This window comes from Hyperolius riggenbachi, chromosome 1, assembly GCF_040937935.1.
Source record: "Hyperolius riggenbachi isolate aHypRig1 chromosome 1, aHypRig1.pri, whole genome shotgun sequence".
Lineage (NCBI taxonomy): Eukaryota > Metazoa > Chordata > Amphibia > Anura > Hyperoliidae > Hyperolius > Hyperolius riggenbachi.
This window is the reverse complement of record NC_090646.1, coordinates 149,055,186-149,122,640: the sequence shown is the minus strand read 5'-3', so window position 1 is coordinate 149,122,640 and position 67,455 is coordinate 149,055,186. Positions and strand designations below refer to the sequence as shown.

Sequence of the window (67,455 nt, the reverse complement as noted above, 5' to 3'; positions counted from 1 at the left end):
GCCTCCGATCCAGCCCTTAGCGCTGGCCGGAACTTTTTGTTCCGGCTGCGCAGGGCTCAGGCGGCTAGGGGGGCCCTCTTTCGCCGCTGCTCGCGGCGAATCGCCGCAGAGCGGCGGCGATCAGGCAGCACACGCGGCTGGCAAAGTGCCGGCTGCGTGTGCTGCTTTTTATTTGATTAAAATCGGCCCAGCAGGGCCTGAGCGGCGACCTCCGGCGGTGTTGGACGAGCTCAGCTCGTCCAGACCGCTCAGGTGGTTAATACTTTTAGCCACAGCCCCTCAACAAGCATGCAGATCAGGTGCTCTGACTGAAGTCAGACTGGATTAGCTGCATGCTTGTTTCAGGTGTGTGATTCATCCACTACTGCAGCTAAAGAGATCAGCAGGACTGCCAGGCAACTGGTATTGTTTAAAAGGAAACATTCATAAGCCTCTTAGTTAAGGTTCACTTTAAAAAAAATTTCCTAGAACAATGTATGGCACCAATATTTTATTTGGAAATAAAGGTGCATTTTTTTTAATTTCGTGTCCATCACTAATAACAAGCCTATAATTCCTATAATTTACAAAGTAACAGTAATATACCATTTTGACATACATATTAAAAAAAAGTTCTGTCCCTAAGGTAACTATTTATGTATTTTTTTAATTGTATTTTTTTTTTTACAAAAACAATTTTGGGGTAACTATTGGGGAGTGTGGGAGGGGTTAATTTTAAATGTACAAAAATGGTAATGAAAAAAAATGTTTGTAGATGTAATTTTACTATTTGGCCACAAGATGTCCTCACTCATAACTTTCCTGTGCATAGTATTACTACGTACACTGGAAGTAATGCATGGACATGTAAGTATCGGTTCTTGTGAATGTCGGCACCACCTCATTGATGGCGGCGGTCATTCACACGGGGGACTTAGATCAATGAATGGGAACTGTGATAGGGGATCTTTTCAAGTGGAATTTAACTCCACAAGGGCCACACATTGTAAAATCTATGCCACACTTGTGGCTGCTTAAGGGAAACCAGAGATGACAGCCCCCTCCAGCCTGATCACTCCCTCGGCGCCGTCCTCTGCCTCCTGGATCTTCGGAAACAAGTCCCGGTATCTTGGCCAGTTAGAGCTTACTATGCACACGCTACCGCGCTCCAGTCGCCTGACTGGCCGAAGATACCGGGACCCATTACCAAAGATTCAGGAGGCAGAGGACGGCGCCAAGGGAGCGATCAGGCTGGAGGAAGTCCAAGGTATGTATGAATTTTTTTTTTAAGTCATCTCTGGTACATAAGGCTGATAAGGCATAGATTTTACTACACAGTCTTCCTCACTCCCTATACATGATTATCACCCAGTGATCACTGTGACCCAATCAGCTCTAGTGCTTAAGGGGCCAGAGCTGCGCGATCCCCAAAGAGTTAATATTCATTGTTTATATTATATGTTCAGAGCAGGATGCTGATGCTGGAGGGGGACAATGTTTACTTTAGGGAAGTGTGAAAAACAGAACACAGAAACAGAGAGATTCTTCTGCTAAAAAAAAATCTAGCAAGCAGATATTTTATTGGCACCAACAACACTTCAAAAACACAAAGAAAATGTAAAGTTTGTTTACTAAACAGGCACTAAGGTCCAAAAGACTACGGTGGAAAATCCAAGTAGGAGGCATCAAAAGGCACACTAAGCCCCAGCAAGTCCCAAGTCCAAACCGTGGGCAGCCAAACTGCGGACTACAATTTCACAGATGGTTTCCACTTCTCCCAGCCAGTCAATGTACTCCCTGCAGTAATGCCTGGTACGCACCATGCAAATTTCCATCAGATAGATGGGTCGATTCGATTATTTCTGACAGGTCCATTTTGATTTTCGATTGTTATTCTGATCGATTTTCCCATCACTTCTATAAAAAATCTAACAGATAAATGATCGGAGATCAGATCAGACCTGTCCGAAATAATTGATTCAACCCGTTTATAGAGTTGGGCCGAACCTCCGATTTTAAGTTCGCGAACCGGGTTCGCGAACTTTCGCGGAACGTTCGGTTCGCGTTAAAGTTCGTGAACCGCAATAGACTTCAATGGGGATGCGAACTTTGAAAAAAAAAAAAATTATGCTGGCCACAAAAGTGATGGAAAAGATGTTTCAAGGGGTCTAACACCTGGAGGGGGGCATGGCGGAGTGGGATACACGCCAAAAGTCCCCGGGAAAAATCTGGATTTGACGCAAAGCAGCGTTTTAAGGGCAGAAATCACATTGAATGCTAAATGACAGGCCTAAAGTGCTTTAAAACATCTTGCATGTGTATACATCAATCAGGTAGTGTAATTAAGGTACTGCTTCACACTGACACACCAAACTCACCGTGTAACGCACCGCAAACAGCTGTTTGTGTAGTGACGGCCGTGCTGGACTGGTGCGCACCATGGCGAGAGTGCAGGTTTTGGTGGCTTTACAGCCCATATGGTCGCCTGGCTGATGTAGCTGAATGACAGAACAGTGACTGTCCAGCTGATCAAATTTGGTCTGACCACAATGAAGCAACGACCTTATTATCTTTTGTGTGCCCCCCGAGACACTCATCTAGGCGCCGGTCATTGCTTCATTGTGATACGCAAGCCCCTTCACCACAGCAAGGTAATGATCACGAAGGGGAATGGGCGCATGTACATGCCTTTTCTTTTGTTGTTGCAGCTGCCCGCAGTGCAGCCAGAAAAATTAGGCAGTCATGTACACGCACCAGAAAAATTATTACAGCGGCTAGCAGCGGCCTAAAAAATTCAGCAATCCGCCTGGAGTCCCGGACCCTGTTGGTGGTGGCGGAGAAGGTAGTCAAGCGGCCTGCAGGCAGACATGCTGTGTGGAGGGACTGGGAGCGACTTAGTCTTCTTGGGGCAGGCCAGGCAGCCAGTCACACGGCGTGCAGGCAGAGATGCTGTGTGTGCGGGGACTGACTTAGTCTTGGGGCGAGCAGCAGCCCTCCGGGATCCATGCCTCATTCATTTTGATAAAGGTGAGGTACTTAACACTTTTGTGACTTAGGCCACTTCTCTTCTCAGTGACAATGCCTCCAGCTGCGCTGAAGGTCCTTTCTGACAGGACGCTTGCGGCAGGGCAGGAGAGAAGTTGGATGGCAAATTGGGACAGCTCTGGCCACAGGTCAAGCCTGCGCACCCAGTAGTTCAAGGGTTCCTCATCGCTGTTCACAGCAGTGTCTACATCCACACTTAAGGCCAGGTAGTCGGCTACCTGCCGTTCCAGGCGTTGGTGGAGGGTGGATCCAGATGGGCTACGGCGAGGCGTTGGACTAAAGAACGTCCGCATGTCCGACATCACCATGAGATCGCTGGAGCGTCCTGTCTTTGACTGCGTGGACACGGGAGGAGGATTAGTGGCAGTGGTACCTTGCTGGCGTTGTGCTGTCACATCACCCTTAAAGGCATTGTAAAGCATAGTTGACAGCTGGTTCTGCATGTGCTGCATCCTTTCCACCTTCAGGTGAGTTGGTAACAGGTCCGCCACTTTGTGCCTGTACCGAGGGTCTAGTAGTGTGGCCACCCAGTACAGCTCATTCCCCTTGAGGTTTTTTATACGGGGGTCCCTCAACAGGCAGGACAGCATAAAAGACGACATCTGCACAAAGTCGGATCCAGTACCCTCCATCTCCTCTTGCTCTTCCTCAGTGACGTCACGTAAGTCAACCTCCTCCCCCCAGCCGCGAACAATAACACGGGAAGGTTGAGCAGCACAAGCCCCCTGCGACGCCTGCTGCGGGTGTTCTCCTGCCGCCGTCCCCTCCTCCTCCCCCAAAGAAACACCTTGCTCATCATCCTCTGAGTCTGACTCATCTTCTGCACACGACTTCTCTTCTTCCTCCTCCTCCCCCCTCTGTGCTGCCGCAGGTGTTGAGGAAACAGCTGCGTCTGATGAAAATTGGTCCCATGCCTGTTCCTGCCGTAACGGTTCCTGGTCACGCTCATTCGCAGCTTCATCCGCCACTCTACGCACAGCATGCTCCAAGAAGTAAGCGTAGGGAATTAAGTCGCTGATGGTGCCCTCACTGCGGCTCACCAGGTTGGTCACCTCCTCAAACGGCCGCATGAGCCTGCATGCATTTTTCATCAGTGTCCAGTTGTCGGGCCAGAACATCCCCATCTTCCCAGACTGTTTCATTCTACTGTAGTTATAGAGGTACTGGGTGACGGCTTTCTTCTGTTCTAGCAGGCGGGAGAACATGAGCAGGGTCGAATTCCAGCGAGTCGGGCTATCGCAAATGAGGCGTCTCACCGGCATGTTGTTTTTCCGCTGAATTTCCGCAAAGCGTGCCATGGCTGTGTAAGACCGCTTCAAATGCCCACAGAACTTCCTGGCCTGCTTCAGGACATCCGCTAAGCCAGGGTACTTTGCCACAAATCTTTGAACAACTAGATTCATGACATGTGCCATGCAGGGTATGTGTGTCAGCTTCCCCATATGCAAAGCGGCAAGCAGATTGCTGCCGTTGTCGCACACCACGTTGCCTATCTCCAGGTGGTGCGGGGTCAGCCACTCATCCACCTGTTTCTTAAGAGCAGCCAGGAGAGCTGCTCCAGTGTGACTCTCCGCTTTGAGACAAGACATGTCTAAGATGGCGTGACACCGTCGTACCTGGCATGCAGCATAGGCCCTGCGGAGCTGGGGCTGTGTAGCTGGAGAGAACTGCCACTCAGCCAAGGAGGAGGAGGACAGCGAAGAGCATGTAGCAGGAGGAGAGGAGGTGGCAGGAGGCCTGCCTGCAAGCCGTGGAGGTGTCACAATTTGGTCCGCTGCGCCCTGCTTGCCATCGTTCACCACCAGGTTGACCCAATGGGCTGTGTACGTAATGTAGCGGCCCTGCCCGTGCTTGGCAGACCAGGCATCCGTGGGCAGGTGTACCCTTGACCCAATGCTCTTCGCAAGAGATGACACCACTTGCCTCTCAACTTCACGGTGCAGTTGGGGTATGGTCTTTCTCGAAAAATAAGTGCGGCCTGGCATCTTCCACTGCGGTGTTCCGATGGCCACAAATTTACAGAAGGCCTCAGAGTCCACCAGCCGGTATGGTAACAGCTAGCGAGCTAACAGTTCCGCCACGCCGGGCAAGGGGGTGACTGGCCGAAATTGGCTTCTTCTGCTCAAACATTTCCTTCACGGACACCTGACTGCTGCTGTGGGCAGAGGAGCAGGAAGCGCTCAAGGGCAAAGGCGGAGTGGAGGAGGGTGGCTGTGATTGTGAAGGTGCAAGGGAGAAAGCGGGTGAAGATGATGCACCTGAAGGAGGAAGAGGAGAAGGAGGGTGGCTTTTCTTTTGTGTGCTGCTGCTGCTTTTGCTCAGGTGGCCATCCCATTGCTGTTTGTGCCTTTTCTCCAGGTGCCTTCGTAAGGCACTTGTCCCTACGTGAGTGTTGGCCTTTCCACGGCTCAATTTTTGTTGGCAGAGCGAACAGATGGCTTTGGTCCGATCTGAGGCACACACATTAAAAAATTTCCACACTGCTGAGCCACCCTGGGATGTGGGCACTATGGGGACCTTAGCAGCTGATGCTGAAGGGCAAGTTGGCTGGCTGTACATAGGTGGCGATACATGGTGCCGGACACTGCCACCAGCTGTTTCTGACGAAGAGCTGCCCCAGCTTCTTTCAGCAACTTCTCTCCTCCTACTACTCTCTGACTCCCCCTCTGAACTGTCCCCCTCTTCATCTCCTCTATTGGGAACATACAGAGGATCCCTATCATCGTCATCATCGTAATCATCCTGCCCAGCTTCGCTTGCCTCAGACAAATCCAAACATGCACCATCAGTAGGTCCTTCATCCTCCTTACACGTTACATCCATAGTGTTGCCGCGTAACTCAGACATATGAGCTGGTGAAAATTCATCTGGCTGTAACAACAATGGCTGTGCATCAGTGATTTCAACACTAAATAATTCTTGCGAAGTGTCAAATGCAGCGGAAGTGGTGCTAGTAGTAGCGCTGGTGGCTGAGCAAGATGAGGTGTTCTGTGTCGCTAAATACTCAACCACGTCCTGACAATCTTGGGAGGTGATGGGACGTGCCTTCTTCCGAGCACTGTACTGTGGGCCAGGTCCACACGAAATTACATTTACACGACCTCGCGCAGACCTGCCGGGTGGCCTTCCTATGGCTCTGGCACTACCTCTTCCTCTACCTGTTTTGTCCATATCGGTTATGCACAGAGTGGTATATCACACTGCGTGCACTCACGTAGGTAGGTGGGTTCACTTAACTGCACAGGTATGCGCACTGATGCGGTGGGTTCACTGAACAGAACAGGTATACAGTGGCGGGTTCACAGAACAGGTATGCAGTGGCAGGTTCACTGAACAGAACAGGTATGCAGTGGCGGGTTCACTGAACAGTACAGGTATACAGTGGCGGGTTCACAGAACAGGTATGCAGTGGCAGGTTCACTGAACAGAACAGGTATGCAGTGGAGGGTTCACTGAACAGTACAGGTATACAGTGGCAGGTTCACTGAACACAACAGGTATGCAGTGGCGGGTTCACTGAACAGAACAGGTATACAGTAGCGGGTCCACTGAACAGAACAGGTATACAGTGGCGGGTTCACTGAACACAACAGGTATGCAGTGGCGGGTTCACTGAACAGAACAGGTATACAGTGGCGGGTTCACTGAACACAACAAGTATGCAGTGGCGGGTTCACTGAACAGGTATACAGTGGCGGGTTCACTGAACAGAACAGGTATACAGTGGCAGGTTCACTGAACACAACAGATATGCAGTGGCGGGTTCACTGAACAGAACAGGTATGCAGTGGCGGGTTCACTGAACACAACAGGTATGCAGTGGCGGGTTCACTGAACAGGTATGCAGTGGCGGGTTCACTGAACAGAACAGGTGTACAGTAGCGGGTCCACTGAACAGAACAGGTATGCAGTGGCGGGTTCACTGAACAGTACAGGTATACAGTGGCGGGTTCACTGAACAGGACAGGTATACAGTAGCGGGTCCACTGAACAGAACAGGTATGCAGTGGCGGGTTCACTGAACAGAACAGGTATACAGTAGCGGGTCCACTGAACAGAACAGGTATGCAGTGGCGGGTTCACTGAACAGTACAGGTATACAGTGGTGGGTTCACAGAACAGGTATGCAGTGGCAGGTTCACTGAACAGAACAGGTATGCAGTGGCGGGTTCACTGAACAGGTATACAGTGGCGGGTTCACTGAACAGAACAGGTATACAGTGGCGGGTCCACTGAACAGAACAGGTATGCAGTGGCGGGTTCACAGAACAGGTATGCAGTGGCAGGTTCACTGAACAGGTATGCAGTGGTGGGTTCACTGAACAGGTATGCAGTGGTGGGTTCACAGTACAGGTATGCAGTGGTGGGTTCACAGAACAGGTATGCAGCCAGGAACAAGCTAAGCCTAACTAATCTTTCCCTATGACAGACAGTCTGCAGCAGCTCGCCCTACTCTCACTAATGCAGGCACACGAGTGACCGTAATGGCCGCCGCTGCCTGCCTTATATAAGGGGGGTGGGGCTCCAGGGGCTAGTGTAGCCTAATTGGCTACACTGGGCCTGCTGACTGTGATGTAGAGGGTCAAAGTTGACCCTCCATGTGCATTATGGGGCGAACCGAACTTCCGCAAAGGTTCGCCTGCGGGACGCGAACGCGAACCACGGAAGTTCGCATGGAACCTTTCGCAGGCGAACCGTTTGGCCCAACTCTACCCGTTTATCGGATGGGAAATTGCCTGGTTTTTACCAGGTTGAAGGCGATACCTACTCCCAGCTCCTGGTCTTTTACTACTTTTTACAAGTGACAACAATATAGAAGAAAAGTAATTTACAGTTCATTTGTCTCTAAAGGTGGCCACACGTAATACAATAAAATTACCCAATTTTATGAAAATTATATAAAAAAAAAACAATCAGTTGTACAGAAAAATGAAAAGCTTTTCCTTTTATTAATTTGAGAAATCTAATCGAATTTCCTGTTTTTTTCTGATAAAAGTCTTTTGGGAGTGACAGATGTTCACAATAAATCTTTATCAAAATTGAATGGTGTATGGTAGATTGTCAAATTCTTGATTTTAATGACTCAAGCAATTTTTTTTAAGTTTTCAATCGTCTATTTTTATAATTGGGGAAGAATTGAGCACACGTGTGTGATACATTGGTCAGATTTTTCAAGTGTTATAATCAATCGAAAAAATTTATTGTAATTCTTGAACTGAAAAGAAATATAAAAATTGTATGAAGTGTGGCCACCTTAAGACAAATTTACACCTCATATGTATGCATAAATGTGTATTTTACAGTGTTTGCAATAGTTGTCCTTTTTAAAGTGTACCCAAGATGTTTTATCAAACTGGTTATTTGAAAAACATCTCGGGTTCACTTTAAGCTTGAGGTAGGATGAGGACATGAACAGTCAACAGGTACAAAGGTCAGAAGCGGAGTCTTGGTATCATGTATGATTTATTAGTCCAATCAAACATTATTGTTGGTCTGTAACTCAATTCAGCGCTGCAAGTCATAATTTCATTACTTTGGCTCCATAATAAACAATTACAAAGTGCCATATGCCTCGCTTGTGATGCTGTGCCTGTGTACATCTTTTTCTACTTAAAAGCATTGTATCTTAACCATAGCATGTCTTTGACACTACAGAGCTGTGTTTGCACTTAAGAAATTACTTGTGCGCTTATGCTGCATCTTCTTTTGCACATGTATGTGTTCTAATCTGCATGATTATAAGTATGGGAAAAATTTGTTTTGGCCTAAAAATGCTGCAGCATTGCTCAATACATGAGTGTAAATAGTGCTACTTGAGTTTTAAAAATGCATGAAATAGCCCTAGCGCAATAATGTTACACATTATTACATATCAGGAGTTGCAGCATTGCCATGTGTCTTTTCACATCCAGCTGGATCACAAACGACCCATTCGGAGCGGACAGTGCAGTGTCCCCTCTGAGTCCGTGGCAGATGCGGTTCCAGCACAGGCTTCTGTGGGAAAGGCATCCGCTATCAGGAAATATCATGCAGGTTGGGAGTCCTATTAATGATCTATTAATAACATAAGATTTGTTTATTATGTATTTGCAAAACTGACCCATTTTGTGCTGCAGTGTGAACCGAACCTGAGGCCGGCTTCAGACTGTGGATTGGCGGGGGCCACACCGCAACGCACATAACAGGGCTTTGGTGATTACCGTGTTAGTATGTGGTAATCCCCGTCTGGCATCCGGCCAAGCGGGATTTGACGTTTACTTCCTGTTGACCAATTGATGGCGTGCGTAGAAGCGTACAGTTAAAATACGCTTCTACGCATGTGCGATGTGAAAAACTGTGGCTTTTTTTTAAATAAACGCGTGTTGCCATAGACTTAGATGACTTCCGGTCCTACGCAGGTCGCTGCAGGAGCCGCTTAGTAACGTAGGTATGGGCGCGCGTTAGGGCACTTCCGGCGAAACGTACTGCAAAGTGGGTTGTATGAACTAACCCATAGACTAACATTAGGCTGCGGTGGAGTGCGGCAAAATTACCGCACCACATCGCCCCATTGTGAAAGGGCCCGAGTCCGGAATTCTGCTGTAACACCAATATCTAGGTGACGGCTAATCATTTCTAAGAATGTGTGTAGCTCCCCTTACACATAGACAGATACATGATCACTGTTATTTCACAATCCAAGCACAAGCTGACTTGTTCACGTTTATAAACATGTGAGTCACAGTATGACTCACTAACAGTATTTGCGTAACCTGGGTGTATCTACAGTGACAAGCAATGAGAGCAAAGCCATGCAGCCATGTAGGAGAGTACAGTGAGCAGTGTGTGGCCTTTTGTGAACCCACAAATTAAAGGAAAACTCTGAATTAATGCATTGAAAAAGTATCTTTCAAGTTATACTGATTATTCCAATTAATTTTAAATATTTTTTCCATAGTCATAAAATACTTTGAAAGTTTGCGTTATCAAAATAAATATTTAAAAATAAAGAAAGTCTTTTTTTTCTTTCTTTTTGCTTTTTGGAAAGCGCACTTTGCATGGGTTTTCCCACTGAAGTGTAGTGTTGCTACTTATGTGCTGCATTAGCAGTAGTGAGAGCCCTATGGGGCAACCACATTGAATGTGGTTTGTTGTGGTGCGTCTGGTCCCACCGCGGTAACATGCTGCATGTAATGCATTACTGAACGACTTGTGCGTATACCCCTGAAGTGAGGCATACGTCTAATGAAAAGTATGCCTCTCTCATTTTGCCGCACCGCAACTGTAACATCGGTGTGACTTCGCAGGCACACCAAGTGTAAAAGCAGCTTTAGGCTCCCTGCACAATTCCGATTTTTTAATCGGGTTTTAAATCCGATTTTTAATCGTTACTGCATGCTGCGTTTTTTCCTCCGTTTTTCTGTTGATTACATTCAAGGAAAATCGGAATTGCAAATCGGAAACGGAATCGGAATCGCAAAACTGATTTGCAGTGTGCAGGGAGCCTAAAACACACTCAGACGTGATCCCCAGGTATTCTTCTATATTCTATAAACATGCACAAATGCATAGTGTAACGATTGGTGTCAGCACACAGAGTGTATCTGATTAATGATGATCTGCAGTATCACCAATAATACAAGTATAGCTAGAAACAAGACACCTATGTAATGTGAGTGTTTGGTGCAACAGTAAGAAAGGTTATCTTCCGAGGAGCGGAAGATACAGACACTATGGCAGCCAAGGATTCCCTGAAGAGCAGGGAATTGGACTGCACTGCAGCCAGTGGACACCTGAGGAGCAGGTGGCCTCTGACAGTGTAGATACTCCTTAAAGAGACTCTGAAGCGAGAATAAATCTCGCTTTAGAGCTTGCTAAACCGCCGCTATCGCGCCGCTAAACGGGGGTCCCTTCACCCCCAAATCCCCCCCGCATGACTTGGTCGTACATTTGGTTGCTCCTGGAGGCAGGGCTAACCGCCGCAGCCCTGCCTCCAGTCGCGTCTATCAGCAGCGCATCGCCGCCTCTCCCCCGTCCCTCTCAGTGAAGGAAGACTGAGAGGGGCAGGGGAGAGGCGGAGATACGCGCTGACAGACGCACGTGGGGCAGGGCTGCGGCGGTTAGCCCTGCCCCAACCAGGAAGCGCTCACCCGCTTTACGGAGGGGATTTGTGGGATCAGGGACCCCCGTTAAGCCGCGGGATAGCGGCGGTTTAGCAGGGGCACACATGCCCCTGCTATTTATGAGGTCTGAAGCGAGATTTATTCTCGCTTCAGACTCTCTTTAAGAGGAGGAGATGGAGATTGTACTGCAGCCAGGGATTCCCTGATGACTCAGGAATCAGACTGTACTGCAGCCAAGGATTCCCTGATGGGCTGGGAATCAGACTGTACTGGAGCCAGTGGACTCCTTTAGGTAAAGTCCCCTGACTGGACTGTAAGGAGACTTCCTGAGGAGCAGGCAGCCTTTACAGCTAATGGACACCTATAGAGGTGGTGTCACAAGGAGTACAGAGAGGCTGTACACTCAAGGAATGAGTGACAGCCAGAAGGGTCATACAAGCCAGGTTGGCAACACACGAGCAGATAAGGTACAGAGACAGAAGACTGATACGGTATCCGGGTACAGGCCAGGTTGGCAATGGGTAGACAGGCAAGGTACCGAATCAGTAAGCAGGAGAGAGGTCAGCAAAGCCAGGGATCATAACAGGTATCAATAAAGCACAATCCTATTCTGAGGTGTGAGGTTCTTGGTCTCAACACCCGGGAACTAGTCTGAAGTATAACACAGTAATCTCCTAATCTTGGGTGTGAGTTCCTTGGTCTCAACACCTGGGAACTAGTCTGAAGTATAACACAGTAATCTCCTAATCTTGGGTGTGAGGTCCTTGGTCTCAACAACCGGGAACTAGTCTGAATTATAACACAGTAATAACACAGTAATTCCCTAGTCTTAGGTGTGAGGTCCTTGGTCTCAACACCCGGGAACTAGTCTGAATTATAACACAGTAATAACACAGTAATTCCCTAGTCTTAGGTGTGAGGTCCTTGGTCTCAACACCCGGGAACTAGTCTGAAGTATAACACAGTAATAACACAGTAATTCCCTAGTCTTAGGTGTGAGGTCCTTGGTCACAACACCCGGGAACTAGTCTGAAGTATAACACAGTAATAACACAGTAGCGCCTGAGCGGAATCTGGCTAAGTGTGAATTCCCAGTTCCAACTGGTTCTAACACACTGTAAGATCTGACTAAGGTCTGAGTGCTCACACGTGAGTATTCGCAACGGCAGACAATCATAAACTGCCAAGCAAGTCCCATATATACTTGCAGCGCTCCGCAGCGCCGCCCCAGCCACTCAGCCAATTCAGAGTCCAGCTGGGATCAGCTGATCGGCCTGATCAGCTGATTCCCCTTCTGTTGGCATAAAGGTCCTGTCGCCTGGCGCGCGCACGCGTAGCTCTCCATCTGTGTGCACTAGAAGGCCCAGGCGAACCAGAGACATTTTGCTGCGCGGAAAAAAACACCGGCTTGAACGCGGAGACAGCCGCCCTGCCGCTTGCCCGCGCGGCGGTATCTCCGCTATTCATTACACATAGCAATTTTATACCACATACACGATTTTCAGAGGGAATGGGTCCTCGGACTGTTTAGTGATGATAATGTATCCTGCAATAACTATTCAAACTCATTCTGTGAAACTCCGCCTCACCGGAGCTATGACTGTCCTATAGAATTAAGATCTGGTTGTATGCCCCCTAGAGGCCATCTGTATAATTTATCTGGGCCTGAGAAACTGGCAATGCAAGAGTACATTAATCAAAATTTGGCCAAAGGCTTCATCCGTCCTTCCCGGTCGCCAGTTGGGGCTGGGTTCTTTTTTGTGAAGAAGAAGGATGGAGGGCTACAGAGGTCTAAATAAGATCACAGTGAAAAATCGTTACCCGTTGCCTTTGATAGACGATTTGTTCACGCAGGTAACCAATGCCAGTATTTTCTCCAAATTAGACCTGCGAGGGGCATACAACCTGGTACGCATCAGAGACGGTGACGAATGGAAGACGGCGTTTAACACGGGCATTATGAGTATTTGGTGATGCCCTTCGGGTTGTGTAACGCCCCAGCCGTTTTCCAGGAATTAATCAATGAGGTTTCCAGGGAGGTTTTGGGAAAATTTGTGCTTGTATATCTTGATGACATACTAATTTTCTCATCTAATGTGACAGAGCATCGAAAGCACGTTAAATTTGTTCTACGGAAATTAAGACAGAATTCACTGTATGCGAAGTTGGAAAAGTGCCCCTTCGAGGTCACGGAGGTGCCATTCTTGGGGTATATTATTTCCACTTCTGGTCTCTCGATGGATCCCGCAAAGGTCTCTGCTGTTTTGGAGTGACCTCAACCTGTGGGATTGAAGGCACTCCAAAGATTTCTTGGCTTTGCCAACTACTACAGGAAGTTCATCAAGGGCTTCTCTTCTGTAGTGTCACCCCTCACCAGTCTTACTAAAAAGGGGGCTGACACGTATCACTAGTCGGCAGAGGCCCAGTCAGCTTTTGCCACTTTGAAAAAGTTGTTCTGTTCCGCTCCCATCCTGAGACACGTGGATTTCACCTTCCCCTTCATTGTGGAAGTCGATGCGTCTGAAATAGGGGTTGGGGCTGTGCTGTCTCAGTGCTCTGGTCTTCAAGGCAAATTACACCCATGTGCCTTCTTTTCACGTAGATTCTCTCCAGCTTAGAGGAACTACGATATTGGTAATCGGGAGCTCTTGGCCATTAAGTTAGCCTTTGAAGAATGGCGCCATTGGCTGGAAGGGGCAGAACATACAATTACAGTTTATACAGATCATAAGAACTTGGAGTACATTGAAGGGGCCAAGAGGCTTAGTCCTCGACAGGCCCGTTGGTCTTTATTCTTTTCAAGGTTCAGATTCATTATAACGTATACACCAGGTAGCAAGAACGTCAAGGCAGACGCTCTATCCAGGTGTTTCGAGCCTGAGACAGGTCAGCCCTCAACCCTGAGACCATTCTACCTCAGAAGGTGGTGTTGGCAGCTACTGAGACCTGGGAGAACTGGATGGCTACGCTTGGCCCTTATCAACAGGATATTCCAGAAGGGAAGCTTGAGTGGGTTCTGTTTATTCCACTCCCTTTCCTCCTACAACTCTTACAATTATTCCATACCCATAAGAATGCTGGGCACCCAGGGGCCACCCGAACTCAGGATCTTTTGGCCAGATGTGTATGGTGGCCTTCACTGGCATCTGATTGTAAGGAGTTCGTGAGGGAGTGTTCAGTGTGTGCCAGAAGTAAACCCTCTCGCCAGGCTCCAGTGGGCACGTTACAACCTTTACCAGTGCCAAGCGAGCCCTGGACCCATTTGTCAATGGACTTCATAGGAGAACTCCTTAGGTCTGAGGGCAAGATGGTCATTTGGGTGGTAGTGGACAGATTCAGTAAGATGGCTCATTTTGTCCCCTTGAAGGGACTCCCCTCGGCCCAGGAATTAGCTGATCTCTTCATTCAGCACATCTTCCGGCTGCATGGCATTCCGGAGAATGTGGTGTCAGATAGGGGAGTCCAGTTTGTATCGAAATTCTGGAGAGCCTTTTGCCATCAGTTAGGTATGAATCTTTCCTTCTCATCAGGCTACCACCCACAGACCAATGGTCAGACCGAAAGAGTTAACCAGTCTCTTGAACAATTTCTCAGGTGTTATGTGGCAGATGCACAGGCAGATTGGGTAAAGTTTCTGCCGTTCGCAGAGTTCGCACATAATAACCTGAAGAGTTCCTCTTCAGGATTTTCCCCCTTTCAGGTGGTATCGGGAAAATCTCCCAAGTTTTCTCCTTTACCGGTGGCTTCTTCTCCTTTTCCGGCTCTAGAAGATTGGCAAAGGGCTCTAAAGGAGATTTGGGGTTTAGTTAAGAGGAATTTGGGAAAAGCCTTCCAGACTCAGAAGAAACAGGCAGATAAGAGGCGGTCTGTAGAGCGGAAGTTTTCCCCAGGGGACATGGTGTGGATATCTACGTGGCATTTGGCGTCAAAACAACCATCACCCAAGTTAGGACCTAGATTTATAGGCCCATACCCTATCACCAAGAAGATTAATGATGTCACATATGTGGTTGATCTCCCAGCCAGCATGAGAGGCGTGAGATCGTTCCATGTGTCTCTGTTGAAACCTGCTGTGCACGTGGATTCCTCTCCCCCCCCCCCCCCCCCCCGTGATGGTCGACGACAAACCTGAGTATGAGATCGAGAAGATCCTGGATTCTCGATTAGTGCAGAATTCTATACAGTACCTGGTCCATTGGAAGGGGAATGGGCTGGAGGAAAGAACTTGGGTGCCGAGTTGTCGCATGCATGCTGAAGATTTAAGGAAAGAATTTCATGAGTTGCACCCGGATAAGCCAGGTAGGAAGTGTCCGGGGTCCACTCCTCAGGGGGGAGGGGGTTTACTGTAATAAGATAGCGGAGATACCGCCGCAGAGACAAGCGGCATGACGGCTATCTCTGCGTATCAGCCAGCGGCTTCTGCCGCACAGTTACATGCTGAGACTTTGCCTGGTCCTTCTATTGCTCACAGGTTAAGGGCTACGCGCACGCGAGCCGAGCGACAGGACCTTTATGCATCTAGGAGGGGAGTCAGCTGACGTGCGGTCAGCTGATTCCAGCCAGCGTCCGGATTGGCTGAGTGACTGGGGCGGCGCTGTGGAGCATGGTTGGGTATATATAGGACAGGCATGTCAGTAGCTCCTCGTCTGCTGTTGCAAATGCTAGCGTGTTAGCGCTCAGACCCTAGTCAGATCCCAAAGTGTGCTAGAACTGGCCGGAGCCGGGGATCCACACTTCTGATTCAGTTGATAGCTTAAAGTACTAATTGCATTGTTTATTTGTTATGACTTTCTGCTTACTCTGACTATCCTCCTGTTTGTCGATTCTGTACCTCAGCCATCTGATTCACGTTGCCGACCCTGCTTGTTATTGACGCTGAATCAGTCTTCCGTTTCTGTACTGTACCTGTCCGCTCGTTGCCTACTCTGCCTGTCTGACCTTGCTACCCGCACCAGTGGGCCTAGCCACTGGTGAGTGAAATTACTGTCTGTATCATCCACTCCTAGGCTGCAGTACTGTCTGTATCATCCACACCTAGACTACAGTACCGTCTGTATTACCAACTCCTAGGCTGCAGTACTGTCTGTATCATCTACTCCTAGGCTGCAGTACTGTCTGTATTGCCTACACTTAGGCTGCAGTACCTTCTGTATCAACTACGCCTAGGCTGCAATACAGTTCGTATCACCTGCTCCACAGGGGATCGTTAGTGCAGTACTAATTGTATTACTCCTCTTTGGACCAATCACTACTAGGCTGCAGTACTACCTGAATCACCCGCTCCACAGGTGATCAGTTGTTCAGCTCTGATTGTATTATCTTCTACTTGCGTTGGTGCTTCCAACACTCTCGGCTGCAGCACGGTCTGACTCACCTGCCCTATAGTGAGCACCGGCTGCAGTACTGTATGGGTCACCCGCTCCTCGGGTGAATCCGCTCATCCTAATTACTGTTACACCAAACACTATCTCACATTGGTAGTCTTGTATCTGGCTATACTAGCATTATTGGTGATTCTGCAGATCACCACATAATCAGGTATAGCATCTGTATTATTGGTGATACTGCAGATCACCAATAATCAGAAAATCTGTTAGCTGACACCAATCGTTACAGTTTGTCTCTAAAAATAATTCACAAGACAGGCCTCAACCCTAAAGCAGTCTAAAATCTAGTGTATAACTTAACTTGTCTCATTTGAAAGCTATCTTGGCATCTAGCAGTTCATTAAATTTGAAGTGTGCATGTGGCTTTGTACAGACCAAAAGTATCTTAGCACCATACCGTGTTTGCATTGCCCCAGAAGAGGCTGGAAAACAGGAAAAGGCCACAATTGTCATTATTATGGAAAGTTAACAACCAGGGCTATTTAAAAGTAGATGGTTTATAAGCTACCAACTTGTGTAGTTTTGCTGAAATTTTCCCAAGTTTGATCATAATTTTGAAAATGCAAATTTTTCTGAATGTTGGATTGAGTTTGTCCCTACCTAATTTTTATGTGACAGGGGTTCAAGCAATAAAACACAATAAAATGTATTCAACAACTCATTATGATTAAAATGAGGTCACATATATGTCATTCGATAACAAATTCAATGCACAGCAGTCCATTAATCTGAAGGTGATTGTTATCTGCCTCTTATTAGTAATATCTGCACATCATTGGAATGTGCCTATTTTCTATTTTTTTTCTTTTGTACTTTTGGTGTTTTTTCTCCCCCATTTAACCACTTTATCCACCACTACAGTATATCTACGTCCTCCGTTATGTCCTCTGTGACTTCATCTAAGCTACGAGTCAGTAGATATATGTCTTGCAGCAGAAGCAGTGCTGTGCAGGATCCATGGATTGCTGTGCATCTAATTTGTTATCGAATGATGTATATGTGACCTCATTTTAATCATAATGAGTTGTTGAATATATTTTGATGTGTTTTATTGCTTGATCCCCTGTCACATAAAAATTAGGTAGGGACAAACTCAATCCATTATTCAGGAAATTGCTCCTGTGCACATTTCTGGCACTATCTGATGCAGCACTAATTGTTGAACGGGAATATATGTTTCCTGAGCTAATGAGATTGAATTTACCATTAAAAATACTTTTATTTTCTCAGTTCATAGTGAAAAATACACCCTGTAGCATTATTTCAGAATCAAATATCTTCACCATAAATTGTGACAGGAACATGGTCTAAGTTTTGTGACAAGCGGTAAGAATAACCAAACAAAATTTATGTTTTTTTATCTACAGTAGCACTTTTTATTTTTAAACTGGAATTGGTAAAACTGAGAAATAATGTGGTTTTTTTTTTAATTGTTTTCCTTGTTTTCCTATTAAAATTCATAGAAAACAAAATTGTTCGAGGGAAAAAATGGCATACAACGAAAGCCTAGTTTGTTTTGAAAAAATCAATATATATTTCATTTCTGTGTCATAAGTAGGGATAAAGTTATTTCTGATTAAATAAGGACATAGCTAAACTGTCAAAACTGCTCTGGTCCATAAGTGGGAAACAAGGCCTGGATGCAAAGTGGTTACATTTTTACAAGCCTATGTGATGATGTGTGACGCCTGTGACATGAGGAGCAATGATGTTTGCTTGTAGTCTTGGAACGTACGGCTGAACAGAGAGTGGTACATTAATGCAGTGTCTACAGTATGCAACCCAGCAATAATGTATCACACAGGTCATATGAATTTACATTAGAACAATGAAAACCATCGTATTGAATGCAACCAAATGTAATCTTTATTTCTTTACATTGTATTGATGTATGAAAAGGTGGTTACAACTGGCTAATGTTTAGAATATGAATGACAGGTGTGCAAAGTATGACTTTTTTTCCACCCCGTCTGAAGGATGCAGCTATTGTGCAATAAAGTTTCATATAAATAACCCAAGCACTATTCAGCCATGCTGCCTTGAGTAGTTTGAGTAGTACTTAAGGGGCCCATACACTCAGCCGGTATTTGGCCGATCTATCAATCAAAATCGATCGATCGCCAGGTTGATTGCAAATCGATTGACCAATCGATCGATTTGCGGCCGATTTCGATCTATTTCAATCGATCTGGCAGGCTGGAAAATCTAGGTCGATCTGTTGAGATTGCTTATCATTTTGCATTGGCCCTAATGGAAATCTGATGGCAAAAAAATGCCATAATTGTTACATATTTATTTGGGTTGAAAAAAGACATACGTCCATCGAGTTCAACCAAAGAACAAAGTACAACACCAGCCTGCTCCCTCTCATATCACTCTTGATCTGGAGGAAGGCGAAAAACCCTTACAAGGCATGGTCCAATTAGCCCCAAAAGGGAAAAAAATTCCTTCCCGTCTCCAGATGGCAATCAGCTAAAATCCCTGATGGCAATCAGATAAAAGCCATCAGATCGATTTTCAATAGATTTCAAACTGAAATCTATTGGAAATCTGTTCCTAGTAAAAAATGTTTCTAAACACATCAGATAGATCAGAAATCTATCTGATGATTGATCTGCTGCTAATCTAATGAGTGTATGGCCACCTTTAGTGTCATAGTCCAAGGAGCATGCTGCTTGTAAGGGGCATTTTACCAATATAACAAAAATACAACAAAAAGTCCAGCTATGTTTAAAGTTGAATTCCAGCCAAAACTTCTTTCAGTAATGCTGGAGACAGAGTGTAAGGTTCAGAACCCTCGGCCAGTTTTGTGTCCTGTTCTCTGGTTGGTGCGATTTCTACTCATATCCTGTCCCAGCTATAGAGACACAAAGAAGGTAGAACAAGAATCTCCCTAATGTGGACACAGCAGCAATAGAAATCTTCTTACCCTTCTCCATAGTATTATTATTTATTGGATTTATATAGCGCCAACATATAGTATAGTATAGTATAGTATAGTATATAGTACCCAAAACTATGTTTGCATACGTTTTTATTATCTGAAATATAAGTTACCATCGCTACATCTAGGACTGTAGTAATGAAAGTATTAGGGTACTGATGCCGCAACTAAACTGGTAACATATCGGATATCTCCAGCCATGATTACTTTTCCACTACTGAGGATTAGAATGGACATTTGCATGTTTCCAAAATAACCAGCTGTAACAAAATCCGCTTCTTCACAGGTTTTTATCCAAAAAATACATCTGATGGTCCAGTGCTGTTGACCGCTAGTAGTTAGTAAGGGTGTCTAGACCCCTTGCGTATTTATTGCTGTGTAGCAGTTAGGAAGTTAGGAAGAAACTTCCACTGTTTCTATTATAACATGGATGAAGCAAGGCTTTCCAAAGGCTGAGAACCAGAGATTAGTCCCCAGTGAGTATAACCTGACTGACACCTGAAAAGACTGACACCGTGGCTTTGTATTTTGTTTGTTGTACTTCTGTGTTTTAAAGGTGACTATTTACTTAAAGCAAAGCTGAAGTGAGGGGTATATGGAGGCTGCCATATTTATTACCTTTTCAGCAATACTAGTTGCCTGGCTGTCCTGCGGATCTGTCATGCATCAGTAGTGTCTGAATCACACGCCTGAAACAAACATGCAGCAAATGTAGTCAAACATCTGATCTGCATGCTTGTTCAGGGTCTATGGCTAAAAGTATTAGATTCAGATATTCAACAGGGTAACCAGGCAATGTGCATTGTTTAAAAGGAAATAAATATGTCAGCCTCCATACACATCTCACCCAGTTGTCCATTAAATGATTAGTATCTTCGTGCAGTACTGTTTTCTATACAAAAGTCAAGTGCAAAGCTGTATTCATTTAAAAATTTATTTCATGAGGAAATGACAAATGAAAAATGTTAATTCCTGAGCTGTTGACACTTCTTTCAAGTCTAGTTCTCAGTCTTCTGGCTTTCCCTGGGCACCAGACTGAGTAGGACAGGCTTCTTTGTCTTTAGGAAACCTGTCGTGTCAATTTCCAGTGGGATCTATAATACAAATAATTTCATTACTATCAAATATCTCTTTTAGGTCTTCACTTATTTTAGCTATGTAACATGCAGGCTGCCAAAAGTCTACAGGCATTATTGTTACAATGAAAGTGTTTTCTTACTGGAGTATCCTTGCAAGTCCGGAAACTGAAGTTCTGCAGCAGCATGGTGATGACAGATTTCATGTTGATCAAAGCAAACCTCATCCCAATGCAGTTACGGGGTCCAGCACCAAAGGGAAGGAAGGTATAAGGGTCTTGGGTTTCTCTGTTCTCCTTGCTGAACCTGGGAAAACACACACAAAAAAAAAGCTGACATAACATCATGTCCCAGCTACTGTATAACAGTGAATGGGAAACTAGTTTTGACATGAGGCTATAAAGGCTGAACTTGAACTGAAGACAAACTGAGAAAATGACGTCAAACTGCAGTTGACCCTCCAATTGATATGCAATCAAACTAGTGTTGAACTAGAGTCACTGGTCCATTTATACTACTGTAGCTCTAAAGGAGATTTCCATGACTAATGCCAGGAATACACAGCGCGTTTCCGCGGATCGATCGAGCCATTAGATTAGATCATTTCCGACATGTCCGATCACCCGCTGGATCGATTCCGCGCTCGATACCGTGGGCGGGACAATAGAAAAAGATAAGGAAAACCAGCAGAAGATAAGATACTCACCCGCAGAGACGAGCGGGAATCCATCCGGTGGCATAATCGAGCCACGGAAACGTCCCGAGTATTCCCGGCATAAGAGGTGACTTGATTGACATGTGTAAATACATAAAAGGCAATACAGAGACTTGGCAGATGAGCTTTTAGTCTCTAAACGTGTACAAAGGACATGGCAACATGATCTGCGTATGGAGAGAAAAGGAGGAAAAAGTTTTTGCCATCTATTTAGAAAGGGGTTCTTTTCAGTAAGAGTTGTTAAAATCTGGAATATTTGGACTATCTAACCACAGGCAGTAGGTCTGGCAAAATCTATATCTGTATCTAGAGATAGCTTGGATGCTTCCCTTGCATTGAAGGACATTCATGGCTACAGTTACTAGGTTATTCACAGCAGAGATGATCCGGGGATCTATTTGACAGCCATCTGGAGTTGAGAAGGAATTTTCCCCCTTTTAAAGTGAACCTAAGTTGAAGCCAGCATGAAAAAAAGAGATGACCTAGGTAGAGGGAGGCCTCTGGATATTCCAAAGGCTGACCAAGTCCTTCTCGACCCCACCATTGCTGCGCACGGACCCCGGGAACATATCCAACAATAACTTATTGGATATGTTAATGTGCTTGTACTACCCGCCGCATATGAGCGCAGCTGTACGCCACAAGCTGCTCCTTGCTACTGCACAGGTGCGGCTGTACTTATACATGTAGAGGAGCTCTGCTACGAGCTTCCAGAGGGTCCCAGGAAGAGGCGGTAATGGAGAGGAGTGACACAGGAGAGAGAGGAGAGAGATATCAGCTCTGTTGTCACACAGTCTAAAGGTAGCCCTACATCTAGCAATGATAGGCAGATTCAACCACGAGACAAATCTCTCTCTAATTGAATCTGATTAGAGAGAGATCTGTCAGCTGCCCATACACCACAGACCAAATCCTGATCAATTTCATGCTGAAATCGATCGGGAATCGGCCTTGTGATGCCGCATCCGCCAGCCCGATGCTGTCCCCCTAATGTGCAATGTTCCCCCCTGTGCCCAGAGCTTTTTCTGTCCATGTCCACCACTGGCTCTGTCCTTCATCCTTACACACACCCCACGTGGTTACACAAGTGCATGTATGTGACGTCACGTGACACGCGCCCATGTTACTCTGGCAACCACGTGGGGTACGTGTATGGACCAAGGACTGCTCCCGGAGCAAGCGGTGGACATGGACAGGTAATGTATAGTGCACTGGGCGCTGGGAGGGGGCACAGCGTCAGGGGTTTCATCGTGTTTGTCGCTCATCCTGCTATCACTCGCCATTACCGTCACGCACCCGATCACACAAGTTAGCCCTACATCTTGCAGCATGTACAACCAATTCACGAGAGCAATTTCTGACCGAAATTAGTTGCATACTCGACCAATCGTGCCCTTGGCAGCACCAACTTTCATTCAATTATAACAATCTAATGGGATGGGCGATCGGCCGCCAAGTCACCTGAAGCATGGCCACCTTATGTGAACACAAAGTATGTCCCTTGCCTAATGCCTGGTACACACCTTGCAATTTCCTTTCAGATAGATGGGTCGAATAGATAATTTACAACATGTCTGATCTGATACACGGTCGTGTTTCTGATCAATTTTCCTATCACTTCTATACAAAAATAGATCAGAAAGACAATTAGAAATAATCTATTCTACCCATCTACCTGACAAGAAATCGCAAGGTGTGTACCAGTCATAAGGGCTTATTTCCACTGAGCCCAAAATCTTTCTAGTGGCTTGCCATGCAGATCACACTTCAGTGCGAATCTGGACTGCATGCGGCAGATTTCTGCAGCACGCAGCTGAATCACTATAGCCATGCATGGCATGACTCAGCGATTCAGGGCTGAAGCTACGCAGAACAGCAGCTGAGGCCGAGTCATAAACGACCGCGGCTCCCAGTGGAAATAAGTCCGTACAGAGGCCAGAATCTGTAGATGTGATATAAATTATCCTATCCAGCTGACCTTTGTAAACAACAACACTACCTAATATGTGTTGCTCTTCCTATTATGCTGGGCATACACGGACAGGAGAGAGGCTTATCAATCGAGCCTCGATTGATAATATCCAACGTGTCCGATACCCCGCCGGATTGGTACTGCGCTCGATACCGGCAGGGAGAACAATGGCGAGAAACGAGCGGCTCATTAGCCACTCCCGTGGGGACGAGCGGCAATCCATCCGCGTGCACACGCGGACGAGCGGTGACGCGCAGGCATCGAGCCGCTGACTCGATACCGGCGCAGAAACGGTCTGTGTATGCCCAGCATTAGAAACATACTACTAGGGTAATCCCAGTAGCCTAAATTTCTCTGTAGTGCCCCTTCAACTGAAAAATATTGCTCTATAGGGAATGCTGTGCTAAGCTCAGAGAACACTGCAGAACTTAGGATTGATTCACTAAACTGTGCTAATGTATATCACGGCCGTTAACACGCCTTACCAAAGTTAACACGCCTTATCAGAGTAGCATAGTGAGCGTTACGGCTCAGGGCAGGACGAGTGGAGCTCTCGTCATTGCCTATCAGCAGGCATAAGTTCGTAGCGCTCACTATGCTACTCTGATAAGGCGTGTTAACTTTGGTAAGTCGTGTTATCTCTGATAAGGTGTGTTAACGGCCATGCTATGCATTAGCACGGTTTAGTGAATCAATCCCCATGAGTGATCAAAGCTGGACTGGAGTTTTTTTTTTTTTTATGTTAAAACTTTGCAACCCTCACTTCGGTTATATCTGCACATAACTAGTTGATGAAAGGTGAGTTCTCCAGTCTAAGTCAACCATTCATTTTATACTCTGCGATACCAGAGATCTTCTTGGTGTAAAATGCTATATTCAACAAAAGGTGTGATACCTTTCCGGGCGGAACTCTTCTGGGTTAGGCCAGAGTTCAGGATCTCGGTGTAAAGCAAAACTCGGGATCACAGTCACAACTCCGTTTGGGATGGTCACTCCATTGATTTCGGTTGTTTGCTTGCAAACTCTCTCAATTCTCAAAGCTGCAGGGTACAGTCTCAGAGTTTCATCAATCACCATATCCAAATATTCCAGCTGCATCAGAGTGTCGTAGGTTGGAGGAGCCTGCAGTAATCAAAATTTCTCATGTCTCAAATGTAAATAATGCTGCATAGATTGTAAAACTTCTTTTCAAAGTTTATAGCTTTCTTAATATTGAAATAGTAACAGTTTATTACACCATTATACCATTAATAATTTTAACTGCATATTTACAAACCCACTCAGCTCTGTGTTTGAATGCAGTTCAGAGATTCTTTTTGTTTGTTGAATGCAGTTCAGAGATTCTGCTCCTATTTCATTGTGTGAGCTTTTCTGATATATGGCACATTGGAGCACAGCTAGCTCAGAAGTACCATAGCAGGTGCTCTGATCGATACACTAAGCAACTGCTCAACATTTGCACCTGTTTTGCTTGACCGTAATGTTGATAGGGATCAGGGGCATAACTAGAAATCACTGGGCCTCCCTGTGAAACTTTGGATGGGGCCCACTCCCCCAAATACCTCCCACCGGGGGCTGGGGGCAGTAGAGCGCTGTAGACAAGACCCTGCTGAACAAAGAATAGGGACTGGCTACAAATCTTTGTCTACAAAGTGTTAAATGATTCCTTATAAGTGGCTGAGCTGATGCAGTCATTAGAACAATTGTGCAGACAGCAGAAAGTTTTTTCTGTCTGTGCCCTTAGTTGTCAGTCTCTCAGGACTGGGAAAATAAACTTCTCCACTGACGGGGTCCCCTTCTGCTTCTGGGCCCCCCTGCTGCTGCATCCCTTGCAGGGTCTATTGTTACGCCTCTGATAGGGATAATACACAGTGTGTGAGAAAATGACGCATGTAGTACATTTTTTTCCTGCACGCGGAACTATGCATGTGGGAAAAAGCCATGGAGCAGTGTCTTCCTTCTACAGGACTTACACGGATCTTACTCCTGCCCACTATGGAGAAGCTCGTACTTGAACGAAAGCATGGCCACAAGTAGGATATTTTGACTAATCCTTGGAATGATGGCGTGAAAAAGGATCTTGGAGAAAGTCTCTGGACTATCTAGAGGCTTCCCACTACTGGGGTGTCTATTTTTGAATCTGATTCTCGCTTTAGGTACACTTTAAGGGCTCAGTCACACTATACGCACTTTTCTGAACGCTTTGTGATTGATTAGCGCTTTCTGAGCGCTTTTTAAAAATTGCTCCCATTCACTTTCATTAAAATCACGGTAAAAATTGCAGGAAAAATCGCCACAATTGCGCAATCAGGAACAATTGCAGCGATTTTTACAGCGATTTTAATAAAAGTAAATAGGATCGATTTATAAAAAGCGATTTTTAATCAATCAAAAAGCACTCACAAAAGCGCTTATAGTGTGGCTGACCCCTCAATGTGAACAAGCCCATTTCTGTCACATCAAAACCAGTGTAAACCATGCCTAAATAATAAATAAATAGAACTCGAGTACCCCCCCCCCCTCCCCACCACACACACAAATATAGAAAACGCAAATATATTGTGATTTACTTTGTTCGGTAAATGGGCATCAATTTCCTCCTGCACTTTAGTCTGGACATCAGGGTGGGTTGCCAAAACATATGCCAAGAACATGAGAGTGGTGCTGGTTGTCTCATAGCCGGCCATGATGAAGATAAGTCCCTGCGCCATGATTTCTGTGTCAGACAGTTCTGTAGAAAATACAACCAGCTTGAAACCATAGATATATTCTCAAATGAAGAGCAATGGTGAATACTACACCGGGCTTAACCCCTTATGATCGCCTGACGCCTATTAGCGGTCGCAAGGTGGCTCCCCCAGGACCGCCTAACGTGACTGGCATCAAGTCCTGGTGGCGGATATTAGCATGCGTGATCGTTCCCTGCCGAGTGATGTGGCCGATCTCCGTGATTGCGGCTAGCAGGCTGTTAGGAAGGAGATGGAGCCGTTATTTCTATGTACAGCTCTGCGATCTCCTTCAGTGCTGTACGGAGGACAACTCTGTCGCTGAGCTGTCCCCTTGAGTGGCTCACAAGATGATTGCTTCATATAGGCTGATACCTATGAGAGGCGATCATACTGACCGGCTCTCTGCATGAAGGTAGGGATGCTGGGAAGGAAAATTAAAAGAAAAATAACCATTTTTAATAAAAAAAAATAATATTAATTAAAAAAAAAAAGAAACATTGCAGCAGCAATCAGATGCCACCAACAGAAAGCTCTGCTGGTGGCAAGAAAAGGAAGTACATTTCATTTGTGTGCTAAGTTGTATGGCTCTGCAGCGAGCTGTTAAAGCTGCAGAGCACTGAATTGTAAAAAAATCGACTGGTCACTAAGGGGGTAAGGTAAGCCTGTGGTCCTTAACTGGTTAAAGTGCCACTCAGCCATTTTTACTTTTCAGTTCTGCATGATGTGGAGAAAGGTTACAACCAAAACAGTATATAAGGGCGCATGTGGCAAGTGGACTTAATGGGCACCGCCATAGGTGCCAATGTAAAATATCAGTATTACTGTGCCAGAGCGGAAGTTTGGGTGTCCGTCCGGCAAATAGCTGGTACAGTGCCTACTATATATCGTATCGGGCAAACGAGCATTTGCGTCTTTTCCTCATGAGTACGGGGGGGGGGGGGGGGGGTGCCTGAAGGGAGTAGTTTTAGGTATAGTGTATGGGGAAGGGGGGCGGGGATAGTTATGGTTTAGGCAGGTAGTGTGTGCAGTGGGGGGAGGGGGGGTTAGGCGTTGGGTAGGTAGTTTGTGCAGGGGGGGGGGGGTTAAAGGTTAGGCATTAGGTAGGCAGTTTGTGCGGGGGGGGGGGGGAGGTGTTAAGGGTTAGGCGTTGGGTAGGTAGTTTGTGGTGGAGGGGGGGTTTAAGGGTTAGGCATTAGGTGGTTAGTTTGTGGGGGAGGGTTAAGTAGTTAGGTAGGTAGTTTGTGGAGGGGGGTGTTACGGGTTAGGCATTAAGAAGGTTGTTTTTGTTGGGGGAAATTAAAGGGTTAGACGTTAGGTAGGTAGTTTGTGCGGGGTTAGGCATTAGGTAGGCAGTTTGTGCAGGGGGGTGTTAAGGGTTAGGCGTTGCGCAGGTAATTTGTGTGTGTGTGGGGGGGGGGGGGGGGAGTTTAAAGAGGAACTCCAATGAAAATAATGTAATAAAAAAGTGCTTCATTTTTACAATAATTATGTATAAATGATTTAGTCAGTGTTTGCCCATTGTAAAATCTTTTAAATCCCTGATTTACATTCTGACATTTATAACATGGTGAAATTTTTACTGTTGGCAGGTGAGCTGTTTCATGCTTTTTTGGCGGTTGGAAACAGCTGTAAACCGCTGTTTCCCACAATGCAACAAGGTTCACAGATAGGAAACTGCCAGGAGTACCACGGTCCTCAGAGTTTCTTGTGGGAGGGGTTTCACCACAATATCGGTCATACAGAGCCCCCTGATGGTCTGTTTGTGAAAAGGAATAGATTTCTCATGTAAAAGGGGGTAGCAGCTACTGATTGGGATAAAGTTCAATTCTTGGTCAGAGTTTCTCTTTAAGGGTTAGGCATTAGGTAGGCAGTTTGTGCAGGGGGGGTTAAGGGTTAGGCATTGGGGGGGTTAGGTAGTTAGTTGGGGGGTTAAGGGTTAGTTAGGCATTAAGAAGGTAGTTTTTGTGTATGTGTGTGTGGGGGGGGGGGGGGAGGGGGTGTTAAAGGGTCAGGTAGGTAGTTTGTGGGAAGTTAAGGGCTAGGCAATAATTTGCTATCGGCCTTTATTTGATGTAAGCAGTTACGACACCTGCAAAACTTTCATTCCAGTCTTTGCACACTTTATCCTTAGGCCGGAATATGCCTGTAGTGGCAGGGCACTACTAATGGGAAGATATGTAGAGACATGGACAGTGTCAAAGTAGCCGTATTTCCTATGGCTTGGGGGTGAATAGGGTGGCCACAGTCTCAAGGAAGGAAGGGGGGGGGGGGGGGTGCATGGTGACCATGCTTGTTATATAAGCTCTTAGTCTTCGCAAATGTGATTGTGTGTGTGTGTGGGGGGGGGGGGGGGGGGGGGAGTATAATTTTGTCCCAGGTTGTCAGAGAATGTGCTAGTTCTGTATAGTCATACAAAGTAATGGCTGTGTGCACAGTTCACAGTAAATGACACACTCCAGCCTTTATGTAGCTAGTAATGTAGAACTGTCATGCATTATACCTTTGTAGCCATGATTTTCTTCTCCTGATGTTCCATCTTTGCTCTGGGAATCAACTAAGAGTTGAAGGAAATCTACTCGGTCCTATGCAATCAAAATAGCCCAGCATCAGTTATTTAATACGAAACACATGCAAGAACATTATAGTATTACAAGACTTCTACTCTGTAATATAGCATTTGTGATGGCCCAAGTGTACAGTTCCTGGCAAATAACAACAGTTCGCCTGTTCACCTGCTGTAAAACACAAAACAATTGACCCCTCACCCCAGAGTCAGCAGACACATGGCAGTCAATCAGCTTTGCCTCCCTCCTGGACTCCCCCCTCCCCCCATACAAAAATGCCAGTACGGCAGCCATTTTTCAGTCTGCCTGTTCTGTGTGAAGCAGTCTAGGGAGAGCTGTGCTGTTCTCAGAGGGATAGCATTAGTTAGGCCTGTATTCTGTGTGTTCAGAGCAGTTTATTGCTGCTACCACAGTACTAGTCACCCAATAGCCCTTGTAAAGGACTGTTTTTTTTTTTGTTTTCCTTGCTGTTATATTGCTGTTCTGTGTGTCCACTGTCCAGAGCACTTGAGCTGTTGTAGGAGACAGGTGTACAGGTGTACAGCGCTGCTAGTGCTACAGTACCTCACCCAATAAATGTTTTTTTTCTTGCTTTCTGTCTGTCAGTGACACCTGACAGTCTATCCTTCTGTCACTCATTTAAAAAACAAAAACCACCTGAGAGACAACCACTACTGTACTGTCATCTTTTATTCACTTCTGCCCTGTATAAAACCTCACTGTCTGTCAGGGCCTTATATTGTGTGGTGATTGTAGTATATAGCATAAACCTATCTGTCACTTGAGTGAAGCGACAATCAGTTCCTCACTGCCAGGTTTTTTTTTTTTGTTATTGTAATATTGTGTAAAAAAAAATGACAGACAGCGGCAGGCCACACTGCAGGGGTCGTGCTGTTGTGATTTCCTGTGGCCCTGGCATATTGCCCAGTGTTCAGAGAGCATGTGCCCTGAACTCACAAAACACCAACACAGAAGCCAGGTGAGGGGAAGCTCTGCCTATTATTGTGAAACGCTGCCTATTTATGATACTTCTATGTGGAAACACACCTGCACTGTGAGTGTCTCTGTATGTGGTGCATTGCAGTGTGGCAAGCCGTGTTATAAAGCGGTCGTTATGCAACACTGCATCCCTGAGAATATAGCCTAGGTTACACTGCTGCTAAGTTCATGTACATTTGGCCCCACCCATGACCACACCCACTTTTTTGGATGAATTCATGTGCACATTAATTGCCCAATTCATATGTGCATAAATGGGTGAATTCATATTGGGTAAATTCATGTATGCATTATTTTAATAGGTGGATTCATGTAAACGAGATAAACAGAGGAACACCAAGAGCCCCAATAGTGTAGTATGTATTGACAAAGGGGGTAATGACAAAGAGTAATAGTTCTTATACTCACAAACATGGGTCACCAATAGGCAACCACTGTAAAGGCAGGTGGGGAGATTATCCTGACCCCACTCAGGAATAAGAAGTCGCTCTCTGTAGATAGTAGAAAGGGTCGCAACCCTCCACCAAGGGTGGATACAATATTATATAAGAGAGAACAGAGGCGCCAAAAGGATAAAAGGGGTTTTAAAGGAGCTTAAAAGCCAAAACTTGGTAATTAGAGGAGGCAGTGGTGGACTTACCCCCTCCAAGCAGACACAACACGACTGTACATTCAGTCTATTTATTAATGAACTCCAGATAAAACAAAGCAACGCGTTTCACGGGTCAGCGCCCGCTTCCTCAGGCAATAGAAAAAGGAGTTACAGCATCTAGCAAAACAAACGACACTCAGCGCCTCTGAGGAAGCGGGCGCTGACCCGTGAAACGCGTTGCTTTGTTTTATCTGGAGTTCGTTAATAAATAGACTGAATGTACAGTCGCGTTGTGTCTGCTTGGAGGGGGTAAGTCCACCACTGCCTCCTCTAATTACCAAGTTTTGGCCTTTAAGCTCCTTTAAAACCCCTTTTATCCTTTTGGCGCCTCTGTTCTCTCTTATATAAGGTGGATTCATGTGTGCATTAATGGGTGAATTCATATTGGGCGAATTCATGTGTGCATTATTGGGCGAATTCATGTGTGCATTTCTGGGCCAGTTCATTTTACTGGGTCAATATATTGTAAACCATTGAAGATTTGAAATACAAATACAAATGTAACTTATACATGGTGGCGGGCATGGGGGTGGAGTGGCTAGTGGGCGGACACAGCAGCCAGTGGGTGGACCCAGGGAGGGGGGGGCAGGCCTGATGATGTGTGAGGGACCCTAACATTTCTGATGGCAGCCCTGGCTATATTTGTTTTGTATATATTTCCTGTACACACGCGTATTGCTGTGTAAATAGTTGCATGTATTTGCATGTTATTTCTTTGCAATAAACCTTCTGCACATTATATCTTCGCTTCATTGTCGGTATTGCTGTAAACTGTGGTTTGTAAAAATAAACTATATTGCAGCATTTTACTTTGATCAGATTTCTTATTGAAAAAAAAAATTCCGACTGCCCTGCTAGCTCTATACTGCTTGATGCCATACCAAACAATATCACCAATCACTGTCACCTGATAGGTGCAAAGTTTACCACAACTCCAATTCATGTTTCCAGTTTAATCTAGACATCTTAACCTATTTTGATTCCTGGACGTAGAAACTACGTCCAGGAACCATGCGCGCTACCGCGGCCGATCGCGCACGTGCACGCATGCTCCCGGCCCGCAGTTCGTTAGCCAGGCAATCAGTGAATCGGGCTATGGTGCCCGATCACTGATTCCTCTCCCCCGCTGAAAAAGCGACAGCTTCTCTCGGAAGCTGAGCTTTTTCTGGCTGTTGCCTTCCCCATGCATCACTCTAAGCGTATGTTACGCTTAGAGTGACGTCATGTAAACAAACTCATGGCCAAAAAGTAAAACTACAACTAAAAGTAAAAAAAATTAAAATCAATACACAATTACATTATAAAACTATGGTTTACATCCCACCCTCCCAAAAATACCTAAATAAAATGTTTAATATAAAAAAACAAAACATTACAATAAAAAAAAAACAACATGTAAATATTTACCTAAAGGTCTAAACTTTTTAAATATCAATGTAAAGATGAAATATTTCTATACTTTTTTTATTTTAAACTTGTAAATAGTGATAGATGCAAAACGGAAAAAATGCACCTTTATTTCCAAATAAAATATTGTCGCCATACATTGTGATAGGGACATAATTTTAACGGTGTAATAACCGGGACATATGGGCAAATACAATACGTGAGTTTTAATTATGGAGGCATGTATTATTTTAAAACTATAATGGCTGAAAACTGAGAAATAATGATTTTTTTCCGTTTTTTTCTTATTCTTCCTGTTAAAATGCATTTACAGTAAAGTGGCTCTTAGCAAAATGTACCCCCCAAAGAAAGCCTAATTGGTGGCGGAAAAAACAAGGTATAGATAAGTTCATTGTGATAAGTAGTGATAAATTTATAGGCTAATCAATGGGAGGTGAACATTGCTCAAGTGAAAACGACGGAACGCGAATGGGTTAAAGAGAACCCGAGGTGGGTCTCTGACATTAATATTAGGACAAAGAGGCACATTCGGCATACAATTCCCAGCCTCTATGTCCTTATAGTGTCCCCCGAGCCGCCCCCCGTGCTCTGCTTTCCCCCCTTAGAAAAACTGCCACGCTAGCGACACACAGACTGTCGCTAGCTAGCTGTTTACATTTAAAGAGAGTCTGAGCGAGAATGAATAAACCGCCGATATCGCGCCCCTAAACGGGGGTCCCTTCACCCCCAAATCCCCTCCGTGCAGCCGGGGAGCGTTTCCGCATTGGGGCAGGACTAACCGCCGCAGCCCTGCCTCCCGCGCGTCTGTCAGACGCGTACCTCTGCCTCTCCCCTCCCCTCTTCCTTCATTGAAAAGGGCGGGGGAGAGGCGGCGATGCGCGTCTGATAGACGCGACTAGAGGCAGGGCTGCAGCCGTTAGCCCTGCCTCTAGGAAGGGAAAATATACGACCAACTTTGCGACCAAGGTATGCGGGGGGGGGGGGGGGGTGTTTGGGGGTGAAGGGACCTCCGTTTAGCCGCGGGGTAGCGGCGTTTTAGCAGAGGCACACATGCCCCTGCTAACTATGAGCTCTGAAGCGAGATTTATTCTCGCTTCAGAGTCTCTTTAAGCTGTCATTTACCTCCGCTCTCTCGCCTCCTGCATATCGCAGCTCCCCGCCTGCTTCCCTTCCCTCCCCGCCTCCGTAAGCTTCCTCCAATCGGCTTACAGAGACGGGGAGAGAAGGGACACAGGCGGAGAGCGGCAATATACAGGAGGCGGGGGAGCAGAGGTAAATGACAGCTTAAGTGTAAACTGCCAGTTAGCGACACAGCGTGGCAGTTTTTATATTGGGGGACAGCAGAGCGCAGGGGGGGCCTGGGGGCGCACTATAAGGACACAGAGGCTGGGCATTGTATGCCAAATGTGCCTCTTTGTCCTAATATTAATGTCAGAAACCCACCTCGGGTTCTCTTAAAGAGAATAAAGCCATCAAGTGACATAGTGGAACATAAGCCAGCTCTATGTGATTACCTTTAGGCAGCGTGAACTCTGACCAATATTGCCACTTTGTTTTAGTATGCACTTACTGTGTGTACGCCTTTCTGACGGTTTTCCTTGATTTTTTTAATGGCATCCTGGAAAAAGTTCAGGACACTTACAGGAAGAAAGCAGAAATTCAGTTTGTCAAGTAGGGGTACCAGGAATGGGCACAGCACTGCAAGAAAACCACAAAATAAAGATATATTGTTATCTGTTTTAAAGCGGACCTGAACTCAGAACTCCCTCTCTGTTCCAAAATATACACAACAGCATAATAACCTTTAAAGAAAAACATTTCTTTGTTACAGCTGATACAAATCCTACAATAAATCTGCATTGTTTCAACTTCCTCCTTTCATGGAAGCAGACATATAGTTAAAACCCTGTGCTTTCAAATCAGCTTATCTGCCTTATCTGCTGGGGGTGACACAGGGGAAAGATCAAATCAAAGCTTGTGCTTAGTCACAGATGAGGGGGTTTGGACAGGCTAAACTCTCTAAATACACACAGGGTGCATTTCTATATATTTTCCTTCTGTCCTATGCAAGGGTTCAGGTCCACTTTAAAGGGCTAACTTCACACGTATGCTTTACTCGCTGTTTGATTGTGAAGTTAAGCATCTTCTAAAAATGCTAATCATGCTTTCAGATGATGCTTACCAGCAGTACAGCCCCTCTTTCTGCATTGATTGAATTCATTGTGAAATCCATTCAGGCTCTGTATACATACAGTGAGTGGGGGCGGTTTAGCGTTCCAAAATTTCTGCCCTAACACCTATGTTAACCCCCTATGTGGGTAGGGACACTGCTTTACAGGACATTAAAACTCCCATGTCTGCAGCCCTCTAAAACATCTGTGTGTGAACTTAAAGGGATACTGTAGGGGGGTTGGGTGAAAATGAGTTGAACTTACCCATGGCTTCTAATGGTCCCCCACAGACATCCTGTGCCCGCGCAGCCACTCACCGATACTCCGGCCCCGCCTCCTGTTCATTTCTGGAATTTCAGACTTTGAAGTCTGAAAACCATTGCGCCTGCGTTGCCGTGCCCTCGCTCCCGCTGAAGTCACCAGGAGCGTACTGGGCAGGCACAGACCGTACTGGGCTTGTGCTATACACTCCTGGTGACATCAGCAGGAGCGAGGACATGGCAATGCAGGTGCAGTGGTTTTCAGACTTTAAAGTCTGAAATTCCAGAAGTGAACTGGAGGCGGCAGCAGGAGCGAGGACATGGCAATGCAGGCGCAGTGGTTTTCAGACTTTAAAGTCTGAAATTCCAGAAGTGAACCGGAGGCGGGGCCGGAGCATCAGTGACTGGCTGCGCAGGCACAAAATGTCTGCAGGGGACCATTAGAAGCCCCGGGTAAGTTCAACTCATTTTCCCCCAACCCCCCTACAGTATTACTTTAATCTAACATGGACTCGTTATTCCGAATAGTGACTGTCAACTGAGTCAAGACATTGTGAGCACGTGACTGGATAATCTACCTGTTATGAACAAAGGATTAAGAAAGGAGAAACTGAAAAGTTTCTTGGCATTTGTTACAAATGGATCGTTGGGATTGTTCATGGAATCCACGTTCACACTGAATGATGTGCTCAGAACAATGTCCATGCTGTAGCTTCCAAAGATTCTGAAAGACAAAGTAATAAAAGTTTAAATAAATAATTCTTATAACAATGCTCAGTAGCCAGTATTCCTGCGAACCTCTGTGTATTCCGACTGTTATGACATCAAGCAAAACTAGAAATCTACACCCGTTATCCATGTATCTATTGTGGATATGTCTCATCCATCCTTACAGCCACAAATGGTCCAAGCACACAATCCAACCAGACTGCAGATGATTCAAATAAACCATTTGTTATAGAAATAGAGGGTCCATCATGCTCATTCTACTGTTTCACCCCTTTGAGAACCATTGACTTTGATCAGACCTAAGTTTCATGGACTACAGGCTTATTCTAGGACCTAGGCTCTCAATATGTGGTATCAGAGCCGGGACAAGGTCCTCCAGCACCCAAGGCTGAGACACCAAAGTGCGCCCCTCCATCTCTCCCACCCCAGCCGTCACACACTGATTGCTATTAGACTAATAGGTGCCCCAGGGCCCCCAACCTCCCTAATACCTTAATCTCTAGTTATCTGACTTGCAGTCACTGCCATGTATCCCCTTTTCCTAGTTCTTTCTGCTTCAAACAGAATTGGGAATGACAACTGAATGAATTGTGCGCCCCCTCCTACACTGCGCCCTGAGGCTGGAGCCTCTCCAGCCTCTGCCTCGGCCCGGCCATGTGTGGTATATATAACTCTGGGGGTAACTGAACTTGCCATAATCTATTAGGGCTAGTTCACAGTGCTCAGATGCGTTGCAGAATAATTCTGCATGTCAACTCACTGCCCATAGAATTCTATGGGCCTGTTTACAGTACTGCGTTGTAATGGATCACATCATTCTAACTCGCTATATGTAGGCTTTGTACTTAAGTCTTTGTCCAGTCTCCATTGCAGTTCACACTCATTATAACGCGTGCATTTTGCATTATACCACTGTAAATCTGGCCTAACAGTGAGTTTTGAAAAAAAAAAGTATAAATGATCCAGAGTAAGTATTTTAGTTAATGTGAAAGCACAAGAGGTATATTTCAAAAAGCTTTCATACACAAATCTTGAATTTTTGCAGTATTATACAAGGAACCTCTGATGATGTTATAAGTCATAATTCATCTTTCTTCTCGCTCTTCTATGCTGCTCCTGCCTGTAAAGCTCTTCATTGGCTACCAATTAACCAGAGGATCCAGTTCAAATTCCTAACCTACAAAGCTCTCCACGATCTCTCCACGATGTCTCCTTGCTACTTTCCAGATACCAGCCCTATTGCAATCTCATATCTGTACACAACATTCTTTTGTCCTCCTCTAGACTCACCTCCTTGCATTCATCTATACAAGGTTTCTCACAAGCTTCATCTCTCCTCTGGAATCCCCTGCCACAACACATCCGTCACTCTCCAATTCTGTATTTTGTACCAATTTTGTATATTGGTGTACACCATTGTATGCATTGTTTTGTATCCAATTTTTGTTTCTCACTCTGTACAGTGCCCATAATAATAATAATTAAAGTGGACCCAAATTAAAAATACAAGATTTCAGAAATAAAATCTATTTTCTAAATTATAATAATAAATAGCAGCCTTTTTTCAGCTGCATGATGACAAATATAAAATATTTTACATTTATTGGAGGAACCGCTCCCTTCCTTTCATATTGCCGGGACAGAATCTGGCAGACTGGTGGAGTAGGAGGTGTCAGACAAAGGAGGAATTGCTAATGGCTGCCACCTGTATAACCCTAGTTATGAAATGTGAAGGGTGAAAAGCATGCACTGAAATGCTCATAGACTTGAAGGAGTGTTTATTTCTCTTTGTATGTGTCAGAGTAGTGCAACAAAATATTTTGAATTAAAAAAATATTTGGTTTGGGTCCGCTTTAAGCAAATACCATCTTTCATAAAGGGATACATGCTATAAAAATGTTGAGAAACCTAGGTCTGGGGCACAGAGTCATTAAAGTGTACCAGAGCTGGTATAAAGGAAACATTTTATACATACCTTGGGCTTCCTCCAGCCCCATATGCACGGATTGCTCTAATGCCGCCGTCCTCAGTCTTCTCACAGCTCCGATACCGGATCCCATCACTTCAGCCAGTCAGGGCCTTTAAGTAGTGAAACAATGGAATGAGCATGGCATCTAAAGCTGAATATTCACCAGAAGATGGATCAGGAAACATACCGTGGGATCATGTGACTGCATGCAACAGGCGTGAACAATAGTTCATCAGGGTGCTTTGCGCAGGAGTTGTCGGGATCTTAAATATCTGATCCGCCATGATGGTTGTCACAGGGCCCCTAGTGGTCGGAACGCAAATTGCCTTCCAACCGGTTTCAGCACACAGATCATGCAAGCTGTGGTCGCGATCAGTGGGCAGAAACCGACAGAATTTGGGCAGCAGCCCGACTAGAAGGGAGCCTGTGGGTTACGGTAATTACAACTTACACACTATTTCAGGGTATAACTGCCACCACTTCTGCTTTCCTGGGCCAGAAGCACCCACTGACTAGCTATTTCTAGACCTGTAATTAAAACAGTTAAACACTCTATTCTGTCTAGCTAACAACAATACAATAGTAGCATCTCTCCAGAAGTCTGGGTTCAGTTTCTGTGTATAGCTGAATAATAGGGTAGCTGAATAAACAAAGGACGTTTGAACGTCGTTTATTAATGCAATATAAATAATAAATATATACAGACAATTATTAAAATCAACAATTATTGAGACATTAATAGCGCAGTATGAAAAGAAAAGGATAAAATACTTAGGTTCATGGAAAGATGTCCTTTTGTGGGAAAACTTGTAAAGTTCAGTTCCAGTTTCAGCAAAGTCCTTTGGTTTCAGCTCAGTTCAAAGTCCAAACAAAATGGCTACCACTTGTTCCTCAAAGTGGCAGCAGCTCTCATGAAGGTGGAAAATGGAGGAATGAGGGAGGAGTCCCTCGCAGACACTTTTGAACAATGTACATCTTTGGGTGGAGTCTCAAGTATAGCCCAGGGGTTGGACAGGGGCGGTTAGCTCCCTGGATGGGTTCCCCATGCCCACCAAATATGACATTTGTCATATCTCGGCTTACGCTTTCCGCACACACATGACCATCACATATTTATATACCTCAGAATATGCCAGTTCAGATGATACCAAACTTGATTAGGGTAGAGGATTCAGTTCCTGAGAAGTTTAATAACTGAGTTGTAGGGGCCCCGGGCCCCTCCTGACTGGTATCAAAAGATTCAGCAGAACCCTACGAATCCAATGATACCGCTCTCATAACTACCCTATCTACGGTATTCTGTAAATAGGCAAAAAATCATATAATACCTGCATCTGCATCTGCCCTTAGTGGTGCCAGTCAGTCTGTGGGAAGCAGGTTTTGAATGGGCCTCCTGCTGTGAGTAGCATCCTGGCTCTCCCTGTATGAAAAGGGCTCACCAAATGGTGGGCAATTGACATCTGCCTGAGGTAATTAAAAAGTAAACATTCCCTTGGACACAAGCATGGCACAAGCTAATTAACAAATCAAAAGACATCCTGCACCTAAGTACTGCTATCTCTCTGCTGAGAAAAGAGAGAGCCCAGATAGACTTCAGATGCTCCTACACAACCATTCTAGATTCTATCGATCTTAATCGTAATCGATGCAGAGAGTCGATTGCGATCGCATGTTCTGCACAAGGACGCGGCTGCGGCTACGCAACCGTCCGTCACAATGGTCGCAAATGCCAGGTGTCGTAAGGGAATCGTGCAAACATAGTGTAATCACAGAAACAATTGCTTAAAGCGGAATATAGCCCTGCATTTCAACTTTGCTCTAAAACATTATTTACAGTATATTATATGCAACCAGCATTTTTTTTTTTACTAGACCAGCATTGAAAGGGTTACACAGAGCTTTCAAGTTCCTGGACAGAACTGCAGACGCATCCGAAGCTGACATAGATACATTTTGTTTACATAAATGTATCTAAGTGTGGCATGTGACTCATCTCTCTGACTGAGAAGGAGCTGGAGGACAGCCAAAGAGTGTGTAACATTTATCACTTGTTACATTCTATTTAGTTAAATGTATCTAAATGAACTTCTGCATATCTCTCCACGGAACTTTAAACCTCTATGTTTAACCCTTCCAATGCTGGTCTAGTAAAACAAAAATGCTGGTTGCATATAATATGCAGTAAATAATGTTTTAGAGCAATGTTGAAATGCAGGGTTATATTCAGCTTTAACACTAAAAAACTCTTGCCTCATGGGAAAAAAAAAAATTTGCCCAAAAAAGCGTTGGGGGTATGAACCATAAGAGACATGGGGGTGTATGCAAATCAACCGCGTTAAGCAGAATTACATGTGTAAAGTTTTACCATATGATGCGTAGAGCAGAATGCAATACATTGCATGCAATGCATTACACTCTACTCATTGTGCATAAGACTTTGTGAAGAAGGTAATTCTGCTCAATGCAGTTTATTGTATACACCCCATGAAGAGGGAGCTATTAAAATATATAAACTGTATATATATATATATATACATATACATATACATATACATATACATATACATATACACATACATACATACATACATATATATATAATTTTTTTCCCCCTTTTTCATGCACACACAGTTGCACCTTGGGCATGTTCATGTTAAGACATATATCTAAATTGGTAGGAATGTTCTAAATAACAAAAAACCCAAACTGAAATTTGCCCATACGGAGCTTTAAATAAATCAAATATCCTCCAAAAATAGTTCAGAAATACAGCCGAAGATAAACAAAAATGCCCATGTTGTCATATAAAAGAAAATGCTTCAATGGGTTAAGATGTGTAATGATATAATCTGCCATGTACTACATTCATGAACACCATTCTCTGCAAACATACTCAACACTTACTGTTTCATGTCTATAAATTCTTTGTTATCCACCTTCTTCTGCATATTCTTCACCAAAAGCTCTCCATAACTTTTTATGATTGGGAACATCTGTATGAATCACAAAAGAGAGTTTTCCTTTAAATAGAGACTGCACTTTCAAAATTGGTTTCACAGATATTCCGTAGATTAAATAAGTAGAAGGTTTGCAGCAGGGAACCCAAAAACAGAACTTAACTGTATCCTCAGCAGATATGAAGATCGGGTAAGTAGTGTCCTTTTCCAACATGGACAAACTAGGCAAATGTCTACCTCCTAAAAGGTGCCTTCTCAGTGCATTATCAAGGCCCCTTCCCCACTTCTGCACTGTATGCAATGCAAGTGGGCATCACAGTGCATAGTCCTGCCTTGCACGTAGCTCCCTGATGCAATTTGCAACTATTCCATGCTGAATCGCAACACTTGGATGGAAACATCAGATAATACAGTCTATGCATTTCTGATGTCCTTGCAGATCGCGTACAATGGAATGCAATCAGCAGTGGAAATGTGCTTGGCCAGCATTAAACTGAAGGCTAGTGTGAATGATTAGTATTACCGGTAGGCTAATTAGAAAAGTTATTGAAGTGTTGAACTTCTATTTTAAATAGCGACTGTGGTTACTGTTAGGTATAAAGGAGAGCTAAAGGTCGTTTTGCACAGGACAACTGGGTAGAAGACCTCAGAAGATTAACGTGACTGAGACCTCTCTCCATAGACTTGGACTACAGTAAGCGATATTCACCTCCTTGCCGTTCTGATTCTTTCCAGATTTTAGGGTCTAAAAGAGGTGAATTTTTTTCACTCTTTCAGACCCTAAAACCTGAAAAAAAATCATTCTGGCAGGGAGATGTGCAACAGAATAAAAAATTTACCTTCCTGGGCTCCAGCGCTGCAGTTTGCACTTTCACCACAAGATGGCGCTAATGTACATATAAACGAACTTCTCTATATTTCTCTAATATAGAGAAGTTCGTTTTACATATTAGCTCCGCCCCCGATGACGTCACGCTGCCACCACCGCTCTGCTGCTCTGCTTGGCTGCCGAGTCCCCGGAAGAATAGCGGGGAAATGGGGGATCCCGGCAGCCAGGGAAAGACCCCACACTGCCGGGGAGAGAGGCTGGAGTCCCGCTGAGCAGCACGATCATGCGTGGGACTCCACAAATCAAGGTAAAGCTCTGCAATGCCTACCCCGACCTGAGCTCGGGATCACCGCTAATAGCTTCTTTTTTCTACCCCGAGCTCAGGTCGGGAAAACCGGCAAGGAGGTTAAGTAACCTTTTTTTAATTTAAGTTGTAAAGTTCTGGTTTACATGTACAGTATATTATATAGTCAGAGCTCACCTGTTTTAGTTTTCCACTGGTAAATGTAGGTGACAACACAGTACGGATTCGCTTCCACTGGTCATTTGCAGCATTGTTTACGGCAGACCTCAAAGGTCCGGTTAAACCAAAATCCTAAAACAAACAGAATTTTTAGGTCAGAACGTAATAAGGACTCATACTTCACAGAAAATTTGTGGCACAATGAAAAATAACAATACTACAAATCACCCCACCGGCTTTCTTCCCTTCCACCTCCTAATTTACTACAAAATCTACAATCAATATTAATTTACTACAAAACAAAAATCCATAGTAGCAAACAGCACAAAGAAAGAGAACCCCTTACTCCTCCCCCTCCCCCGCCAACATAGATATAGAGGCCTCATCCCCATCTGTCCATTCCTGACAATCGGTGATGCAAGCATTGCAGCCGCTCGGAGCCTTCTGGGGCCCGCTCAGGGCTGTTTTGGTGGGGCTGGAGGGGTCGCAGCATGAGGGGAGAGCATTGGACATCGGCAGGGAGGGGGTGTCACAGGAGCCCTAGTGGTAGGAACGCAATTTGCCTTCCAATCGGTTCCAGCGCACAGATCGTGCAAACTGTGGTCGCAGTCAATGCGCAGAAACTGTTGGGAATTGGCCGCAGACAAACCAGAAGGGAGCCTGTGGGTTACGGAAATACACTACTTTACACACTAGTTCAGGGTATAACTGCCACCACCTCTGTTACCATGGGACAGAGGAGCCCGCTGTTACCATGGGACAGAGGAGCCTAGATCTACAAATAAAAACGGTTAAACACACTCTATTCTGTCTAGATAACCACAATACAATAGTAGCGTCTCTTCAGAGACCTGGGATCAGTTTCTGTGTATGGCTGAATAGCAGGGTAGCTGAATAAACAAAGGACGTTTGAAGGTCGTTTATTAATGCAAGATAAATAATTAATATATAATACAGACAATAATTAAAATCAACAATTATTGAGACATTAATAGTGCAGTATGAAAAGAAAAGGGTAAAATACTTAGGTTTTGTGGAGATATGTCCGTTCTGGGAAAATCATAAAGTTTGGTTTCAGGGAAGTGCTTTGTTTCAGTCAGAGCAAGATGGCCGAACAAGATGGCCGCTAACTATGTGTCCTCTGGCTAGCAGCAGACAGCTCTCATACAGATGGAATGTGGAGGACTGAGGTCCGCCTGCCGGCCATGTGCTTTTGATGAAGCTGGTTTGGGGGTGTGGCAATGCCGGCCCCCTCTGAATTACCAACCAATGACAGTTCATTCCCTCTGAGAGATTTTAGGGCTAAACTTATAAAATGCCGTAACTCATGAACAATACATGTCATATTTAGGTGGGTAGCAGATTCCTGATCGTCAGAAAATACCGATTAATATGACATCAGACATGACTAAGGCAGCTTCTCAGGTTCCTGAGAAGATTTATACCGCAATAACCGGACGAGATATTGCCATGAGTGTTATATCAGCGCGTTGGGCAAACTTTAACGAATAAGACTATATGAATTTTATAGCTGTGCGATATACGGTCTCCATTTAATAGGTAAGAAACCATATCCCACATGCTTTCATATCTGCCTTGTCGGTGCCGCTCCGGCTGCTTTGTCATGGCCCCCCTGGAAAGCCAGTTTCCTGGCTCTTTTCTTGGAGCCATCTGGCCGTGGGGGAAAGGAGCTGGTCCCTGCAGGGAATCTGGCCACGTGTGACATTCTTGAGGGTGAGGGGAAAGCTTTGCTCACAAGGGGACAGATTTAAAAAAAAAAAACACAAAGAAGTCATTTTTCTGATCGCTGCAATGACTGGCAAATCTGACCAAGATATCGGAAAGTCAACGGCAAATCTGCCAGATTTGCCTACGTTCCTTCCGGCTGTTCCGTGACAGATGGGAGAAAGAGAAACTCCAGGTTGCTACAGGTAGCCCCTACACAACCAATCCAGATTCTATTGATCTGAATCGCAATCATGCAGAGAATAGATTGCGATCGCTTTTTCTTCACGGGCGGTTCAAGGACGAATCTGCGGCCCCGCAACCGTCCGTGACAGGGGGGACTAGTCCCCCCCTTCTCTCACCTCAGGCTCTCCCCACAGCGCTCCCCCTCCAGCATCAATCACAGAGGGAGCAACGACGGCAGCAACACATACCTCCCTCCACCGCAGGAGGTTCCGCTCTCTCAGAGTCTGACGCTACTTCCTGTTTAAACAGGGAGTACCTTGAGGCTCTTAGAGATTGGAGACCTCCGCGGTGGATGGCGGTATGTGTTGCTGCCTGCCGCTGCTCCCACTGTGGTTGATGCTGGAGGGGGGGCGATGAGGTGAGGAAGGTGGGGGACTGTCCCCCCTCCCCACCGATGTCCAATGCTCTTCTCCCCTGAGTGGGCACCCGGGGAGGGCGGCCATCCAAATTTTTTGCAGGGGGGCCCAGTGATTTCTAGTTACGCCCCTGATGCCTGATGTCGTTTTCTGCACGCACAGTGCATGCGATCCACAAGGACATCAGAAGTGCGTAAACTGCATTGTCTGACATTTTCATCCATGCCTCGTGATTCAGTGTGGAATTACAATGCGTGGTTGCATGCATTTTTTTGTGCTACACAATGCGATTTCATTCATTATAAATGAATAGGATCACAACCACATCAGGGAGAAATGTGATAAGGGGGGGGGGGGGGGGGAGGGGACTGAGAATTACACACAGCTACTGAAACATTGCTACATACCCTTCTGTTGGTAAATATAGTGTAGCACTCCTTTACAAGAATGGCTTTTATTATTACTGGATCCATTACGGCAAGAATTGGTAGTCTACCATCATAAAACCTGTAGAAAAAAAAGACAAAATATTTTACAGAATTGTAACAAGATGACTTCTGAGCTTATGTCCTATGCATTACAGTGATCTATTGCATTCATACCTAGTAGGAACTATGAGTCATGTGTATACAGCAGTGAACATACACTGCTCAAAAAAATAAACGGAACACTTAACACAAAGTAACTCCAAGCCAATCACACTGTAAAATCAAACTGTCCACTCAAGGTAGCCATACACCTGAAGATTATTGGCAGATTCAACAAAGAGACAAATTTATCTCTAATCAAATCTGACTAGAGATAAATTTGTCTCTTTGTTGAAGCTGCCCATATACTAAAGGCCGATTCCCATCTGATTTCAGTATGAAATCTTCAGGGAATTGGCTGAGCCTGCCGCTTCCCCCTCCCCCCCCCCCCCCACCGCCGATGACCCCCAAATTTATAAATGTGCCCCCCCCCCCCCCAGTGTGTGCATTAATACATTACCTGTCCTGTGGCAGCCTCCATGCGGTGTTCGTCCATCTCTCCGGGTTCTAACAGCCGTGTACACATGGTCCCCTTCCCTCTTCTATACAGTTCCCTGGTGTCTAGTGGCCCCCTTCCCTCTTCTTACAGTTCTCTTGTATCTAGTGCTGCCCCCTTTCCCAAATGACTTCCCTGGTGATCTATTACATACCCTCCAATATACTGTCTCTGGTGGTCTAGAGTGGGCCAAACATAATGCAAGACTACCAGAGTGCCAAATCTGATGTCTCCAAGGGCCGGATTTGGCCCACAGGTCGGAGTTTGACATGTATGTGTTAGGAGCAGGCAGAAGGTGGGTTAGTAAGAGAAGAGGGTTAGGCAAGGTGATTTTACTGATATTCTACAATCTGTATTAGCCACTGCCCAGTAGTAGAATATTAGTCATTTAGCTAGGGGATTCACCCACAGCCCAAATTACCGCAGCACCCTTTTTTCGGGGTACGCCAGTTTAATATTTAATAGAACATAATTTTAAATCAATTATGCATTCAAATATTTGTAAAAAAATAGAAAAGTTAAATACCCGTTGCAGCAATACATGGCTTCTCATTTCCACCCCAGTCCCTCTGAAGCCATGTGCTGTGCTGAAGGCCGATAGGCTATGAAGTAGCAAGGAAGCATAGCTGTAGGTGATCGGGTTCCCCCATACAAGCCCAGTGGACTTAAGGTGGTCACTAGCTATACAATTTGCCAAACGATTATTTATGAATGATTATTCATATGATCGAACGGAAATGATTGGGACCACTAACGGACAAAAATCTCCTATTCAATCCGATCAGATCAATGAAAACGATGGTTTCGGATCTATCCCATCAATCTCATTGGACTGTTTAGGATTTTTGTCCATTAGTGGTCTCAAACAATCATTTCCAATCAATCATACAAATAATCATTCGTAAAGGATCGTTTGCCAAATTGTATCATTGGTGGCCACCTTTAGGAAGTATTTACATTTATCTTTGTATGTTAATTTTCAGGCACTATGTGCATATACTACATGCGTGTTTTACCACAGTGGCTAAATGATTGTCCGTGTGAAAATATGAATAAATGCATTAGATGTGAACAAGCCCATTGACTTTAACCACTTTAGCCTTCAGGGCTCAGCCACACTATTAGCGCTTTTCTGAGTGCTTTTTAAAAATCTCTCCCATTCACTTTCATTAAAATGGTGTAAAAATCGCAGCGATCGCTTATCCAGTGATTTTTACAGTGATATTAATGAAAGGGAATGGGAGGGATTTTTAAAAAGCGCTCAGAAAAGCACTTATTGTGTGGCTGAGCCCTCAGTGTTATTTCATCTTATGCATCTGGGCAATTTTTTACATTTTAGCGCTCCTCCCATTGATTCGTCAATAACTTCATCACTACTCATCACTAGAGTTGGGCCGAACGGTTCGCCTGCGAACGGTTCCATGCGAACTTCCGTGGTTCGCGTTCGCGTCCCGCAGGCGAACCTTTGCGGAAGTTCGGTTCGCCCCATAATGCACCATGGAGGGTCAACTTTGACCCTCTACATCACAGTCAGCAGGCCCAGTGTAGCCAATTAGGCTACACTAGCCCCTGGAGCCACTCCCCCCCCTACTAAAAGGCAGGCAGCGGCGACCATTACGGTCACTCGTGTGCCTGCATTAGTGAGAGTAGGGCAAGCTGCTGCACACTCTCTCTCATAGGGAAAGATTAGTTAGGCTTAGCTTGTCCCTGGCTGCATACCTGTTCTGTGAACCCACCACTGCATACCTGTTCTGTGAACCCACCACTGCATACCTGTTCTGTGAACCCACCACTGCATACCTGTACTGTGAACCCACCACTGCATACCTGTTCTGTGAACCCACCACTGCATACCTGTTCTGTGAACCCACCACTGCATACCTGTTCAGTGAACCCACCACTGCATACCTGTTCAGTGAACCCACCACTGCATACCTGTTCAGTGAACCTGCCACTGCATACCTGTACTGTTCAGTGAACCCGCCACTGTATACCTGTTCTGTTCAGTGAACCTGCCACTGCATACCTGTTCTGTTCAGTGAACCCGCCACTGTATACCTGTTCTGTTCAGTGAACCCGCCACTGCATACCTGTTCTGTTCAGTGAACCCGCCACTGTATACCTGTTCTGTTCAGTGAACCTGCCACTGCATACCTGTTCTGTTCAGTGAACCCGCCACTGTATACCTGTTCTGTTCAGTGAACCCGCCACTGCATACCTGTTCTGTTCAGTGAACCCGCCACTGTATACCTGTTCTGTTCAGTAAACCCGCCTCTGCATACCTGTTCTGTTCAGTGAACCCGCCACTGTATACCTGTTCTGTTCAGTGAACCCGCCACTGCATACCTGTTCTGTTCAGTGAACAGTTTGGTGTGTCAGTGAGAAGCAGTACCTTAATTACACTACCTGATTGATGTATACACATGCAAGATGATTTAAAGCTCTTTAGGCCTGTCATTTAGCATTCAATATGATTTCTGCCCTTAAAACGCTGCTTTGCGTCAAATCCAGATCTTTCCCGGGGACTTTTGGCGTGTATCCCACTCCGCCATGCCCCCCTCCAGGTGTTAGACCCCTTGAAACATCTTTTCCATCACTTTTGTGGCCAGCATAATTATTTTTTTTTTTTCAAAGTTCGCATCCCCATTGAAGTCTATTGCGGTTCGCGAACTTTAACGCGAACCGAACCTTCCGCGGAAGTTCGCGAACCTAAAATCAGAGGTTCGGCCCAACTCTACTCATCACATCTAAATGGTCTATAGCTTGTTTTTCACCACCAAATAGGCTTTTTGGGGGTGGTATTTGTTTTCAGTAATTCCTTTATTTCCTATGCATTTTAAAGGGGGAAAAAATGAAAAACAAAACAAAACACTTTTTCTCCAATTCAATCCCCTATAGTTTTAAAATAACATGCCATTCTAGATAAAACACACATATTTAATTTGCCCATTTGTCCTGGTAATCCCAAAATTTAAATTATATCCCTAGTGCAATGTATGGGGATACTATATTATTTGTATATAAAGGTGTATTTTTTCTGTGTTGTGTTTGTTTTTTACATTGTACCCTAGCAATAATTGCAAGCCCTCATTTGTAAAAATAACAGTAATATACCCTCATGGCATACATATTAAAAAAGCTGAAGTCTCTAAGGTAATGATTTATGTATTCTGTCACTTTTGTTTTATTTTTACAAGCTTTTTATTTTGGTACTGAATATATGAAAATAAAAACAAATATTGCTTTTGGTTAAGTTTGTCACTAAAAGTAATTCAAAAGACATAGGCCTCAACCCCACCAAAAAACCTTAAAATCTATTCTACAACTTTAACGGTTAAAAGGATACCCTATATATGTCATCTGATAACTATCTGGGCATCTATCATGCCATTAACGACAAAGTGTCCATGTTGATTTGGACAGGTCAATTTTTTCCACCATTGTGGAAAGCTAACAACCAGTGCCATTCAAAAGGGGGTATTTTGTAAGCTACCAACTTGTGTAGTTTTGCTGAAACTTTCCCAAGTTTGATCATAGTTTTGAAAATTACATTTTTTTTTCATGATGGATTGAGTTTGTCAACCTACCTATTTTTTATTTGACAGTGGCCCAAGCTATAAAACACATCAACATTTATTCTACAACTCATTTTGATTAAAATGAGGTCACATATAGGTAATTTGATAACAAACTGGATGCACAGCAATCCATTATTCTCAAAGTATGCCTATGCTTTTTTGCAGTTCTGTTAGATAGAGACCGGTTAGTTTTAGGAGTAGATGGTGGGTGGTTAGGGTTATGAGTAATCGAGGGGTGGTTAGGGTGTAGCTAGCCATACACTACATTGATTTCTTGCCGATGTACAGCAGATTCGATCACTGTGATCAAATCAGCTGTGAAATCAATAATAGAAATGTTGACCGATCGACCGATTCCATCCAAAATCGATTGATTCAGTCGATCTGTCCCGGCATAAAATTTTGCTCGACCGCGAGCGAGTCAGGAGCGCGTCGTGAGTGGCGATCGATTCGGTGACGACTGACGCAGCATAGCAGCAGCAATACATTACCTGTCCGCCGGCGTGAGTCCCCGGTCCGTGCTGACACTTTCTCCAGCTGACCTGTCTCCACATTACTTCCTGTCTCCTCCTGTGACAAGCCGAAGTTTAAACAGTACAGCGCCTTCTACTCTTTGTACTTCCGCTCGTCACAGGATGGGACAGGAAGTGAAGAGGAGACAGGCCAGCCAAAGAAAGCTGAAATCGATTCAAAATCTGTGTGCAGTAATGGGCAGCCAATAGATCCCTCTGTGATCAGATTCGATCAGAGAGGGATCTATCTGTTGGTTGATCTCGTGGCAATGAACCAGTGTATGGCTGCCTTAAGGCATAGTTAGAGGAGGGTTCAGGTAAAAGTTAGGATATAGTGGGTGTTAAATAACCGATATTCTACTATAGTGGATAATAGAATATCGGTAAAATTACCAATCACTGTACTGTAACAGCGATCATTGCAGCTTCGGAGGGCGCCTATTTCTTGCATGCAGACTTTGTATTAAAGTCTATGCCCAGTATCCATTGCAGTTCACACTCATTATAACGCATTATAACATGTGCATTATGCAACTGACCACTGTGAACCTAGCCTTAGACTAAGGCCCTATTCACAGTGATCAGTTGCATTGCAGAATAATTCTGCATGTCAAATCACTGCCCATACAATTCTGTGGGCCTGTTCACAGTAACGGATCACGTTATTCTAACTTGCTGCATGCAGGCTTTGTATTAAAGTCTATGTCCAGTCTCCATTGCAGTTCACAGTCGTTATAACGCATGAGTTGTGCAGCTGACTACTGTGAACCTAAGCCTCAAGGCCGTGAGCAGGCAACTCGCACTCACTTAGGATCTAGAAGTTGTAACATTTTCCCTTTTCAATTAGCAAACTCTATTTTTTTTTGTGGCAATTTGTTGAAATAAATTGTTACATTTGTTTAAACTAATATTCTAATAAATACATAGAAAAAGGTGGGGGAAAGTGTCCCAGAACAGGGCCTGCAAATGGTTCTCTGAAAATGTAAAACTCGTAAACTCGTGATACTTGCTAAGAAATACTGTACAAATGGACAAAAAGATTCAATAAGTCATTAACAACAGTACCACACAATCAGGCCAAAGCCCAGATAGCAGCTGAGACACAACATGGACCTCCGAGAATGGGACCAGCGCACTCAGCCTCTGTGGCAGACAACTGAGACGCTGCATGGATCACCGGACAACCGGCCCAACGCACTCAGTCTGTGGTATCTGTGGAGGGCTCACAACCTCAGTAACTGTGAAAAACAAAAATACACACAGTGATTAGGGGCCATATGAAGCCCTTATTATTCTATAAGCAAGGTGTGCATATTTATTACCCATAGGAAGCTGGACATGCAGTCAAGGCCATACTGAAGGAGCAAAGGAATTTTGCCAGAAGCACAAGGTAACTAATTTGCTGCTGTAGCAAAATGGAAAATGTATATAAAAGAGCACTGCAATCACTTTACACATATAGAAAAATGACACTATGCTGTTCTTCATGCCCTTATCCACTATCACGTGGGTAACATCCCTCTCGCTGCATTCATTTTAACCAAATGAGGTTTCTTTGAGCACATTTATGATATTTATTCAAAGAAAACTAATGATCTCAAGTTAATACAACTACACAACCTGTAATATATAAAAATAATATTGTTATCATCTATACAAGTTCGATGTACAGGATGTGGTCTTTTACTATGATGACAATGAAAACTGTACTACACAGATTAAAAGGGACCCTGAGCTCTCCGTAAAAACATAATTTGAACTTACCTGGAGCTTCCTCCAGCCCCCCATAACTTGCAAGATCCCCCAGTGCCCTTCTGGCTCCTCTCCCAGGCCCACTGTGGCTCCATTAATTTTCTGTTTGGGCCGAAGTCACCAGTGCACACGCCCACGCCACGCACGCTACATGTCATCACACCGGCCAAAGTGAGAGTCCCGCGCATGCATGATTCAGTCTTAGGACAACAACGTATGCGCAGGACTCTCACTTCGGCCGGTGTGATGACGCGTAGCATGTGCGGCGTGGGCACACACTGGCGACCTCGAGCAAACGATGCCAATAAACGGAGCCGCCAGCGGGACCAGGAGAGGAGCCAAGAGGAGAGGGGGCTGGAAGAAGCCCCAGGTAAGTCCAAATTGTGTTTTTACGGAGAGCTCAGGGTCCCTTTAAGGCAGGGTGGGGGTGCATGTCATTATGTAATAACATGCGTCGGGTTACTGAGAAGAGGAACAACTTTGAGGATGAAGATGAGAGCGCACGAAGTAATGGAGCAGCACGCTTGCCAGGACAGTGGCTTTCTTTGTTGCCAAAAATGTTCAGGAGCCCCGGGGAACACAATAAAGGTGGGGGGTTGATCTCTGTAGGGTAGCAGCCGATTCAGGGCCCTAGGGGGTGAATTGAATCTGATGGGCTTGGGGGGGCAGTGGGAGGTGTCAGAGGGCCCCAGGTTACATTTACCTCAAGACCCCATTGTAGTTAAAACTGGTCCTGCACATAACTGAAAGTGTACCAGCGATGCTTCACTAGCGCTTATTTATACTTACCTGAGGCTTCCTCCAGCCCCATGAGCATCATGGCCTCCCTCACCGTCCTCCTCGACCCCTCCGCTAAACTGCTATGACTTCCAGTAATCCGACAGTCGCAGCCTTCTGCGCATGCACAGCTCTGCTGCAAGCGCACCCCTCATTGCGCTCCCGTCCCCTGGAGCATTCTGCACCTGTGCCGTAGTACTGCGCAGACGCAGAAGGCTCCAGGGGGCGGGAACGTATCATGCGTCTGAGCTGTGTATGCACAGAAAACCTCAACAGGCGGCGGTTGACCGGACTACCGGCAGTTATATATCGCCAGAATGGAGCGGCCGGGAAGGACGGCGAGGGAAGCCATGGTGTTCATGGGGCTGGAGGAAGTGTAAATAAATGCCAGTGTACCATCTCTGGTACACTTTAAGTTCAGCTTAAACAATAGGGAAAGTTTAAACTTCTGTTTCCTGAGAAAAGTCCAAGATCACTCTGGAACAGGGTACTGCCTCCTCCTATCTACAATAACTAATAAATAAGAACTTCACCTAGAACCTGAGAAATTATGTTAGTGTAGTTTAATTTGTGTAAGCTGTATACATCTCATCACAGAGATATCAGCGGCCCTGGTCATTCAGTGACTGAAATCTCACAGTCTTATTGCGATCTGCCAGTCACTGGCCCCATGCACCAGCCAGGCTTGCTAGTGCTGGGCCTGGGCAATGGACAGGGAGCCCCCCTGTGAAGTCACATCTGAGCGCAGAGCTGCTTTCTTAGCCATCGGGCACCCCACCACCAAGAGTCAAAGGCTGACACTAGTGGTGTTACAAAAGCTGTCATTCGGCTGCATTTAAATTGCACCCGGAAGGCGTTTGTGGCTCGCAGCACAGCTAGGTGGCTAAACTGGCCGACAAGTGCACAATTCGGTGTACCACGTGATAGAGGCCTAAAAGTGTCTTACAAAACATCTCATGTAAACACGTGACAATAAAAGAAACTTACCCCCATATTTTTCCATATTTTTGGAAACATTCTATGTCAAATTCAGCAATACCCTGAAAAGAAGAATATTTGGAAATATAACTCAGCAAAATATACATGGCTATAATAATGCAAATAGGAACAAGAAAAAAAAAGCAATGCTTCAAAGTGGAGATATAACAGCAGCTAAATCTAAAGATGGATTAAATGCTACAAAAAAAACCTTATATGAAAATATTGAGTGCACATTTATGCAGCAGCTTCTAAATGGACCAATCGCATCCTGTCAATTATTTGCATCTCATTGACCACCCAGTGGGTAGTATAGGGAAAGAAAAAAGAGGTCAGCACTAACTGGTGTTAATGTGGACCAGCGAAGCATCCTTAAAGGGAACCTGCAATGAGAAGTATATGGAGGCTGCCATATGTATTTCCTTTTAAACAAGCAACCAGAAACAAGCATGCAGCTAATCTTGTCAGATTTGACAAAAATCTCAAAAACACCTGATCTGTTGCATGCTTGGTCAGGATCTATGGCAAAACGTACTACAGGCAGAGGATCAGTATGGCTGTCAGGCAACTGGTATTGCTTGAAAGGAAATACATGTGGCAACCTCCATATCCCTCTCACTTCAGGTGTCCTTAAAGCAAAAGCTAATTCCATACAAACACTTTTACTGTAGTATACAGGCCAAGGTTCTCCACAAACAAAACAAAAAACAGCTGTAGGTGCGGTAGGTGTGCAATACTGAGTTGTGTAAACATTACTTCTATGTGGAATCAAGAAGGCAAACTTGTTTTGCATAACACTTTAGCAAGAGGGATTTTTGGTCCTTAGTAGCCCCTTACACACTCCTAGGAGTTCTGGTTCTCTATGCATTTGCTGGGTAATCTGTAACTCCTGGTACATCAAGTCCTACCACATAGAGCCCCATAGATCCGGCAATGCACGGTAATCTTTCTTCTGGCTGCAAGCCAAACCATAAGTGAGGCTCTCTAGCGATCACTTTCTGTGGCCAAAATAAGAATAACACGGAAGTGTATTAACAAAATAAAACAGTTTAACCTCCTTAGCGGTACCCCCGAGTCAGGCTCGGGCCTGAATTCTGCAGCTCAGAGCAGTAACCCCAAGCCGGGTCCCTGGAAGGTGTGTAATGTGCAAATCTATCTAGTGGTATGATTTTTAAGGGCTAAAAGCTTATGAAATAATTGCACTGCTTTTAGACAATAAAATCTGGAAGTAATCATACTGCTAGGGAGGTTAAAATATCTGCAGCACCATTGACTTACATGACTTCCGGTAGCCGCGGGTGTTCGCGGATAATGCGCTGTTGCCGTCATGTCAGATCGGATGCTTCTAGTGCAGCGCATCGCACCGCATCCGACCTGAAATGCCCCAATAGGATATTAATTTTTTAGCGTTACCCTGCAGTAAAAAAGGGCTAACAAAACACAATGAAAATGTCCCAGTGTGAAAGAGGCCTTAAAGAGACTCTGAAGTCTCGTTTGTTAACTGCTCTTCTCAAATAATCCTTTTCAGCATGAATGCCACACTTGAATCGCCGCATCCCCACGGCAGATGGGTGATTTATTACTGTGTAATAGACTAGCAAAGTTCTACAACTTTGCTGGTCGCAGATTGTGCTGCCCTGGAGAGGCTGAGCTTTGAGCTGTAGCTTAGCCTCTCCGCAATCAATCTCTGCGGATCTCCGTCTCTCCATGTCACTCTCAGTGAAAGAAGACAGAGAGGTGGGGAGAGGCGGCGATCTGCAGAGATTGACTGCGGAGGAGGCAGAGCTACAGCCTTAAGCTCTGCCTCATTGAGGAAGTGAAGCCCTGCGAGCCCCGAGCCCCCTTGGAAGCCAGCGCTCTGAGTGACCGCTCGGGTCGCTCAGGTCAAAGGCCGGCTATGCCTGGAGCTTTGCAGGGCTATTAAACTGTAATAAATCACCCATCTGCCTCTGGGATGCGGCGATTGAAGTGGGGGCATTCATGCTGAAAAGGATTATATGAGAAAAGCAGGTAAAAGACGAGACTTCAGAGTCTCTTTAAGGATACCTGACCTGAACACAGGATAGCTAGGCACAGAGGTATGTTAGGATTGCAGGTACATATTTCTGTGTGTTATCTGTTGTCCTCTGTGCGCTCCCGGTCACCATAAATCCTTGACTTTCAGAGGGAGGCTGGCTTGCAGCATTAGTTGGTCCCTTTACTGCCCCTTGACTGCCCTGTTCATGCTCCCTGACCACCCCTTTCACACCCCTTAGCCAAATTAATGATATTCTACTACCGGCATCATCCAACGGCTAATAGTAGAATATGGGTAATATTGCCCGATATTCTACTAGCGGCTTCACCCGGCACCTACATTTCCACACCACGCCTTTTAATGTACCGGTACATGGAGACATAACTTTAAATAGGTTGAGAGGTTTTTAACTGGTTTATACATATAAACAGCATCGGACTGGGAGGTGGAAAAGCTGAGGAAATCCACCTGCTGGCCAAGCAGCAGAAACCCTGTGTTATCACTCCCAATAGAAACCTGTAGCAAGTCTTCAACGTGAGCAGCAACACATGACTACTGCTGCTTGGCCAACAAGTGGGTTTCCTCAGCCAAACCACCTCTTAGTCTGACACTGCATATCTTTAATAAGGTGACAGTTCTATACTCACATTTCTGGCGCTAAGAAAAGTCCCAATAAATGGGAGGGGCCTAGGGCCAGGTATTCCATACTTTCTGAAAACTCTGTAGGGCCAAATCACATAGCTGGAAAGATAACAGAAAGATTAGGATGCATATTCACCTCTCAGCAGGCAAATCATAAAACATGCATTTCATATGAACTAGAAGAGAGCATGTTAATGACATAATTCTTTGAGTTAAAAGGCATTGCCCTCAAGTTTCTACTCTTGTTTCCTGTGGAAGAGCTGGGGTGGCAGAGGTGCTTTATTTACCAGGCATCATTGGGCACATACAGCAAGGGGATCAAAGCAAAAACATTGCAGTAACCTGTGGTACAATCTGCACATATTGCCTGAGGATACAGCAGCTTAATGCATAACAGCATTAGGTTTACTTCACAAGTGATCCACTAAACCATGACTAAAGATGGCCATTAACAATACAATCCCATGGCTGATCGATCGTTTTCAATAGCCGCAGTAATCGATCGTAAACATACAGGCAATGACGAGGACCTGTATTGCCGCTAGGACCAGGTAATGTATAATGCTCTGCACCGCTGCGCTCTTCATTAACCAAGTACAGGATCCCTCCACCAGCTCCCGCTTCCAGTCCTCCCCCCCCCAGGGTCACAGTGGTTATTGTTACACCCTTGGCTAATGCAACTCAGTTATAGTGTAATGGAATGTTCATAAGGGCACGTTAGCAGCACGGTGAGGTGAAATCCGTTGGCATAATGCAGTGCATATTGTGCAGTACTGCCTGACGTGCACACAATGGCCTCGATTCATAAACAGCAGTGCGATAAAAAAATCTTGTCGGGAAAATACCGCTCTCGGTATTTTCCCGGTCTGTGTGCTAATTCATAAAGATTTCCCCAGCTGCCCTTAGAGGTCAGTAAATTACCGCAGCCCATTGAGCGGTAGAGTAGAGCAGTGTCTCGATTCTCTCTTTGTCCTGCAGAAATGAATCACACAGATGGCTCTCTTTGGCTCTCTCCACTGATGACTCAGACAGATGAGTCACACAGTCTTTCCCTGCCTGCAGAAATGACTCACACAGACGGCTCTCTCCACTGATGACTCAGACAGATGAGTCACACAGTCTTTCCCTGCCTGCTCAAATGATTCACAGAGGGCTCTCTGGCTCTCTCCACTGATGACTCAAACAGACTTCAGCTCTCTGCACTTGCATTCATCAGAGCTTTCAGTAACTTGTTATCGCCTCACTAGAGGTGTCGGTAACTACCGCCAGGCTTACCGCTTGTTGAAGGCTTTATGAATTGACATTTGCTGACAATTTACTGACATGTGTTGTCGGTAACTGCAGCAAAGTCGGTAACTTATCTCCCTGGTCGGTAATGTCAGCTTTTCATGCGGTAACAGCATTTATGAATTGACATTTTGCTAAGTGGTCGGTAAAGTCTGCTGTTTTCAGCATTACCGCATGAGGTAATGCTTTATGAATCGAGGCCTTTGTATATACTGTATGCGTTGCACCGCACAATGCACGGTTTCCCCTCTCTTGCATTACAATCCTCCTTTTGCAGGATGTGAAATTCAACGCCCCATTGTGAACTTAACCTAACTTTTGGAGAACTCTGGGTTTGAACATATAGTATATAAACAATGTTTTTTTGGTTATTTTAAGTGCTTTTAATTTGTTTTAAACTATTTACAACAGGCCAGCCATCAATGTCAGCTCCTGTGGCCTCCACACTGCCGGACCACCCAGTGGCCTCCCCCTGACTTTCCCCGTGGCACACACAGGCAACGGGGCTGAAGACGGAGATTGGAATGGAGCCACTGCTGGGGCAGGTGAGATATAATAAGGCAGCTCGCAGCTGAACTACAGAACATGCCGGGGCAACGGGGTGCAGTCAGGGAGGGCTACCTGACGGCGCAGGGGCTCCTGGTGCGGTCCAGGCACTGGGGAAATTAACCACTTTGCCTGAATGACAGCGCCGGTGTAGTGAAAAATTTTGCTACCCATCATATTTTGCAACTTGCCATAGAGGACAGTGTAGGACTGTGTAGGCGTGGCTCCTCTCTGTTAACACGCCTGTAATTTTTTGCAACCACAGATCCCATTAAGCTAGAAGGGGATTGTTCCCTCCAGGGGGGGTTATTAGTTGAGCAAGAGGGGGGATTGTTCCCTCCAGGGGGGGTTATTAGTTGAGCAAGAGGGGGGATTGTTCCCTGGGGCGGGGGTTATTGTTCCCTCCAGGGGGGGGGTTATTAGTTGAGCAAGAGGGGGGATTGTTCCCTCCAGGGGGGGTTATTGAGCAAGAGGGGGGATTGTTCTCGGGGGGGGGGGTTATTAGTTGAGCAAAAGGGGGGCTTGTTCCCTCCAGGGGGGGTTATTAGTTGAGCAAGAGGGGGGATTGTTCCCTCCAGGGGGGGGGGGGGGGGTTATTAGTTGAGCAAGAGGGGAGGGTTCTGTGTGAGAATAGGGTTTGGTTGGGTTGCATTTTCTGATACAGATAGGTTAAAGTCAATGGTTAGGTTGCACTTTCTGATAGCTATACCTATAAATAAATGCAACCGGTTGCAAAATCTGATAAAGTTGCAAAAAATTTCACCACACCGGCTGTGACAACATGCAACAACACAAATATGCAACAACCAAAACAGTGCAGTTTATTCTGCACATGAAGACAAGTTTGTATGTACGAAACGTGACTCGAGTGGTTTGTAAGTAGGGGACTGTCTGTACAGTGAAGCACAAACTGAGGGGGATGCTTTTTACATCTGTAGTCGTATTCCACCTGTCACTGCGGCATGTTATGATGGAAGGAAAGCATGAAAACAATAAAAAAGGAAAAGAAAACTAAAATGAGAAAACGCAGAATGTATAGTCCTAAACAGTTAACTGGGGTTTACTTACATTATGAAAAGTGCCTCAAAAAGGATGAGCAGAAACCATGTTTCCTTGGAAAACTCTGGGATGAAATACATGCTTGTATCTTGCCAAATTGTTGAGATTTCTCCTCTGTATACCAGGTCTTTCCCTTCTTCTTCTTTTCTTTGTCCTTCTACCTATCAGCATAGCAGAAGCTGCACTTATAGTGTTTTGCTATAAGCCAGTGACGTCCCCTCTAGGAGGAGCTCCATGAGGGAAAGGTCAGAGGCACAGTATGTACGTTCTAAGTTGTCATATATACATGGCTAATGGCTATGTATTTCCACACACACAGAGCAAGGAGAGATAAGGGAGAGGGGGAGGGAAGGATACAAGTATATTCCATGTTGCATTGCTTTCTACTTCACAAGACAAGGGCATATAAAGTACGTTACTACTGTAAAACTTTCACACTAACTGTTAGGGCCCGTCCACACTTGTCAGTTTTTCTGTGCATTTTCTGCATAGGAAAACTGAGAACCAATGTTAATCAATGAACTAGTTCACACTTCAATGCATTTTTCATGCAACTCAGACAACTTTCAGACAACTCGTGCAGAAAAAAACTGATGCAGAAAACTGATAAACAAGTGTGGATTCAGCCTTAGGCCTTGTTCGCATTATCACACGCAGATGGCCATGCGATCGCAACGCGTACGACCACACGCCATCTGCGTTTGCATACGTTGCGTGGCTGATCCATTTCACTGTAGTGAATCAGTGACATTGATGTATACTTTCCATCAACTGCGCAATATCACTTTTTCCTTCCGTTGTGTTTGGCAACTCCCTAGTGTGAACCTAGCCTAAATGTATACTGTATGTATGTATAGTTTTACAAGTTTACTTTCAAGTACATTCCTGCAAAAAATGCTCCAAAAATCACTACAAAAATCACAATTGCGATTTGTAGTGGGTTTCACTTATAAAATAAATCTAACGCGCTAAAATAGTAGTGGATTTCACTCATAATTGTGCACCAATCCCTGCTTAGCAACAGAAATCTCCCAGACGTGTAGGAGGTTTAAGGATGCCATGACATTCTGCTTCACCCTGACTGGCCTGTTCCATTTGTATTGAGATCTTTGTATGGAGTTTTATGAGTTGCTTAATTAAAGCTTTGAATGCAAAAAAAACCAAGCAAACAAAAAAAAACACACAGAAGATTCTGCTTCATCTGGAAGACTACATCTGTTTTATCTAGCAGAGTGTAATGTCTTCATGCAGAAGGTCTGTCAGCTACAGAGGTTGAGATTCGATCCCTCATGTGACTGTTTGGGGCTGGGCTCTGTAACCTAGCTTTTCCTGAAGAGGAACACAATGCACTTGGAATTAGAGAGAGTTGGACGTTACCAAATTTTCTGCATTCTGGACCTTATGGTGGCATCAGGGGGTCATCTATACACACTAGCTTTTCAGTATAGGTTGTCCTTAATGACCTCCTTGGCTGAGATTAATAAAGTGTGCTTACTTAGATTATACTATCACTTTATTTTCATTAAGCTAGTTGTCAAAATACGTATTTACTCATATTCTATCCTAAAGAACAATATAAGCACATTTTGTTTAAATCTTATATTGATATGTTCATGGCAAGGAAATGATCAGCGCTACTTAAAAACAGATAACTGCCTACCTGCAAGAGAGTGCAAGCCCCCACTGCGAAGAAGTCATCCTCGATGGGAGGGGACCTAACACTAACTAAATCCCAACCTATGCATATGCATAGCCTGGGTGCGCCACCAAGTAAAATTGAAAATTGCGCAAAAGGTGGATCAGAACATCACCAGGCCGCCTCCGAATGACCTCCAATCAGAGGTGCGCTGAGCCCCCCCAGAAACTGCAAACGCACCTTGAACCCAAACTGAAGCTCTGCATATACACCAAAAGCAAGGCTGTTAAGTGGGAGCAGCTGACCAAAAATGAATTAAATTAGTACATGGCAAGGAAATGAGCAGCGCTACTTAAAAACAGATAAGTGCCTAACTGCAAAAGAGTGCAAGCCCCACTTGTGGGGTAAAATACACACCTAGCATACACATGACCTGTCTACCACTCGAGGATGTTGTTTTCCTGTAACAGCTTGCATGCAAATTGTTAAGTACTCGTCCCTCTCGACTGCGAATAAGTCATCCTCGATGGGAGGGGACCTAACACTAACTAAATCCTAACCTATGCATATGCATAGCCTGGGTGCGCCACCAAGTAAAATTAAAAATTGCGCAATGTATGAGAACAACATTGATATGTTATTCTCATACATTACACCTAAAGTGCAATATTAGTGGTGGGAAAAGTCACAGAGGTGTGGGTTGCAGAAATCCAGCAATGCATCAGGGAGGGTTCAGTGAGGCTACATTCTTGGCAAAGGTTTCCCCGAATGACTATCCTTGGCTAAGAGCAATCTTAATGTGTGTACCAGACTTTATAGCAGCAAATAGTGCTACTTTTCACACCTCATACCCCCCACTACCCCACTCTAGAATTTTCTGTAATTCTAGCTTCTGGAAACAGGTTTAGTCATAGCTCACAACTGTCTCTTTTTCAGAGGGACAGTACCCGTTTAAGAACGCAATCCCTGTTTCTTCCTCATTTGTCCTTCTTTCAATACTGAGGTACAGATTTAACTAAATGTATTTGTATTTTTTAAGTGAAACATGTTTAACGCTAGACTTTATTCCAATTCTTTAAAAATAATAAGGAAAAAAAAACAATTTAAACATTAATATGAAGTAAAACGTGTCATAATAGAAAGGACTAGTGTGGTTTGAATGATAAAACCACACATTGTTTGCTTATGTATTGGTGCTATGTGTAACTAGGGTCATAAGCGAGGATGTAATTTAGAGGCATGCAGGGGGCGTGTCTTTAATGTGTCCCTCTTTCTTCTCTTAAAAGTTGGGAGGCGTGGGTTTAGTGAGCCAATAAATGATATCACTAAAAGCTATTTTTTCTCTCTTCTACTATTTATAGCTAACATATTACTACATACTACTGTTTTGTTTTAGCTGAAACACATCTGTTTAGATTCTGGAGAGTGCAGAAAGTGCACAGCAAAGGCAAGCCTTGAAACCTACAGATAATGTTAAAGGTTTATGTGTTTGTCAGCATATGATTATCATGCTAGCACCTACTGGTGTCCATTTATGGATGTCAGTTACAATGCATACATACTTAGTTCTATGCACGCATAAACCTTATCTGTGATATGAGGTAACTATATACCAGGCTTGTTCTAATAACAAACTGCAGGTATCACCATGACTTGACATTTCTTTTGTTCTTGACGTGCGGGTTATATTTTTTCTTTAAAGAGAATGTATAAGTAGTTTTAATTATGTTTAAAATGTTTTTACTTCAGGTAAATAAGAAATATTCCATATGAATCTTTAAACGTAATCTAAAAAGTTAAGGTGGCCATACATCTCTCGGCCTGCCTGCCACCAGATCATCAATTACTTGATTTATGGGCGATAGGTAACGCCCTGCCACTGACTCCCACAGATCTGTGCAGGGGAGGCATCAGGCCTGGATTTACCTCACACAAGCTTATAGGCACAGATGTCTCTGTACCTTAGACTTCACCATTCGTGAACCTACAAACCCCCTCTGAACCACACTGCATCTGGCTCATCTGTCACTTCTCCCTTAGGCCTCTTGCACACTACATGTGATTCCGATTTTTTATATGTCCGATTTTTGATTATACATACTACCAAGATGGCGCCGGACTCGGTCGCCACGGCCACAGGGCTCCGGCTTTTTTAGTACTTTCTCTCTCCACTCGAGGTGGAGAGAGCTTCACTCTTGCTGGGAGAGGCGGATGCAGAGGACATGGGCACTACCGGACTACGGAACGCAGGCGGCGTGAGGATCAGCTGCTGAGGATCAGCTGATCAGGGCCACGTGGTTGTGCGCAGCATGGAGAGGCAGCACGGAGTTCCGCTGGTCTTCCGTCGCTGCATCCACACCGTTACGGACTCCACCTGCGCCGATCACCGCAGCTCGTCACCCAGGACGGTTCCCAGCGGTGGGGACCCCCTCGGGTGGCTGGAAGCTGCTGCTGGATTATACCGAGGACGTCGCATGGTGGAGCCCACAGCCGTCTAGCTGCCACATTTCACAGCGGCCTGTAGCCGCTGCCATGGAGACCCTGGACGCCACAAGGAAGGAGGATCTCACGGCCGTTTCCCCACCGCTCACAGCATAGGGATCCAGGCCAGCGGAGGGTCACAGCTGCTCCCAGCCTCGCACTGCACGAGGGACACGCACGGCAGGCCCCATCCACCAAGGCCGGAGGATCCTTTTGTCTACTTGGACTTCCATGGGCCCTGGAGCTCGGTCCTCTCTCCACCGGTCCTGGCTCTGTATGCTACAGCTGCCAGAAGCACAGGGTCCCATCTGCCTGCATCCACAATAGATCCCTGCACAACAACTGGACTGGACTGATGGCTGGACCCAGGGGTGCTTTTCAATCTGCACTCTGCCTCTATATCGGTCTTTCTCTTCCTACCTTGGTCTTCTCTTTGTCTCTCTCAGCTATCCTTTCTCTCTCTCTCTTTCTTCGTCTCTCTTAGCTATCCTTTCTCTCTCTTTCTCTATCCAGGACACACTGCGGGACATCTGGAGCTGCTGTGGAGCGAGCGAGCGCCGTCGATAGTTTGGCAGGCTGCTCCCCTCACATAGCACTCCAGATTTCCCCACGTGTCCTCCACTACAGTTATCGATATTATGTATATATGGGTATATATTATATGCTTAAGTGTACTATTGCACGTGATTGTATGTGTTGAATTGCTGCATGTGTTTGTACCATCTCCGCCCCTGTATGAGCCAAAAATAATTCCGGGTACAACCCCCGTTGTACTTGGCGAAATAAATTTGATTCTGATTCTGATTCCGATTAAAAAACATAGCAGCGTGCAGTACGTTTTTTAATCGGAATAAAAAATTGGATCAGATAAAAAACTGGAATCGCATGTAGTGTGCAAGAGTCCTTACTTCCCTTGCCCATCTAGGTAGCTACAGCTGCCCCTTACTATTGAGGGTACTTCAGGCTACCTATAATACTAAGTAGCTAGAGGTGCACCCAAGTATTAGGTAGCTACAGGAACCTCAGTATTAAGTAGCTAGAGGTGCCCCAGGCTGAAGGGAGATCTCGCCAGAGCAATGCCGAGAGCAAGGTAAGTAAAATCTCATTACACTCTCATCAGGGCTCTGCATAGGGAAGGAGAGAGGGAGGCACTCAGGGAGAGGAGTGAGCCACATTTCCATCACCAAGCGCCTGTAGGCACGTGCCTACAGTGCCTTATCATTAATACAGCCCTGGGGGAGATAGAGCTTTACATTAATGGTTTTAGAAATCATAAAATAAGTACTATTTTACAAAAAGAAGAACAAATAAAGAAGAAATTCAGATGAAATTGATGTAAGAAGATAGAAAGAAGAAAGGAAGACACAGAGCATAAAATTATGTATACAGAGCAGAAAAATGGATATGCTGTAGATGAAATAAGAAAAGTGAGGATGAAAAATAAGTTTTTTTAGAGTTATTATTGCAATAAAATGTTATTGTGTATTTATTTAGAACACACATTACATTTGACCATAATTAAATATAGTTGCTTTGCTTTGGGGAACCATGTGCTGTGACTCAAATGAATTGCTGAGGAGATATGCCTAACTAGGAAGGAAGCTAACTGATGTGTGATCAAGTGTGGGAACTTTTTAATGCTGAGCGCAATTTTAATTAAACATGCTGTTCTTCATGCTTTATGGACTTTGCCGGGACCCACGTTCAGGATCCTTTGTAATGCTGGGCGCACCTTTAATTGCATGAGCTGCACTCCCTGCTTGATGGACTGTGCCATACTGCCTTACTGCAGTGGGGTGATTATCTTGCACATGTGCTTGATCTTTTTTAATGTCTGTGGGTACCTTTGAGTGTGCGCTGTATTATATGCTTAAGTGTACTATTGCACGTGATTGTATGTGTTGAATTGCTGCATGTGTTTGTACCATCTCCGCCCCTGTATGAGCCAAAAATAATTCCGGGTACAACCCCCGTTGTACTTGGCGAAATAAATTTGATTCTGATTCTGATTCCGATTAAAAAACATAGCAGCGTGCAGTACGTTTTTTAATCGGAATAAAAAATTGGATCAGATAAAAAACTGGAATCGCATGTAGTGTGCAAGAGTCCTTACTTCCCTTGCCCATCTAGGTAGCTACAGCTGCCCCTTACTATTGAGGGTACTTCAGGCTACCTATAATACTAAGTAGCTAGAGGTGCACCCAAGTATTAGGTAGCTACAGGAACCTCAGTATTAACCAGCTGAGCGGTCTGGACGAGCTCAGCTCGTCCAACACCGCCAGCGGCTGCCGCTCAGGCCCTGCTGGGCCGATTTTAATGAAATAAAAAGCAGCACACGCAGCCGGCACTTTGCCAGCCGCGTGTGCTGCCTGATCGCCGCCGCTCTGCGGCGATTCGCCGCGAGCAGCGGCGAAAGAGGGTCCCCCCAGCCGCCTGAGCCCAGCGTAGCCGGAACAAAAAGTTCCGGCCAGCGCTAAGGGCTGGATCGGAGGCGGCTGACGTCAGGACGTCGGCTGACGTCGATGACGTCACTCCGCTCGTCGCTATGGCGACGATATAAGCAAAACAAGGAAGGCCGCTCATTGCGGCCTTCCTTGTTTATTCTGGGCGCCGGAGGCGATCGGAAGATCGCCTCCGGAGCGCCCTCTAGTGGGCTTTCATGCAGCCAACTTTCAGTTGGCTGCATGAAATAGTTTTTTTTTTATTTAAAAAAAACCCTCCCGCAGCCACCCTGGCGATTTAATCAGAACGCCAGGGTGGTTAAGTAGCTAGAGGTGCCCCAGGCTGAAGGGAGATCTCGCCAGAGCAATGCCGAGAGCAAGGTAAGTAAAATCTCATTACACTCTCATCAGGGCTCTGCATAGGGAAGGAGAGAGGGAGGCACTCAGGGAGAGGAGTGAGCCACATTTCCATCACCAAGCGCCTGTAGGCACGTGCCTACAGTGCCTTATCATTAATACAGCCCTGGGGGAGATAGAGCTTTACATTAATGGTTTTAGAAATCATAAAATAAGTACTATTTTACAAAAAGAAGAACAAATAAAGAAGAAATTCAGATGAAATTGATGTAAGAAGATAGAAAGAAGAAAGGAAGACACAGAGCATAAAATTATGTATACAGAGCAGAAAAATGGATATGCTGTAGATGAAATAAGAAAAGTGAGGATGAAAAATAAGTTTTTTTAGAGTTATTATTGCAATAAAATGTTATTGTGTATTTATTTAGAACAGTATATGTATTGCAAAAGGGGTACCGGAGCAGAAATCAGACAAACAAAATTCGAGAGTCAGAAGACTCAATATAAACCAGGTTAAAGATCGAAAATGTTAGCAATAACTGCATGCACCATGTCAGCGAGTAATAATAAACATAGAACAAAGAATTGAACTGACTCTTGGGTGCATGCAGAAATATTCTTAATTATTTATTTTGAATAATTTAATTAGATCAATAAAGTAAAAAAAGATTAAGTATCAAAAATTGCATGGATATACAGACACAATACACAACAAATACATAACAAATACACACATACAAAAACACTCTTAAAAATTGGACAAAATATCCCAATTGAAGGGAGGCTGCAGTCCTCCTGACCTGGCCAGTTAAATGGTTTCTGTGGTGCTCACAAAGTGACACTGTCACCTAATGAGCAATTGTAACCACATATATTGGTAACTCAAAATTGCAATTCGCCAAGCTCCAAAAAATGCTCTAAAAAGCTCCAAAAATGCTCCAAAAAGCCCAAAAAATGCTCAAAAATGCCCATATGCAGCCAATCAATTAATTGCTGGAAAGAGTCCCGCCATGTATTATGAATGCAGGTAGTCCTGGACCCAATCGCAGTCACCCAGGAAGTCCACAAATCCGTGGGACTAATGTGTGCAGTCACCGTAGTGTAAAGCCTCTCTTAGCCCAGAGAAAAAGTTCCAGCACAGACAGGGATATCAATACATGCATCAAAACACCAATGTGGATGGTTCAAATGTAATCCAAGATGCAGTTAGATCAGCAGACATTGATAGCAGCAAAGCAGGCAAGCTGGGTTAGCTGGATTAGAAATCAGCAGTTTGGGAGCAATTAGGATGGTTCAAATGTAATCCAAAATGCAGTTAGATCAGCAGACATTGATAGCAACAAAGCAGGCAAGCTGAGTTAGCTGGATTAGAAATCAGCAGTTTGAGAGCAGTTAGGAGGCAGTTCACAAGCGCTGCATGAAATAATGCATAGTTACCATCCAATGTGGATGAGCCCAAGGAAGTACAGGCCTCTAATCCAAAATGCAGTTAGATCAGCAAACATTGATGTAAAAACACTTGGTAGTGGCAAAGCAAAAAAGCTAGATTAGCTGGATTAGCAAGCAGCAGTTTCTGGGCAGTTATAAGGCAGTTCATGAGCGCTGCATGGAGTAATGCATAGTTACCATCCAGTGTAGATGACCCCAGGGAAGTACAGGGTCTCTGGCTTACAAGAAGATTGCTGGGATACAGTCCATGAATAGACGCATAAGTGTCGACATGTTTCGCCGTTGCCAATGACGGCCTCTTCCAAGACAGCGTCCTTACAGCTCTCTAATCACTGACAGACTGTGCCGAGTATTTCAGCTCTAGACCACGCCCATCTCCACCCACATGGTACACCTGATCAGCTGCAAGAGACAGCCAATCACAGACGCACGGTGTCACACGCCGCCCAGCGCACCAAGGCGCATGGAGACGGACGTAAGCACACCGTGCGTCCCAGCATGGGGCGCAAACGAAAGTTCAGCGTCCCATTGACGGCGAGCAGGGGGAGAGGAGGGAGGCATGCAAAAAACCTCGGCACAGCATGGCATTTACCGTTTGATACCAGCATCCACACACGAAAAACATAATCAATCAAAATAAACATACACAACAACCTAAGAAAACAAAACAAAGACAAAAAGGCATCCCGAGGGGCCCACACAAATATTCAAATCAATATTTATATACTAGTACTATTATCCATCTTAAACAGAGGCTCAAAGATTAGACCATATAAATGTAAAAACAGTATTCTCAACTTATGTGAACCTACATAACACATTCCTATTGTAATAAGTGGGACCCATGCGCATAAACAAAGGAGGGAAAGAAAGGAGACAGGGGAGAAGGAGGAAGGAAAAGGGGGGAGGGAAAGGGGAAAGGGGAAAGGGGAAAAAGGGGGGGAGAGAGGAGGGAGGGGGAGGGGAAAAAGGGGGAAGAAAAAAAAAAAAAAAAAAAAAAAAAAAAAGTAGTAAGGGAAAAGGAAAGGGAAGGGAAACCTAAGGGAACACCCGCTAGGGAGGGTGCAATTGAGCAGAGTACAAGAAACACACCAGGATACAGCCAACCTGCTAGGACGGCAGGAAAGCACCATATTGCACTGCGTCATTTAGACCTTTGCCCTTGGTGGCATTTAATTCATAAATCCACCTAAGTTCAATCTGTAGAAGTCGTTTGTCAACATCCCCACCTCTTTCATGTGGGTGTACTCTGTCTAGACCTACAAACCTAATGTAGCTAGCATCACCCCTATGTGTCATGTGGATGTGTCTAGAAATTGGGGACCTAAAGTTACACCCCCCAATGTCGCCCGTGTGTTCTTTTATACGTTCTTTAAATGCCCGACTGGTTTTTCCCACATAGAAGCATCCACATCTACACGTGAGTAAGTACACAACACAAACAGTGTTGCAATTTACAAAGTGGCGTAGTTCCAGCAATTAATTGATTGGCTGCATATGGGCATTTTTGAGCATTTTTTGGGCTTTTTGGAGCATTTTTGGAGCTTTTTAGAGCATTTTTTGAGCTTTTTAGAGCATTTTTTGGAGCTTGGCGAATTGCAATTTTGAGTTACCAATATATGTGGTTACAATTGCTCATTAGGT

At 45.0% G+C, this 67,455-nt stretch overlaps 1 protein-coding gene across 1 annotated transcript; it reads right to left on the bottom strand.

The window, feature by feature from the left end:
• Positions 1-20,434: 20,434 nt before the first annotated feature.
• Positions 20,435-65,927, bottom strand: LOC137546467 (cytochrome P450 3A24-like). The gene is made up of 14 exons (XM_068268969.1): positions 65,800-65,927; positions 57,457-57,608; positions 54,561-54,654; positions 51,906-51,958; positions 43,684-43,783; positions 40,968-41,081; positions 39,605-39,693; positions 34,581-34,726; positions 33,142-33,269; positions 28,450-28,531; positions 25,791-25,951; positions 24,116-24,342; positions 20,677-20,839; positions 20,435-20,551 (listed from the first exon to the last, which is right to left on the bottom strand). The coding sequence occupies exons 1-14, from the start codon at positions 65,800-65,802 to the stop codon at positions 20,456-20,458; spliced, it is 1,608 nt and encodes a 535-aa protein (XP_068125070.1). The 5' UTR covers positions 65,803-65,927; the 3' UTR covers positions 20,435-20,455.
• Positions 65,928-67,455: the final 1,528 nt, after the last annotated feature.

Bases quoted from the DNA above. Each gene is read 5' to 3' on its own strand.
- LOC137546467 (XM_068268969.1), bottom strand. The intron at 43,784-51,905 runs GTAAGTTTCTTT...TTTTTTCTACAG, and splicing joins AAATATGGAAAAATATGGGG to GTTTTATGATGGTAGACTAC. The intron at 41,082-43,683 runs GTATGTAGCAAT...TGTTTGTTTTAG, and splicing joins CTATATTTACCAACAGAAGG to GATTTTGGTTTAACCGGACC.